Raw genomic sequence first — 71,898 nt, forward strand, 5'->3', positions numbered from 1 at the left:
TGCGCCTTGGCCTATATGGGCAAAGGGCACCAGCCCCAAGAGGCCCATGCGCCAAGAATCAAGGGAAAGGAAGAGTCCTAAAGGGGGAAGGCACCTCCGAGGTGCCTTGGGGAGGAGGGACTCCTCCCTGGCCGCACCCTTCCTTGGAGGAAGGGCCAAGGCTGCGCCTCCCCCACTCTCCCTTGGCCCTATATATAGTGGGGGAAGGGAGGGCAGCACCACCCCAAGGCCTGGCGCCTCCCTCTCCCTCCCGTGACACATCTCCCTCCTCCCGCAGCGCTTAGCGAAGCCCTGTTGGAATCCCGCTACTTCCACCACCACGCCGTCGTGCTGTTGGATCTCCATCAACCTCTCCTTCCCCCTTGCTGGATCAAGAAGGAGGAGACGTCGCTACTCCGTACGTGTGTTGAACACGGAGGTGCCATCCGTTCGGCGCTAGGATCATCGGTGATTTGGATCACGACGAGTACGACTCCATCAACCCCGTTCTCTTGAACGCTTCCGTGCGCGATCTACAAGGGTATGTAGATCCACTCCTCCCTCGTTGCTAGATGACTCCATAGATTGATCTTGGTGACACGTAGGAAAATTTTGAATTATTGCTACGTTCCCCAACAGTGGCATCATGAGCTAGGTCTATTGCGTAGATTCTATGCACGAGTAGAACACAAAGTAGTTGTGGGCGTTGATTTTGTCAATTTACTTGCCGTTACTAGTCTTATCTTGATTCGGCGGCATTGTGGGATGAAGCGTCCCGGACCAACCTTACACGTACGCTTACGTGAGACCGGTTCCACCGACAAACATGCACTAGTTGCATAAGGTGGTTGGCGGGTGTCTGTCTCTCCCACTTTAGTCGGATCGGATTCGATGAAAAGGGTCCTTATGAAGGGTAAATAGCAATTGACATATCACATTGTGGCTTTGCGTAGGTAAGAAACGTTCTTGCTAGAAACCCATAGCAGCCACGTAAAACATGCAAACAACAATTAGAGGACGTCTAACTTGTTTTTGCAGGGTATGCTATGTGATGTGATATGGCCAAAGGATGTGATGAATGATATATGTGATGTATGAGATGATCATGTTCTTGTAATAGGAATCATGACTTGCATGTCGATGAGTATGACAACCGGCAGGAGCCATAGGAGTTGTCTTTATTTATTTATGACCTGCGTGTCAACTTAAACGTCATGTAATTACTTTACTTTATTGCTAACCGTTAGCTGTAGTAGTAGAAGTAATAGTTGGCGAGACAACTTCATGGAGACACAATGATGGAGATCATGATGATGGAGATCATGGTGTCATGCCGGTGACGATGATGATCATGGAGCCCCGAAGATGGAGATCAAAAGGAGCAATATGATATTGGCCATATCATGTCACTATTTGATTGCATGTGATGTTTATCATGTTTATACATCTTATTTGCTTAGAACGACGGTAGTAAATAAGATGATCCCTCACTAAAATTTCAAGAAGGTGTTCCCCCTAACCGTGCACCGTTGCGAAAGTTCGTCGTTTCGAAGCACCACGTGATGATCGGGTGTGATAGATTCTTACGTTCACATACAACGGGTGTAAGACAGATTTACACACGCGAAACACTTAGGTTGACTTGACGAGCCTAGCATGTGTACAGACATGGCCTCAGAACACAAGAGACCGAAAGATCGAGCATGAGTCGTATGGTAGATACGATCAACATGAAGATGTTCACCGATGTTGACTAGTCCGTCTCACATGATGATCGGACACGGCCTAGTTGACTCGGATCATGTAATCACTTAGATGACTAGAGGGATGTCTATCTGAGTGGGAGTTCATAAGATGAACTTAATTATCCTGAACATAGTCAAAAGGTCTTCGCAAATTATGTCGTAGCTCGCGCTTCAGTTCTACTGTTTAGATATGTTCCTAGAGAAAGTTTAGTTGAAAGTTGATAGTAGCAATTATGCGGACTAGGTCTGTAAACTGAGGATTGTCCTCATTGCTTCATAGAAGGCTTATGTCCTTAATGCACCGCTCAGTGTGCTGAACCTCGAACGTCGTCTGTGGATGTTGCGAACATCTGACATACACATTTTGATAACTACATGATAGTTCAGTTAAACGGTTTAGAATTGAGGCACCGAAGACGTTTTGAAACGTCGCAAAACATATGAGATGTTTTGAGGGCTGAAATTGGGATTTCAGGCTCGTGCCCACGTCAAAAGGTATAAGACCTCCGACGATTTTCTTAGCCTACAAACTAAGGGAGAAAAGCTCAATTGTTGAGCTTGTGCTCAGATTGTCTAAGTACAACAATCGCTTGAATCGAGTGGGAGTTGATCTTCCAGATGAAATAGTGATGGTTCTCCGAAGTCATTACCACCAAGCTGCTAGAGCTTCGTGATGAACTATGATATATCAGGGACATATATGATGATCCTTGAGATATTCGCGATGTTTGACACCGCAAAAGTAGAAATCAAGAAGGAGCATCAATTGTTGATGGTTGTTGAAACCACTAGTTTCAAGAAGGGCAAGGGAACAAAGGGATACTTCATGAAATGGCAATTCAGCTGCTGCTCTAGTGAAGAAACCCAAGGTTGAACCCAAACCCGAGACTGAGTACTTCTGTAATAAGGGGAACAGCCACTGGAGCAGAATTACCCTAGATACTTGGTAGATGAGAAGGCTGGCAAGGTCGATAGAAGTATATTGGATATACATTGTGTTGATGTGTACTTTACTAGTACTCCTAGTAGCACCAGGGTATTAGATACCGGTTCGGTTGCTAAGTGTTAGTAACTCGAAATAAAAGCTACGGAATAAACGGAGACTAGCTAAAGGTGAGATGACGATATGTGTTGGAAGTATTTCCAAGGTTGATCAAATATTGTACGCTCCCTCTACCATCGAGATTGGTGTTTGCGTTGAGCATAGACATGATTGGATTATGTCTATCGCAATACGGTTATTCATTTAAGGAGAGAGTACTGGTTACTCTGTTTATTTGAATAATACCTTCAATGGTCTTACACCTAAAATGAATGGTTTATTGAATCTCGATCGTAGTGATACACATGTTCATGCCAAAAGATAGTAATGATAGTACCACCTACTTGTGGCACTGCCACTTAAGTCATATCGATATAAAACGCATGAAGAAGCTCCATGTTGATGGATCTTTGGACTCACTCATTTTTGAAAGGATTGAGACATGCGAACCATGTTTGTTGGTAGATATGCATGAAGAAACTCTATACAGATGGATCATTTGGACTCACTTGATTTTGAATCACTTGAGACATGCAAATCATACCACATGGGCAAGATGACTGAAAGCCTCGTTTTCAGTAAAATGGAACTAGAAAGCAACTTGTTGGAAGTAATACATTTTGGTGTGTGCAGTCCAATGAGTGCTGAGGCGTGTAGTGGATATCATTATGTTCTTACTTCACAGATGATTTGAGTAGATGTTGAGTATATTTACTTGATGAATCACGAGTCTGAATTATTGAAAGGTTCAAGTAATTTCAGGGTGAAGTTCAAAGATCGTCGTGACAAGAGGATAAAAGATCTATGATATGATCATAGAGATGAATATCTGAATAACGAGTTTGGCACAGAATTAAGACATTGTGGAAATTGTTTCACAACTAATACAGCCTGGAACACCATAGTGTGATGGTGTGTCCGAACATCATAACTGCACCCTATTGGATATGATGCATACCATGATGTCTCTTATCGAATTACCACAATAGTTTATGGGTTAGGCATTAGAGACAACCACATTCACTTTAAATAGGGCACCATGGAATTCCGATGAGATGACACCATATGAACTATGGTTTAGAGAAACCTAAGCTATCATTTCTTAAAAGTTTGGGGCTGCGACGCTTATGTGAAAAAGTTTCAGGCTGATAAGCTCGAACCCAAAGCGGATAAATGCATCTTCATAGGACACCCAAAACAGTTGGGTATACCTCCTGTCTCAGATTCGAAAGCAATAAGGGATTGTTTCTAGAATCGGGTCCTTTCTCGAGGAAAAGTTTCTCTCAAAAGAATTGAGTGGGAGGATGGTTGAGACTTGATGAGGTTATTGAACCGTCTCTTCAACTAGTGTGTGGCAGGGCACAGGAAGTTGTTCTTGTGGCACATACACCAATTGAAGTGGAAGCTTATGATAGTGATCATGAAACTTCAGATCAAGTCACTACCAAACCTCGTGGGATGACAAGGATGCGTACTACTTCAGAGTGGTACGTAATCCTGTCTTGGAAGTCATGTTGCTAGACAACAATGAACCTACGAGCTATGGAGAAGCAATGGTGGGCCTGAATTCTGATAAATGGCTCGAGGCCATAAAATCAGAGAAAGGATCCATGTATGAAAACAAAGTGTAGACTTTGGAAGAACTACTTGATGGTCGTAAGGCTGTTAAGTACATATGGATTTTAAAAGGAAGACAGACAATGATGGTAAGTGTCACCATTGAGAAAGCTCGACTTGTCGTTAAGATGTTTCCCGACAAGTTCAAGGAGTTGACTACGATGAGACTTTCTCACACGTAGCGATGCTAAGAGTCTGTTGGAATAATATTAGCGATTACTGCATTATTTATGAAATCTTGCAGATAGGATGTCAAAACATTGTTTCCTTGACATTTTTTTGAGGAAAGGTTGTATGTGATACAAACCGGAAGGTTTTGTCAATCCTGAAAGATGCTAATAAGTATGCAAAGCTCCAGCAAACCTTCTAGGGACTGGAGTAAGCATCTCGGAGTTGGAATGTATGCTTTGATGAGATGATCAAAGATTTTGGGTGTATACAGAGTTTATGAGAAACTTGTATTTCCAAAGAAGTGAGTGGGAGCACTATAAAATTTCTGATAAGTATATGTTGTTGACATATTGTGGATCGGAAATGATGTAGAATTTCTAGAAAGCATGCAGAGTTATTTGAAAAGTGTTTTTTAATGGAAAGCCTGGATTAAGCTACTTGAACGTTGAGCATCAAGATCTATAAGGATAGATCAAAAACGCTTAATGGTACTTTCAAATGAGCACATACCTTGACATGATCTTGAAGGTGTTCAAGATGGATCAGCCAAAGAAGGAGTTCTTGCCTGAGTTGTAAGGTATGAAGTTAAGACTTAAAGCTCGACCACGGCAGAAGAAAGAGGAAGGATGAAGGTCGTCCCCTATGCTTAAGACATAGGCCCTACGGTATGCTATGCTGTGTACCGCACCTGAAATGTGCCTTGCCATGAGTCAGTCAAGGGGTACAAGAGTGATCCAAGAATGGATCACAAGACAGCGGTCAAAGTTATCCTTAGTAACTAGTGGACTAAGGAATTTTTCTCGATTATGGAGGTGGTAAAAGAGTTCGACGTAAAGAGTTACGTCGATGCAAGCTTAACACCTATCCGGATAGCTCTGAGTAGAGATACTGGATACGTATAATGGAGCAACAATTTAGAATAGCTCCAAGTAGAACAGTTATTTGAAATGGCTCCAAATATAGCGTAGTAGCTGCATCTACAAGATGACATAGAGATTTGCGAAGTACATACGGATCTGAAAGATTCAGACCCGTTGACTATAACATCTCTCACAAGCAAAACATGATCAAACCCAGAACTCATTGAGTCTTAATCACACGATGATGTGAACTAGTTTAGTGACACTAGTAAACTCTTTGGATGTTGGTCACATGGCGATGTGACATGTGAGTGTTAATCACATGGCAATGTGAACTAGATTATTGACTCTAGTGCAAGTGGGAGACTGTTGGAAATATGCCCTAGAGGCAATAATAAATTAGTTATTATTATATTTCCTTGTTCATGATAATCGTTTATTATCCATGCTAGAATTGTATTGATAGGAAACTCAGATACATGTGTGGATACATAGACAACACCATGTCCCTAGTAAGCCTCTAGTTGACTAGCTCGTTGATCAATAGATGGTTACGGTTTCCTGACCATGGACATTGGATGTCATTGATAACGGGATCACATCATTAGGAGAATGATGTGATGGACAAGACCCAATCCTAAGCATAGCACTAGATCGTGTAGTTCGTATGCTAAAGCTTTTCTAATGTCAAGTATCATTTCCTTAGACCATGAGATTGTGCAACTCCCGGATACCGTAGGAGTGCTTTGGGTGTGCCAAACGTCACAACGTAACTGGGTGGCTATAAAGGTACACTACGGGTATCTCTGAAAGTGTCTGTTGGGTTGGCACGAATCGAGACTGGGATTTGTCACTCCGTGTGACGGAGAGGTGTCTCTGGGCCCACTCGGTAGGACATCATCATAATGTGCACAATGTGATCAAGGAGTTGATCACGGGATGATGTATTACAGAACGAGTAAAGAGACTTGCCGGTAACGAGATTGAACAAGGTATCGGGATACCGACGATCGAATCTCGGGCAAGTATCGTACCGCTAGACAAAGGGAATTGTATACGGGATTGATTAAGTCCTTGACATCGTGGTTCATCCGATGAGATCATCGTGGAACATGTGGGAGCCAACATGGGTATCCAGATCCCGCTATTGGTTATTGACCGGAGAGTCATCTCGGTCATGTCTGCATGTCTCCCGAACCCGTGGGGTCTACACACTTAAGGTTCGGTGACGCTAGGGTTATAGAGATATTAGTATGCGGTAACCCGAAAGTTGTTCGGAGTCCCGGATGAGATCCCGGACGTCACGAGGAGTTCCGGAATGGTCCAGAGGTAAAGAATTATATATAGGAAGTGCTATTTCGGCTATCGGGACAAGTTTCGGGGTCACCGGTATTGTACCGGGACCACCGAAAGGGTCCCGGGGGTCCACCGGGTGGGGCCACCTGTCCCGGGGGGCCACATGGGCTGTAGGGGGTGCGCCTTGGCCTATATGGGCCAAGGGCACCAGCCCCAAAAGGTCCATGCGCCAAGAATCAAGGGAAAGGAAGAGTCCTAAAGGGGGAACCTTCCTTGGAGGAAGGGCCAAGGCTGCGCCTCCCCCCCTCTCCCTTGGCCCTATATATAGTGGGGGAAGGGAGGGCAGCACCACCCCAAGGCCTGGCGCCTCCCTCTCCCTCCCGTGACACATCTCCCTCCTTCCGCAGCGCTTAGCGAAGTCCTGTTGGAATCCCGCTACTTCCACCACCACGCCGTCGTGCTGTTGGATCTCCATCAACCTCTCCTTCCCCCTTGCTGGATCAAGAAGGAGGAGACGTCCCTGCTCCGTACGTGTGCTGAACGCGGAGGTGCCGTCCGTTCGGCGCTAGGATCATCGGTGATTTGGATCACGACGAGTATGACTCCATCAACCCCGTTCTCTTGAACGCTTCCGCGCGCGATCTACAAGGGTATGTAGATCCACTCCTCCCTCGTTGCTAGATGACTCCATAGATTGATCTTGGTGACACGTAGGAAAATTTTGAATTATTGCTACGTTCCCCAACAGCTACCCACTTGGTACTCTGGGGAGCTGTGATATAAAACCACTCCCGCTGCCATAAACTGGACACCTCTAGAAAGGAACCCTCTGGCCATGGAATATCAGCGTTCTTGCTTATTATAGCACCTCCGCACTCTGCGTGTCGCCCCTCGATCATCTTCGGCTTCACATTGAAGGTCTTGAGCCACAGGACAAAGTGTGGGGTAATGCGGAGGAAGGCGTCACACACGACGATGAACGACGAGATGTGAAGGAGGGAATCTAGGGCCAGGTCATGGAAATCCAGCCCGTAATAGAACATGAGCCCCCTAACAAAGGGATCCAGAGCGAGGCCTAGCCCTCGGAGGAAGTGAGAGATGAATACCACGCTCTCGCCGGGTTTGGGAGTGGGAATGACCTGCCCTCGAGCAGGCAGCCTATGCCAGGTTTCGCCGGTCAAATACCTGGCCTCTCTTAACTTCTTGATGTCTTCATCTATAACAGAGGAAGGCATCCACCGACCTTAAAGGTTGGATCCGGACATGGTTGAAGGTCCGAAGCGCCTGAACTGAACCTTGAGTGTTGGAACTCGAGGCGGGGGAAGGATTCGATGGAGTACGAGAAGGAAAAAAGGACAGGCCTTGACCTCTTTATAAAGAGGGTGAATATCAAGCATCCTCCCTGTGGCCGTTTGGGACTTGCCTAAAATCGAGGAGTCACACCAACGGGCACGATTGGGTTACTCATGTCCGTATTGATGAGAATCCCGTAATAAGGGGGACACGATCTCTGCTTCGACAAGACGTGTCAAGAAAACCGCCTCGCAATATGTGAAGTGCTAGTTGAGAAAAACGGTTCGAATAATGACCGGGCCGTGGCATGATGTCGCGTGCTGAACATGTCAGCAGATTAGATTTGTGAAAACATTATTCTCTCTACGGTGGTATGTGGAACTTATTTTGCAGAGCCGGACACTATCCTTGTGTTCAAAATCTTCTATGGAGTATTCGGAGGAGGAACCCGCCTTGCAATGCTGAAAACAAATCTGCGTGCTGGACTCATCGTCATTGAAGCCTGGTTCAAGGGCTACTGAGGGAGTCCTGCATTAGGGGTCTCCGGACAGCCGGACTATATCCTTTAACCGGACTGTTGGACTATAAAGACACAAGATTGAAGATTTCGTCCCGTGTCCGGATGGGACTCTTCTTGGCATGGAAGGCAAGCTTGGCAATACTGATATGTAGATCCCGTCCCTTGTAACCGACTCTATGTAACCCTAGCTCCTCTGGTGTCTATATAAACCGAAAGGTTTAGTCCGTAGGACAACAACAATCATACCATAAGCTAACTTCTAGGGTTTAGCCTCTACGATCTCGTGGCAGATCAACTCTTGTTATACTCATATCATCAATATCAATCAAGCAGGACGTAGGGTATTATCTACATCAAAAGGGTCCGAACCTGGGTAAACATCGTGTCCCTGCCTCCCATCCGCCTTAGACGCACAGTTCGGGACCCCCTACCCGAAATCCGCCGGATTTGACACCGACAACTACCCATTCCCTTTTATCTTCTTACCTATCGCGGAGCACCCTCGTCACCCCTCTCCACTGTGGGATGTTGCGCACAAGCGACAACGTTGTTACGAGCTGCCAAGAGCAACCACAAGAGGAACAACGTCAGCGTCACCGAGTTTTGGTGAGTCTCCAAATGGATATGTGACCGGTGCAAAGTCGATGTTGCAACCAACACATGCTGATGCTGGTACCGGTGAAAGCAAAGTTACGACGATGGTGCGACAGCTGCGTTGGGGTGGCGTGATGCTGCAACCAGTGCTCGGAGATGCTGAAATGGGCGATGTGGGCAGCGTTGAACGCTGCGACGGGACTATACAATGTTGCAGCCTTTGCCGGAAATGTAGGAACCGGTGATGCGTGAAGGTACGACGGCGCTGCTAAAATCCACGGTGGGAAAGCGCGATGCTGCAACCGTCGCCGGATATGCTGGAACCAGTGATGCATGATGAAGCCGCAATGCCAACGCTGAAAGCTGCGACGACCGACGGGACGGCGCGATGTTGTAACTATTGGTTTAGCAGCCGTGATAAGCGTCCCCAAGCACTACTACTCCGCTGCGCAGGTCGATCCATGCGACGGTTCCTTATGTGACCGATCGCTCGCTACGCCGGTCAACCACTTCGTCGACCATTTTCCAAACTAGTCTCGCACGACCTGAAAACCAACGGTGAACACATGGCCACATTTGGTCACTACTTGGATGGTTAGGAGGTGCTATCTTCAGCCCATCAACCCATTTATCTGTATTTATTTTACGCTTTTCGGCGATGTGCGTTAAGTAAGAGGAGACGTCTCCATTCACTACATGCATGTGGCGACTTTATCAATCTTATAAAATAATGTGTTGGCTTAGTCTTTTAAAGATGCTTATACAGTAATAATGTGTGCATATGTTTTCTTATTCGTCGGTCGGTTGAAAACTTGAAATCACACTTTACTGCAGGCCATCGATCCCGTACGACGTGTGAAACAGTGATCGATGGTCGATCAGTGACGTGTACGTACTACGAAATGGAAGAAAATACTACTCGAAATGTTTTTCTTGTGGCCAACGAATCTCCAGAAAATCAATCGAGATGTAACAACGCGCCTGCTTTTTACCGGCCGCTCACCCTTCCACGAGAAGCTCCGGGGAGTACACACAGACCATAGGATTTGCTCCGACAAGTCTCCGGCCGCAGCTTCAACCACACACCGCGGTCCGCAGTTCACACGCATTAAAACGGCAGCCGGAGTCGCAACCACCACCGCTCGCCTGCTCCGCGGCCTCCAACAGCCCACGCCCATGCCGCCGCCGCCCGAGGACCATCCCCTGCCGCGGCCAAAGCCGAAGCCTCCCAAGCCCAGGCCCAGGCCGGAGAGGATGAGGCCGAAGCCGGAGCCGGTGCGCGACCAGCCCGACGCCGTCTTCCCGTTCCCTGCCGACACCTTGGCCTGCGCCGCGCACTGCTCAGAGCCGTGCGCCCACTACGGCCTCTGCCGGCCGCCGCCGCCCTCGCGCACCGCCACCGTGCACCTCCGGCCCTCCTCCCGCCTCCCCACCCCGCTCGTCGCTGTATCGGCGTCCGTCCTCGCCGTGTCCGTGGTGCTCCTCCTCGTCCTGCTCGTCTGCCACGTCGTGCGCCGGCGCCGGCGCCAGCGCGCCAACGCTGCGCCGCTGCCGCTGCCGCTGCACCACCAGGCCGCCCAGGGGGGGCCTCCGGCCGACGTGGCGGTCCCGGTGCCAGCGGACAGCGACTCCGACGACGGGGTGCACCACGTGTGGTACATACGCACCGTGGGGCTCGACGAGCGCGCCATCGCGGCCATCACCGCGCTGGTGTACGACCCCGACAAGTGCCGCGCCCTGGGGCTCGGCGGCGACGGCTGCGCGGTGTGCCTCGCGGAGTTCCGCGGCGGGGAGACGCTGCGCCTGCTGCCGCGGTGCGGCCACGCGTTCCACCGCGGCTGCATCGACACCTGGCTCCGCGCCCATGTCAACTGCCCGCTCTGCCGCGCTCCGGTCAGGGTCGCCGCCGGCGCGCACCAGACCGCCGCCCCCGGTAGCAACGTGAGCGAGCCCGCGGCAAACCTAGCCGCGGCCGATGGTGCTGGCGCCGAGGAGACCGGGGGCGACGTCGTCCTGTCGACGGAGATGGCTGTGAGGCGCGCCGCGTCCATGATGGCGCTCCCGAGGCTGCCGTGGCCGGACGTCTCCCTACGGCCGCTGGCGTCGAACAGTGCGCGAGAGGGGGAGATGATGGGCCTAGCGAAGTTCAGTAGAGCGCTGAAATCGTGCGAAGCGTTGGAGATGGCCGGCGTCGCGGTAGGCAGGTCGGCGTCGTTCGGCGCGGCGCCGCCGCGTTTTCCGGGGCGGTCAGGCCAACCGGCCACCGGCGTCAACGCCGATGAGATCCAACGTTGAACTGCGATCGATGCTGCTGCTGGGGTGGAAGTTTTTGGAGTGAACAGCGTGAGCTTGTGCATACACCCTGAGAATGTCAGAAATTGTAAATAAGAATTGCTGACGCAAAAGTTGTGCTCTCGATCTTCTATGCAAGAATCTACTAATAAGCTATGAAGATCTTAGATATGAGCATCATAAGCGCATGTTCATCTTCTGGTTCGTTCATATATGTGCTTTAAAAAGTATGTGTTGTTACAAAAAAAAATGCTTATCGATTTCAAGTTTCATTTAATCTTTCCATGCCATGTATATTCAATTTTTTGGGCAATTGCTTGGATTAAGTCTTAGTCGATGCTATATTCATAACATCCTATGTGAAGAACCATGCAAATTTTTTATTTTTTATTTATATATTATGTTACTTGACTTAAACTTTGTTAAGTCTCAGTCGACTGAGACCTAACCATACCTATTTTGTATACTAGCTAGTTTTGGGGGTTTGCCGGAATTAACAAGTTTTGATTCAGTTGCGATTCACCGTTTTGGACGTCTGATGATCATCAAGTTGATAAAGTTTCAGGTCCCAAGCTAGTAAAGTAAGCATGCAGCTAATTTCGATCCATTTCAACCCAGTTAAAGCGTGGGGATGGTGATGTGGAATTTATCCTGTTCCAATCTGAAATGAGCTGGATCCCATTTCCAATCCTCTGCGCCCAAAAGAACGCATTATCTTAGATTCATAAAAGAAAATACTCCCTCCGTTCTTAAATATAAGTCATTTTTAAGATTTCACTATAAACTATATAGAAAGTAAAATGAGTTAATTTATATTTTAAAATATATCTATATATTCGTATATAGTTTATAATGAAATATCTAAAAAGATTTAGATTTAGGAAAGGAGAGAGTACAATAGAGACTTGCCTGCCTGAATCAGAATTCTCAAGGAAGTTCCAGCGAGCGACTGGTCACCCACCTTGCCTTTTTGTCACCATCGCCCTACCAAGACTGCATTAAAAATGATGCCTCCATTGGCACTGCCAAAGCAGGAGGCGAGGTGGGCAGTCAATCCCAGTCACCTCATCAAAATGCAGATGTGCATCATTTATTTGCACCAAGAAACTGCTGCTGTTCATTAAATGAGATGGGTGAGCGTCAGGCGTGAGAGTCCGAGAGATGGAGTAGAAATCAAGCACTTGAGAGTCCATCGACGGTTCTTTCATGCGAGATATTGGTGCAGCAGGTACAGGTATGATCCTCAGGGACAGCAATGGCACTGTTATTTTCTCAGCATATCTGTACTTATTCCACTGCAAAGATGCCCTTAAAGCTGAGATTAGTGCCACTCTTGAAGGACTGTCACTGAGCATGTAACGGTCAGAGTTGCCTATCATTATTCATTCTGATAGCTCAACTGTTATTGCGGCCTTCACAAACGATTTACTGGACCGGTCGGCATATGGTCATCTGATTATGGAGATTAAGAACATGCTAGCTCTTGGATGTTTATTCTGTTAAAAGTAGATCGTAGTTAAAATAGAGTTGTTCATAGTCTAGCTAATATTGGTCATTCTGGGGTTGCACCGCCTGTTGGGTGCAGCGAGTTCTAGACGCTGCTTCAGAGTTTGTATTAGCAGTCTGTAACACTATTTCTAAGGAATAAAACTCATGCTTTACCTCGCAAAAAAATTTGTACAACCAACGAATGGCTATATGACGTTGACATGTCATCTATAGCCAAGATTATTGCTAGCATGTACAATAGTTAGATGTAAATGTGTGCTACTTTATTAATGCATGGCCCACACCCTAGACCGTACTCTCACATCGTGCCTAGGAGCATGTGTTGCAGCTGGCTCTTATTCTATAGCCGGCTCATCTTCTCTCTCCTCTTCTCTCCCCTCCGTGTCAGCAAAAATATAATATTTTAACTGTTATACCCCGCGTTCTCACATTGTACTTGCTCCGAGGAGATTGGACAAGGATCATTAAGCTCTGTCATGTTTGTCCTCCGGGTAGGCTGTTTCTTGCGGAAAGAAGTCTGTATTACAACGAGTAGGGCATTTTGGAGGGCAAGCTATCCTGAATTTTTTTCAAAAAATAGAAGTCAATTTTTTTACAATTTCAGAAAGTTCTGAAAAAAGTACACATGCATGTAAGGATGTAATGTATACGCGTGTAAAATTTCAGGATGAAATACCTTGAATTGCGAGCTGCAAAAAAGTAATAATTAATGGACTTTGAGGATGAACAGTACATAACGCTAAAAAGGCCCTGATTTGTCTTTTTGTGTAGCTCTCATTTTAACGTATTTCGGCCTGAAAAGTTCTAAACATGCACATTATATATCTAGGTATATGGGTATTTATTTTCGAAATTTGTTGGAACTCAAAATTTTGAATTTTGAAGTTTTCAAATTAAGCCTCCATGGCGCTCGGGCTTCGTTTGGCATTTTCGGTATTACAACCCCAAACTACCATCAAAGTCTAATATACAATAGATTTAAAAAATCTAATATACATTCATAAACTACAAAACCTTCTATTTTACAACCTCCAACTTCCAAAACCATACAAGAGACGGCGCTGGAGCGGTTTGAAACTAGTTTTGACTGTTCAACAACCCAGCCAGCCGCCACGTCACTCCTTGGCTCACTTAACCCTGAATTTTATTTTCCATTCTATTTTATTTTGGCAAAACTTTTTGAAACTTTCCCAGATTTAACATAAGGTTAGTGCGGATTTTCGATATATTTTTTGGGAACTTACATTTTTTGGCAAAAGTTTGACCCAAAATGGCTATGGATTTGAATTTTCATTCTAAATTTTCTTTGTTTGGCAAACATTGTTAAAACTATTGAATATAAGGGTAATATCGATATTTTCGAATTTTCTCAAAATTTAATGGAAAACCTTTTTTACCAAAATTTGACCCAAAATGGCTCTAAATTTGAATTTTCATTCACGTTTTCTTATGTTTGACAAAACTTGTTGAAACCTTCCTAAATTGAATGAGTGTGGATTTTTGAGAAATTTTTAAATAATTTCTGGGAACTTCCATTTTTTGGCCAAAATTTAACCAATAATGTCTCTCAATGTGTTGTCACGGGGTGACTGATACGTCCATTTTGCATCATGATTTTATATCGATATTTATTGCATTATGGGCTGTTGTTACACATTATGTCACAATACTTATGCCTATTCTCTCTTATTTTACAAGGTCTACATGAAGAGGGAGAATGCCGGCAGCTAGGATTCTGGGCTGGAAAAGGAGCAAATATTAGAGACCTATTCTGCACAGCTCCAAAAGTCATGAAGTTGGAAGTTATTTCCAGAATATATAAAAATATTGGGCGAAAGAAGTTCCTGGGGGGGCACCCACTGTCCACGAGGGTGGGGGCGCGCCCAGAGAGCCCCCTGCCTCGTGGGCTCCCTGGTGGCCCTCTGATGCCCATCTTCTGCTATATGAGGTCTTTCGTCCGAGAAAAAATAATAAGCAAGCTTTGGGGAAGAAACTCCGCCGCCACGAGGCGGAACCTTGGCGATACTAATCTAGGGCTCCGGCAGAACTGTTCTGCCGAGAAAACTTCCCTTCGGGAGGGGGAAATCATCACCAACGATCCTCTCATCGGGAGGGGGTCAATCTCCATCAACATCTTCACCAGCACCATCTCATCTCAAACCCTAGTTCATCTCTTGTATCCAATCTTTGTATCCAAATCTCAGATTGGTGCCTGTGGGTTGCTAGTAGTGTTGATTACTCCTTGTAGTTGATGCTAGTTGGTTTACTTGGTGGAAGATCATATGTTCAGATCCATTATGCATATTAATACCCCTCTGATTATGAACATGAATATGCTTTGCCAGTAGTTACGTTTGTTTCTGAGGACATGGGAGAAGTCTTGCTATAAGTAGTCATGTGAATTTGGTATTCGTTCGATATTTTGATGAGATGTATGTTGTCATCCCTCTAGTGGTGTCATGTGAACGTCGACTACATGACACTTCACCAATGTTTGGGCCTAGAGGGAGTCATTGGGAAGTAATAATTAGATGATGGGTTGCTAGAGTGACAGAAGCTTAAACCCTAGTTTATGCGTTGCTTCGTAAGGGGCTGATTTGGATCCATATGTTTCATGCTATGGTTAGGTTTACCTTAATACTTATGTTGTAGTTGCGAATGCTTGCAATGGGGGTTAATCATAAGTGGGATGCTTGTCCAAGTAAGGACAGTACCCAAGCACCGGTCCACCCACATCAAATTATCAAAGTACCGAATGCGGATCATATGAACGTGATGAAAACTAGCTTGACGATAATTCCCATGTGTTCTCAGGAGCGCTTTCCTTCATATAAGAGTTTGTACAGGCTTGTACTTTGCTACAAAAAGGATTGGGCCATCTTGTTGCACCTTATTTACTTTTATTACTTGCTACTCATTACAAATAACCTTATCACAAAACTATTTGTTACCGATAATTTCAGTGCTTGCAGAGAATACCTTACTGAAAACTGCTTATCATTTCCTTCTGTTCCTTGTTGGGTTCGACACTCTTACTTATCGAAAAGCTACGATAGATCCCCTACACTTGTGGGTCATCAAGACTCTTTTCTAACGCCGTTGCTGGGGAGTGAACCGCCTTTAGTAGGTGGAATTTGGTAAGAAAAAATTTATATAGTGTGCTGAAATTTAATGTCACTTGTTACTATGGAACATAATCCTTTGAGGGGCTTGTTCGGGGTATATTCACCCCGATCAGTAGAGTAAAGAGTTGCTCCTCAACCTACTGAACCTACTGAAAATGTTTACTTTGAAATTCCTTCGGGTATGATAGAGAAACTACTAGCTAATCCTTTTGCAGGAGATGGAACATTGCATCCCGATTTACACTTAATCTATGTGGATGAAGTTTGGGGATTATTTAAGCTTGCAGGTATGCCCGATGATGTTATCAAGAAGAAGGTATTTCCTTTATATTTGAAGGGAGATGCATTGACATGGTATAGGCTATGTGATGAAATGGGATCATGGGACTACAAGCGATTGAAATTGGGATTTCATTAGAAGTTTTATCCTATGCATCTTGTTCATCGTGATCGTAATTATATATATAATTTTTGGCCTCGCGAAGGAGAAAGCATCGCTCAAGCTTGGGGGAGGCTTAAGTCAATGTTATATTCATGCCCCAATCATGAGCTCAAGAGAAATGATTATTCAATTTTTTTATGCTCGGCTTTCTCTTAGTAATCGCTCCATGCTCGATACTTCTTGTACTGGATCTTTTATGATGAAGACTATTGAATTCAAATGGGATTTATTGGAAAGAATTAAGCGCAACTCTGAAGATTGGGACCTCAACGAAGGAAAGGAGTCAGGTATAACACCTAAGTTTGTTTGTGTTAAATCTTTTATGGATACCGATGCTTTTCGTGAATTTAACACTGAATATGGACTTGACTCTGAGATAGTATCTTCTTTCTGTGAATCCTTTGCTACTCATGTTCATCTCCCTAAGGAGAAGTGGCTTAAATATAATCCTCCCATTGAAGTAAAAGTAGTTGCACCTATTAAAGTTGAAGAAAATACTATCACTTATGATGATCATGTTGTTCCTGCTGCTTATATTGAGAAACCACATTTCCTTGTTAGGATAAAGAATCATGCTAAAGCTTCAACCGTGGTTAACAAAAGTAATATTAAGACACCTAAACCCCCTGAGCAAATTAAAGTTGAACCTAAGATTGCTATGGTTAAAGATCTCTTGACCGATAATATTGATGGGCATGTTATTTACTTCTGCAATGAAGCTGCTAGAATTGCTAGACCTGATGCTAAAAATAAACATAGACCTATTGTAGGCATGCCTGTTATTTCTGTTAAAATAGGAGATCATTGTTATCATGGCTTATGTGATATGTGTGCTAGTGCAAGTGCAATACCTCATTCCTTGTACGAAGAAATTATGCATGATATTGCACCTGCAGAGATAGAAGATATCGATGTTACCATTAAACTTGCCAATAGAGATATTATTTCACCGATTGGGATTGTTAGAGATGTTGAAGTCTTGTGTGGGAAAGTTAAATACCCTGCTAATTTTCTTGTTCTCGGTTCCCCACAAGATGACTCTTGTGCCATTATATTTGATAGACCCTTCTTGAATACTGTTAATGCTAAGATAGACTGCAATAAGGATATCGTTTCTATTGGTTTAGGGGATATGTCTCATGAGTTTAATTTTGCTAAATTTTGTAGACAACCCCATGATAAACAATTGCCCAGTTAAGATGAAATTATTGGTATTGCTTCTATTGCCGTGCCTCCTACTGACCCTTTAGAACAATATTTGCTAGACCATGAAAATGATATGTTTATGAATGAAATAAGGGAAATGGATGAAGTGTTCTTTAAATAGGGACCTATTATGAAACACAACTTGCCTATTGAAATCCTAGGGGATCCTCCTCCACCCAAGGGTGATCCCGTGTTTGAGCTTAAACCATTGTCTGATACTCTTAAATATGCTTATCTTGATGAAAAGAAGATATATCATGTTATTATTAGTGCTAACCTTTCAGAGCATCAAGAATAGAGATTATTGAAAACTTTGAAGAAGTACCGTGCTGGTATTGGATATACTCTTGATGACCTTAAGGGCATTAGTCCCACTCTATGTCAACACAAAATAAATTTGGAGAAAGATGCCAAACCAGTTATTGATCCCAATGACGGCTAAATCCTAAGATGAAAGAAGTGGTAAGAAAGGAAATATTAAAGCTCCTTGAAGCAGGTATAATTTATCCCGTTGCTGATAGTCAGTGGGTAAGCCCTGTCCATTGTGTCCCTAAGAAGGGAGGTATTACAGTCGTTCCTAATGATAAGGATGAATTGATTCCGCAAAGAATTATTACAGGTTATAGGATGGTAATTGATTTCCGCAAATTAAATAAAGCCACTAAAAATTATCATTACCCTTCGCCTTTCATTGATCAAATGCTAGAAATATTAACCAAACATACGCATTTTTTATTTCTAGATGGTTATTCTGGTTTTTCTCAAATACCTGTGTCAGCTGACGATCAAGAAAAGACTACTTTTACTTGCCCTTTTTGGTACCTTTGCTTATGGATGTATGCCTTTTGGTTTATGTAATGCACCTGCTACCTTTCAAAGATGTATGATGGCTATATTCACTAACTTTTGTGAAAAGATCTGTGAAGTTTTCATGGATGATTTCTCTATTTATGGATCCTCTTTTGATGATTGCTTGAGCAACCTTGATCGAGTTTTGCAGAGATGTGAAGAAACTAACCTTGTCTTGAATTAGGAGAAATTCCACTTTATGGTTAATGAAGGTATTGTCCCGGGGCATAAAATTTCTGAAAGAGGTATTGAAGTTGACAAAGCTAAAGTTAATGCAATTGGAAAGATGTCATGTCCCAAGGACATAAAAGGTATAAGAAGTTTCCTTGGTCATGCCAGTTTTTATAGGAGGTTCATTAAGGACTTCTCAAAAATCTCCCGGCCTCTGACTAACCTATTACAAAAAGATATTCCTTTTGTCTTTGATGATGATTGTGTAGAAGCATTTGAAATACTTAAGAAAGTCTTGATTTCTGCACCTATTATTCAGCCACCTGATTGGAATTTACCATTTGAAATTTTGTGTGATGCTAGTGATTATGCTGTAGGGGTTGTTCTAGGTCAAAGAGTTGATAAGAAATTAAATGTTATTCAATATGCTAGTAAAACTCTGGACAATGCCCAGAGAAATTATGCTACTACTGAAAAAGAATTCTTAGCAGTTGTATTTGCTTGTGATAAGTTCAGACCTTATATTGTGGATTCTAAAGTAACTATTCACACTGATCATGCTGCTATTAAATATCTTATGGAAAAGAAAGGTGCTAAACCTAGACTTATTAGATGGGTTCTCCGGCTACAAGAATTTGATTTGCATATTATTGATAGAAAGGGAGCTGAGAACCCTGTTGCAGATAACTTGTCTAGGTTAGAAAATGTTCTTGATGACCCACTACCTATTGATGATAGCTTTCCTGATGAACAATTAGCTGTCATAAATGCTTATCGTACTGCTCCATGGTATGTTGATTATGCTAATTATATTGTTGCTAAGTTTATGCCACCTAGTTTCACATACCAGCAAAAGAAAAAGTTCTTCTATGATTTAAGACATTACTTCTGGGATGACCCACACCTTTATAAAGAAGGAGTAGATGGTGTTATTAGACGTTGTGTACCTGAGCATGAACAGGAACAGATCCTACGTAAGTGTCACTCCAAAGCTTATGGAGGACACCATGCTGGAGATAGAACTGCACATAAGGTATTTCAATCCAGTTTTTATTGGCCTACTCTCTTCAAGGATGCCCGTATGTTTGTCTTATCTTGTGATGAATGTCAAAGAATTGGTAATATTAGTAGACGTCAAGAAATGCCTATGAATTATTCACTTGTTATTGAACCATTTGATGTTTGGGGCTTTGACTATATGGGACCTTTTACTTCCTCTAATGGGTATATACATATTTTAGTTGTTGTTGATTACGTTACTAAGTGGGTAGAAGCTATTCCAACTAGTAGTGCTGATCATAACACCTCTATTAATATGCTTAAAGAAGTTATTTTTCCGAGGTTTGGAGTCCCTAGATATCTAATGACTGATGGTGGTTCACATTTTATTCATGGTGCCTTTCGTAAAATGCTTGCCAAGTATGATGTTAATCATAGAATTGCATCTCCTTATCACCCACAGTCTAGTGGCCAAGTAGAACTTAGCAATAGAGAGCTTAAATTAATTTTGCAAAAGACTGTTAATAGATCTAGAAAGAATTGGTCCAAGAAACTTGATGATGCATTATGGGCTTATAGAACTGCATATAAAAATCCTATGGGTATGTCTCCATATAAAATGGTCTATGGTAAAGCATGTCACTTACCTCTTAAATTAGAACATAAGGCATATTGGGCTATTAAAGAGCTCAACTATGACTTCAAACTTGCTGGTGAGAAGAGGCCTTTTGACATTAGCTCAATTGATGAATGGAGAACCCAAGCTTATGAAAATGCCAAGCTGTTTAAAGAAAAAGTTAAAAGATGGCATGATAAAAGGATACAAAAACGTGAGTTCATTGTAGGTGATTATGTATTGTTATACAACTCTCGTTTAAGATTTTTTGCAGGCAAACTTCTCTCTAAATGGGAAGGTCCTTACGTCATCGAGGAGGTCTACCGTTTCGTGCCATAAAAATCAACAACTTCGAAGGCACAAATTCGAAGGTGGTGAACAGTCAAAGAATCAAAAATTATATCTCAGGTAATCATATAAATGTTGAAACTAATATTATTGAAACCGTAACCCCGGAGGAATACATAAGGGACACTTTCCAGAACGTTTCAGACCCCGAAAAGGAATAGGTACGTGGTACGGTAAGTAAACCGACTCCAAAACAGTTCTAATGGCAATATTTCTCCATTTTGGAATATATAAAAAATAGGAAAATAAGAAGCAGACCGGAAAGGACACGGGGCTTCCACGAGGGTGGAGGGCGCGCCCTACCCCCCTGGGCGCGCCCCCTGCCTCGTGGGCACCTCATGTGCTCTCCGGACTCCGTTTTCTTGCACGATGCTTCTTTTGGTCGGTAAAAATTCATTATATAATCTCCTGAAGGTTTTGACCACCATATCACATGAATATCCTTTGTTTTTGTTTCGAGCTGTTTCTACTGCAGATTTAGAGCAAGATGTCTTCTCAAGAGTCATTCGGGGAGAGTCGGGTGTCTCATCCGACACCGGGGCCAAGAGCAAACAGCAATGCTGACCACTTTGGGCCCTCAACGGAGGAGGAGATGGAAGCTGACTTGAAAAGGATAGATGCCATGGAGGAGGACCAAGAAGTTACTTCTCGTTTCCGGGCAGGATTCACGATTGGGGAACTACAGAGCTTAGCTATTCCAAACTCGGTCATCCCTTCCAATGTTAGATTTCTTTCTTATGAAAAAGAGTGTTACTTGTTCTCCCGCAGCTATGCAACATCCTTGGGTAAAAGGAGCTTTAGCCGTTACGGGCAAGCTTCGAAAGGAAATAATGGGCCTCAAGCAGCAAGTTAATAAGCTCGAAGAAGATAATCGTATCTTGAGGGGCATCATCGCCAAGAATATCACATCACCACCCCCGAAGAAGGAGACATAAACACATGGGTATGGGTACTCCCCTTGGCAACTGCCAAGCTTGGGAGAGTGCCCCGGTATCGTATCACCATCACTCTTATCTTTACCATTTTTCTTAGTTCGATCCTTTTGATAATATCTTGATCTAGTAGAATAAAGTTTTAGTATGATCTAGTTGTGAGTTTTGCTTTATGATCTTCTTGTGTAATCAAGTCCGTGAGCCATATATAATAAAGATTAGTGTTGAGTCAAGGGCTTGATTATTTTTCTATGATCTTGAGGGAATAAAATAAAAGATAAGAAATAAGAAGAAATAAATAGATCATATGGATCTTATGGAGAGAATGAGCTCACATATAAAGAGTATGATGAATAAAAGTTGTTGAGAGTTGACAAACATAGTTTTGGTCATCGCTGCAATTAATAGGAAGTAATAAAGAAAGAGAGGTTTTCACATATAAATATACTATCTTGGACATCTTTTATAATTGTGGGCACTCACTAAAGTATGATATGCTAAAGAGTTGAGTTGGACAAGGAAGACAACGTAATGGGTTATGTTTTCTTACATCTGAGATAAATTATATTGTTATGGATCATCCAACATGTTGAGCTTGCCTTTCCCTCTCATGCTAGCCACTTTCTTTGCACCAAGTAGAGATACTACTTGTGCTTCCAAATATCCCTAAACCCAGTTTTGCCATGAGAGTCCACCATATCTACCTATGGATTGAGTAAGATCCTTCAAGCAAGTTGTCATTGGTGCAAGCAATAAAAATTGCTCTCTAAATATGTATGACTTATTAGTGTGGAGAAAATAAGCTTTATACGATCTTGTGATATGGAAGAAATAAAAGCAACAGGCTACATAATAAAGTTCCATATCACAAGTGGAAATATAAAGTGACGTTCTTTTGCATTAAGATTTCGTGCATCCAACCATAAAAGTGCATGACAACATCTTCTCCCCTCTGTGAAGGGCCTATCTTTTATTCTTGTCTTATACTTCATGCAAAGAGTCATGATGATTTTCACCTTTCCTTTTTACATTTTATCCTTTGGCAAGCACAATGTGTTGGAAAGATCCAGATATACATATGTAACGCCCCGGAGACACCCGCCGGTGGTCGTTACTCCTGGAGGGATCTAGACTGGCCCCACAGATCAATACTAGTCTTTTCTGTGCACTTTGTCCTTACTCATGCGCACCCGGGAGCAACTTTCCGGTCGGTCACCCATCCTGACACTACTCCAAGCTGAGCACACTTAACTTTGGAGTTCTATCCGAATGGGCTCCCGGAAAATAAGGAATTCCTTATTGATATGAGTAGTCTATCATCCCTAATAAGCCAGGCCATCACATACACCCCCACTCAGAGGAACCGACGTCCTCGTCGGGCCACAGGAACGTTCCCTCTTGGCACATACGTTTGTGCTTCCAGTCCAGTACATGTGCCATGTCATGTGCCACGACAGGTCACAAACATCATGAACAACACGACCACGCACCTATCCGCAACCATCCGTGTAACCGCGAGGGTTGGCTCTGATACCAACTTGTAACGCTCCGGACACACCCGCCGGTGGTCGTTACTCCTGGCAGGATCTAGACTGGCCCCACAGATCAATACTAGTCTTTTCTGGCACTTTGTCCTCACTCATGCGCACCCGGGAGCAACTTCCCGGTCAGTCACCCATCCTGACACTACTCCAAGTTGAGCACGCTTAACTTTGGAGTTCTGTCCGAATGAGCTCCCGGAAAAGAAGGAATTCCTTATTGATATGAGTAGTCTATCATCCCTAATAAGCCAGGCCATCACAATATAGCTAATTGGATGTGAGTGTTCATGAACTATTATTGTTGACATTACCCTTGAGGTAAAATGTTGGGAGGCAAAACTATAAGCTCCTATCTTTCTCTGTGTCCGATTAAACTTCATAACCATAAATATCGCATGAGTGTCAGCAATTGTGAAAGACTAAAAGATGGTTCAGTATGTGGACTTGCTGAAAAGCTCTTATATTGACTCTTTCCTATGTTATGATAAATTGCAATTGCCTCAATGACTGATATTAGAGTTTGTTGGTTCTCAATGAAGTTTACGATTCATACTTGAAATTGTGATTGAATTATTACTTTAGCATAAGACATCATATGACTATATATATATATATATATATATATATATGTTGTTCTAAGAATGATCATGATGCCCTCATGTCCGTATTTTATTTTTATCGACACCTCTATCTCCAAACATGTGGACATATTTTTCAATTTGGGCTTTAGCTTGAGGACAAGCGAGGTCTAAACTTGGGGGAGTTGATACGTCCATTTTGCATCATGCTTTTATATTGATATTTATTGCATTATGGGTTGTTGTTACACATTATGTCACAATACTTATGCCTATTCTCTCTTATTTTACAAGGTTTACATGAAGAGGGAGAATGCCGGTAGCTGGGATTCTGGGCTGGAAAAGGAGCAAATATTAGAGACCTATTCTGCACAGCTCCAAAAGTCCGGAAACTTCACGGAAGTTATTTCCAGAATATATAAAAAATATTGGGCGAAAGAAGTTCCTGAGGGGGGCCACCCACCGTCCACGAGGGTGGGGGCGCGCCCTACCCCCATGGGCGCGCCCCCTGCCTCATGGGCTCCCTGGTGGCCCCCTGATGCCCATCTTCTGCTATATGAGGTCTTTCGTCCGAGAAAAAAATAATAAGCAAGCTTTCGGAAAGAAACTCCGCCACCACGAGGCGGAACCTTGGCGGAATCAATCTAGGGCTCCGGCAGAGGTGTTCTACCGGGGAAACTTCCCTCCGGGAGGGGGAAATAATCACCATCGTCATCACCAACGATCCTCTCACCGGGAGGGGGTCAATCTCCATAAACATCATCACCAGCACCATCTCATCTCAAACCCTAGTCATCTCTTGTATCCAATCTTTGTATCCAAACTTCAGATTGGTACCTGTGGGTTGCTAGTAGTGTTGATTACTCCTTATAGTTGATGCTAGTTGGTTTACTTGGTGGAAGATCATATGTTCAGATCCATTATGCATAGTAATACCCCTCTGATTATGAACATGAATATGCTTTGTGAGTAGTTACGTTTGTTCCTGGGGACATGGGAGAAGTCTTGCTATAAGTAGTCATGTGAATTTGGTATTCGTTCGATATTTTGATGAGATGTATGTTGTCATCCCTCTAGTGGTGTCATGTGAATGTCAACTACATGACACTTCACCATTGTTTGGGCCTAGAGGGAGGCATTGGGAAGTAATAATTAGATGATGGGTTGCTGGAGTGACGGAAGCTTAAACCCTAGTTTATGCATTACTTCGTAAGGGGCTGATTTGGATCCATATGTTTCATGCTATGGTTAGGTTTACCTTAATACTTCTGTTGTAGTTGCTGATGCTTGCAATGGGGGTTAATCATAAGTGGGATGCTTGTCCAAGTAAGGACAGTACCCAAGCACCGGTCTACCCACATATCAAATTGTCAAAGTACCGAACGCAAATGATATGAACGTGATGAAAACTAGCTTCACGATAATTCCCATGTGTCCTCGGGAGCGCTTTCCTTCATATAAGAGTTCGTCCAGGCTTGTCCTTTGCTACAAAAAGGATTGGGCCATCTTGCTGCACCTTATTTACTTTTATTACTTGCTACTCGTTACAAATAACCTTATCACAAAACTATCTGTTACCGATAATTTTAGTGCTTGCAGAGAATACCTTACTGAAAACTGCTTATCATTTCCTTCTGCTCCTCGTTGGTTTTGACACTCTTACTTATCGAAAAGCTACGATAGATCCCCTACACTTGTGGGTCATCAGTGACGTGGCGGCTAACTAGGCTATTAACCATTCTCAAAGTAGTCCAGATTCTTGCCCGGTTATGGAAGTTGGAGGTTGTCAAATAGACCGTTTCATAGTTCAGGGTTGTATATTAGACTTTGGCGATAGTCTGAGGTTGTAATTTGAACTTATCTCTATCTTGTCCTGGACAAGATTCAGGGCCTTTTTATTTGGAAAGTTAAGAAGGATACAAGTTTCTTCGCACCCTCTACTTCCATCTTCACTGGTTTGAAAATGAAGTCTGAACAACTTTTTGTTCAACATGGTGTATGTGCGGGTAGCCATATGAAAACCCAAGGAAATACACCGATGCATCATGTGTCTCCTAGCATGAATTTTTTGAGTTGCGTAATTTGATGGTCTCTAAGATTCAAGTACGACATATCTATGCCATGCTTTGAAGTGTCAAATCTTGGGACTTGAGGGTGTAGTCACATGTATTTGCCCAATCATGTTTCCCAGCATAATGAGACTACACATACGACAGATAAAATGAATTAATTTCCATATGAAACTTTTGTCATTTTAAAATATTCATTTTAATTCCGTTGCTCCATAATTTTTTATTCAAACTTTTGCAAATCATTAGCACTATTAGTGCTTGATTTTGTACTGGTATATCTTTATCTAATGCACTATGGAAAACAACCTAAAAAAATGTTCATGTTCACTCAAATCCTCCGAAAACTAAGGAACTACCAATTATGTTGATTTCGTTGCAGATTGCAGCTTACCAAACAATACTGGATTCTACAACAAACATTGTACGACGTCATGGACAATTTAGATGTTTACGACGATTTGGCTGTCAAGGCAAGACAAACAATATCTGTTGAAATCTGGGTTGAGAACTACCAAAAGAACGAGCCTGATTATGGTAATGGTGTACAAGTTGGGGGAATGTAAGCTAATGGTACAAAGCTATGGTATATTTGAAATGTCCATTGCTTGACAAAGCTCAAGAACTTTTGCTATTTGCCATAGTTTCAAAGGGGCCAAATTTGTCTATGGGGCCCTCGTTCTTCTCAACCTCTCAAGAGTCCATCAAGCGCATTATTTTGAATATGTTCCATGATTTATATGTTAGGACCCTCAATATTTCCTACCTTAACTTCGGTGTCGTGAGCCTGATCTCCAAGCTAGTATGGATGATCGGATGCCGGCATCGCTCTTGTGTCATTCCCCCCTTTGGGCGTCATTCTTGGAGGTGTGCATAGGCTCAAGGGACCAGTGGACGGCTCCTGCGGTGGAGTGGCGGTTCCTCTGATGCATCGATGATGTGGTGTCTTGGTGGCGTGGCGCTGCAGGGTCTCGGCGACAGATGCGTGATGATGGACGAACATAGGAAGGTGATGTTGTCTGGCGTCGTGGTGGCGTCAATGACAGGCTTAGCAAGGTGGATGTGTCAGTGCCTGCTATGAAGATGAATCAGTGGAAGACGATGGTGACAACCTCTGCAGCGTGCACATGAGGAGCCCACTGTGAGTGCGCCGGACCGTTGTGTGACCCAGACCCGACAATTCAGCTTGGTTTGGGCCTCCGGCTTTAGATGTTGGGCTTTAGTGTGAGGTCTGGGTATGTGGACCCGACAATCTGCACCCCTTCATCAAGTGGATAAGAGTAGCAACAGATGTCGCCAAGATGATGACTTCAGACTTATTCATGTATTACTTTGTAATGACTTGACGAATAATTAATAAAATGACTGCATGCATTGTCTTGATGCAGAGGCCAGGGGTCATCCTCCTTTTTGATTTTTTAATAATATTTTTGGAAGCAATGATAGCATTTCCAGCAATAACAATCATGCTTCATGTTAAAGCAGGACTTGGTACATGCAGTTTAGTTTGTTCCTTAGTACTAGCCTTATGTTCAATTTGACCCGATGAATATGCATATGAGAATCACACATTGGACTATTTATGTAGTTTTTAAATAGCATTGTTGTTATTTAATACCCTATCTACGCAACAATGTAATCTAACTGACGGAATTAAGTTGAGAGGGATTTGTATCCCACTACGTAAATATATTGGTCAAAAAATCTACCATTTATTTTCAAGGTGTCAGTTGGATTGTTGTTGCAAATATTAGGTAGGTAACTGGTCGTGGGATTTAACTTGGTCCAATGTAAATAAATATAAATAATTTTTATATCCACCATGCTTAATTATTTTTAGTGATTAATAAGCCATACCCAAATGTATAAGACTATGATGTCTTTTCTATAGCACTAACATTAATGACACTTCTGGGTCTATGAATTTTATGTATGCATATACACAAGATATCAATATCTTCTCATTAATGAATCTATGCAAATGTATCATATATAATTTCATTAATTTCCACCATAAGGAGCACAATAAATGCCAAACATATTTGTTTCTTTTATGGCCGTTTACACCTATATATATTCTATTTGCATACTTTCCATTGCATCCTTCTTGAAGGATAGTGCAAATATTCACATCTCCCTCACCCCAAAGATGATGAAACATGTCTACATTTTCTTGGTACTCTTTGCCTTATGCTTAGGTAAAGTATCTACGACATGGTGTCACAACCCATATCCAAGAAGGCACAAGCAATTACAAAAGGGGGCATCGTCCAGTGAGAGAATAATATCGATTGAGGCTGAATTGCAAGAGGGCCAAATAGTCGAACATGTAAGTTCATGCTTCTAGACAGCATATTTGTATATTTTATCTACCATGTTAATATTATCTTCTACTTCAACTTTTCTTGGATTTATTAAATAAGAGCCCAATTAAGTTTTCTTATTGATATACTTTATTAGGACTTGCAAAAATCAATTTAACAAAAGTCCATATTCATATCAAACATTTCTCCCGTACTCCTAGCATGAATATTTTTGAGTTGCGCTCCATCGTTCGAAGTCAAGCCACTCCCTTTGATCCAAAAATGTGATTTCATCTTCCTTTCCTTGTTTTGTATAATGTCCATCAACTAAGAGTTCTGGTCTACAATAGGATTTAATTTAGTGGACTCTGGCGTGAGGCTGCTTTGTTAGTGGCAACAATGTCAAGGATGCGCATAGATTTTTTTTATAGTTTTAGGATTTTAGGAAAACATTTTGGATCACTACAGGATGACATTGCAGAATAATGTTTTTTTAATTTTGTATCCAATCATACAATTTTCACTTATAGTGCAAATAATTAAAAATATATTATTGTTTGCATATACAAGTTCTATGCTATGATTTGAAGTGTGAAACCTTGGGACTCGAGGGTGTAGTCACATGCATTGGACCAATCGGGTTTCCCAACATACCGAGACTACATACGAAAAGTAAAATGGCTTCATTTCCTTGTCAACCTTTTGCCATTTTAAATATTCATTTAAATTTCCATTGCTCCGTAATTTTTGGTTAAAATTTCACAACTTACCACAATTAGTTTACACTTGCTACTTGCTTTTGTCCTGTTATATTTTTATCTAATGCATTGTGTGGAAGACAACCTATAAAAATGTCCCTGTTTCATTCAATCCTCAAAAAATCAAAAAGGAACAACTAATTATGTTGATTTCATTGCAGATTGCAGCTTACCAAATAACACCAAATTCTACAACAACATTGTACGGTGCCATGGCAACTTTAGATGTTTATGAGTCTCTGGCTGTCAAGGCGGGACAAATAGTATCAGCTGAAATCTGGGTAGAGAATTACCAAAAGGAGAAGCCTAATGATGTCAATGTTGTACAAGTTGGATGGAATGTAAGCCAGATTTGCCTTATTGATATAAAACTATGGTATATTTGAAGTGTCCATATTGCTTGATAAATCTGAAGTATTTTTTTCTATTTTTCTATAGATTCAACCTTCTTACTATGGTGACAACAAAACACATTTCTTGATAGGATGGACGGTATAATCAACCTACCCCATTTTTGGTTACTAAGTTTAACTTATTGTTTCAGTTTTTTTTAGAATATTAAGTGCACACTCCTATGTTAGTGCTAACATGAAAAAATAAGGTCAAACGATATCTTGTTGGTTTGACATCTTGTTAACCAAAAGATGATAATGTTGATGGCGTGGCCCCTGATACTCAATCGAAACAACTCAGTCATTTTTCCTCCAAATGTAGCATCTTGTAGTTAAAAGAATATCAGGATATCATGATTATTTACTGTTCATGACACATAAAAAAGGGTTGTGCAGCTTTAGATTTGATATATTTACCAATGCATGCTTTGTATAACCACTGGTTTTCATGGGGATGGTTAGGCTAATGGAAACAAGACGAAGGGATGTTTTGATTTGAAATGCGATGGATTTGTACTAGTTAAAAATCGTCCAATCACTCCAGGAGGCACTCTTGAGGGGAAAACTAAGATATCTATCAAGATATTCAAGGTGTGATGTCAACTTTCTTACCATGTCTCCAATTTTTTTGACTATTCATAGAATTGGATTTATTGGCCTATGTGTTACCTGGAAAATAAGAATTTTATTTCTGTGGTTCATTGTATTTATTGGATATGAGGTTGTTCTGATATATTTTAGAATGATTTGAGTGAGAGTTTCCATACAACAAGTGCATTTCAACTATTTCCATTTTACAGAGTAAAAATAATGGAGATTGGTGGTTACACTTTGCCCATGTTGGTGAAAAGTTTGCTCCGGTGGGGTTTTGGCCACGGAGTCTTTTCCAAAGCTTGTCCGATCATGCAAATTATGTTACTTGGGGCGGCTACACTAGCTCTCTTGTGAGGACCCCCAGCCCTCCTATGGGCAATGGGCGCTGGCCGGGAGGAGACTCTGCTTCATTTCAAAATGTGCAGTGTGTGAACAATGATGGGCATGGTTATCTTCCAATGCCTAACCTTCATTCTAGGGTAACCGATACGGCATGTTATCGAGTTAGTGAATTCATGACTGACAAGTTCAGCTATGGAGGACCTGGTGGATGTGTTAATTAGTACTGTTATGCACTAATATATACTATCATCAATAAATGCGAGTTTCGTCTTTACTATATCATTATGTGAATATTGATTAAGTAATGTCATATACTTGCATTCGAACCAACATGACATTTCAGTCATAGTTTTTTATTTCTATGTTTATCAAATATACTACTCCCTCCGTTCTCTTTTATAAGATGAGACGTTTTGGAAACTTGGTTTTGAACTGTTTTGGACGCTATCTGAATTGTCTAAACATCTATACCTACTAATAAAGCAATGTGCGTTTTTCCGATTCTTTCATCTGTTCACCGCCAAAAACACTTTTCTTTTATTTGAGTAGTACTAATTTTTTTTGCGTCCGTCTGTTAGAACAGAATAATGGTTTGTCCAGAATTTCATATATGGACCACACGCTCTCTGGCCCAGTGAAGCCAGCCCATTTAATTTACTGCCCATGTAGTGGGGAAAACCCTATTTGCCGCACAGTGCGGCATATAGTCAGGCCTTCCCACATGACACCAAGGACTGAGCTGGCCCATTTTCTTATTGTTTGTGTAGTTTTTATTTTCCTTTTTATTTCGTGTTTATATTTTATTTTTCTCCTTTCTAAATTTATTTTAAATTTTTCTGTAAATTTGTAGTTTTCAGAATTTTAAATTTTCTAGATTTTTGAAACAAATACTGTTTTGAATTATTATTTTGGATTTTCATTTTATTTTTCATATCCCAAAAGTTGTTCAAAATTCAAAAAAAAAATATAGTATTTACCAAAAAATAGACTTTGAAAAAACAGTTACATTTAAATAAATCAAGGTTCAGAAAATATTCTTGGTTTAATGAAATGTTCACAAATTGAAAATAATGTTCGCGTTTCCAAAACACATTTTCTAAAATTGTTCCGAATGTTAAAAACACGTTCCTATTTTAGAAACAATCACAAATTCAAAAAATATTCATGATTTTAGAAAATGTTCATGTTTTCAAAAAATGCTTCGGTTTCAAATTATCTCTCCTGTTACAATGCACGGGTATATGTGCTAGTCTTATAAAAGGGAACAGAGGGTGTACAAATCAGAGAAGTGAACTGAAACAATGAAGACTCTGTTCCGTAGCTTTTTTTTAGACAATGCTCCGTAGCTATGTGGGCTCCCAACATGATTTTGGACTGATTTCTCAGCCCGGCCCGGCCCTCTATATTGCACTTTACTCCACTCTCTGAACCTGCATCGTGTGAGGTGAGTGGTGGAGACGAGGTCCAAGATGAGTAATCCCCGCCGCCGCCCCCGCTCGCCGGCGTCGCTGGGCGACGATGACCTTCTCTCGAAGATCCTCCTCCGTCTTCCCCCGCTGCCCTCCTCCCTCTCCCGCTTTTGCCGCCGCTTCCACGCGCACCACGGCCGCCGCAACCCTCCCCTCCTCGTCTTCTTCGTCGAAGATATTGACACCATCCACTTCCAACCCATCCCTGGAGGCCCCCAACCATGTCCCACAGGCCTGCTTCGCCTTCCCGATCCACGCCGAAGGCCCCCTCGGATGCCTCCATGGCCTCGTGCTCTTCCTCTGCAATGCCCACCAGCACCTGGTGTGGGACTCCATCACCGGCGATCAACACCGTGTTGGCGTCCCCCCCGGGTTTGACGACGACCACTCGGTCGGCGGGGCGGTGCTTCGTGCTGCTGCTGGCCACTTCTAGGTTGTCTTGGTAGGCAACAGCGAGGTAGAGCCTACACGAGCGGTCGCCTCCGTTTACTCGTCGGAGACTGGCGAATGGGGTGACCTCGTCTCCACACCGCTTCCGCCCAATGCTCCTATGAGCTATCGTTCCACCTCCATTTGTATGAACCATCCTTGTGTGCTCATCGAGGGTTCCTGTTACTGGTCGCTCGCTCATGGTCCTGGCATCCTTGCGCTTGATTAGAGCATCTCCAACAGCCGCGCAACGCGCCGCGCGTAAAAAAGGCATTTGTCGCACGCTGTTCGCCTGGTTTGGCGCGGCCGGCACCCGTGCCTCCAGTAGATGCGTCAAAATTAAGCGCGCGCGTAGCTCCAGCGGCTGCGCTAAAATGTAGCGCGCGCTAAACAGTGCTTACATTTTTTTAATAAAATTCACAGATAGAAAAAACGATACATAGATATTTTACATAGTTCCATAGCATATATACATAAAAATTATTTAGATAGTGCAAGGACATAGATCAAAACTACTAGTGCAGCTACATGCTACTCCCAGTCGTCGTCATCATCGTCATCATCGCCATCCTCGCTGGTCTGATCCGAGCTATCGAGCCGCATGTCTTCCCAACGATCATCATCGGACGTAAAGATCATCTCACCACCATTCTCAACGACATCGCATTGGGATAGCGCCAGGGCCTTCCGACGACGCCTGTCCAACCGCTCAGCGCGGTGCCTTTGCGTCTCCTCCTCGCGTGCCTTGCCCAGTAGGCTTGCTCGTAGGAGACGTCCTCCGGGTGTTGCTGGCGCCACTCCGCCATGACCCGCTCGTCCTCATGGGCGACGAGGAGGCGGTTCTTCCGCTTAGCGTGATACGCACGGTCTTGTGCCGTGCGAAGACGAGGCGGCGGGGCGACGTCCAGCGCCTGCTGCAGCGTGTGGACGTCGTGGAAGTTCATCTGCCGACGCGGCCTGCCTAGGCGCCACGCCGCCGCGTCGTATGCGCGGGCGGCCTCGTGCGCCGTCTCGGAGGTGCCGAGGCCGAGCCAGAATTGGGCGGACCGTATCTCCGAGTAGAACCCGCCGTTGGGGCGCTGGCGGACGCCGCAGTAGCCCGACACTCCTCGGCGGCGCGGCGGCATGGTGGCGGGGCGCTGGAGCGGTGGCGCGTGCGCCAGCGAAAGCAATCGAGAAAGCGGTGGAGTGGCGCGTGGCAACGAAAAAGGAAGAGAAGCGTGTGGAATAGGCGCGTGGCGAGCGCCGCATTTTATAGGCGCGCTGGAAACGGTACGCCAAAAAAAAGTTCGACCTGCCGCCTTTTCCCCCGTGCGCGACTTTCCTGCCACTGTTGGAGCGCGCACAAACGTCCCGCGCGTCCAAAAAACTCAGTTTACCGCGCGCGTTTCTTTTACCACGGTTGTTGAAGATGCTCTTAGGATAGCTAGAGCCTGAGTGTGATACATCTTCCAGTAGACGTCAGCGGCCTGGCCCATTACGACTTCTCGGTTGTGCGGGCGGAGGGTGGCCGGCTTGGTTTCTTCGTTGTGCCAGGCTTCAGCGCCCAATTGTGGAAGTGGAACAGGGATTGCGATGGTGCTGCTTCATGGGAGCTGGAAAGAAGTATTGAATTGGAAAAGCTGCTTTTCCTTAATCCAGACGGCGAGAGAGAACGCCCAATTGTCGCAGGGTTCGCTGAGGACAATAATGTGGTGTTACTGTAGTCATTTGTTGGTGTCTTCACGCTCCAGTTTGAATCATTGCACTCCAAGAAACTTTTCAGAGTTAAACGCTGGTTTTGCTGTCTTCCATTTGAAGGGGTATATACTACAGGTAAAACAATCCCAAGTTAGTATTTAATACATGAGCCCCGCTTCGGTACCCCCTCCCCCCCCCCCCCCCCCCCCCACACACACACACACACAGAAAAACATATAAAAGGGCAATATAGACCTTTGACAAAGGTATACGTACATTTGAGGAGTAGTACACCTAGACTCTATGCTGGGCTCGGCCCATTTAGATTTTTCCTTTTCTTTTTGAAAAAGAAAAGTCTTACAAAAGTAAGGAATCGAAGCTAAACCAACAGGTTCAATTCCAACTAAAGGTACCACCTTGAAGAACTTTCCTGCTGTGCATGGTTCCACTTCTTTCACTACTTGTTATATACATTTCCGGTTCTGGTTCAGAAAGGTTTTGTGGGCGATTTTTCTTTCGGTTTTTTCATCCATAGTTTTCGCACGGGTTTTCTCTTTCCTTTTTATTTTTTGGTTTATTTTCTCTTTTTATTTTTCACGAAACTTCCTTTTGTACTGTTGAACTTTTTCAAAATTTGTGAAATATTTTTTTCGAAATTTGAGACATTCTCGTTAACTTTTTTCAAGATCGTGACTTTTACAAAATTTAACTTGTGAACCATTTTAAAATTTGTAACCTTTTTTAAACTTCGGACCTTTTTCAAATCCATAAACTTTTTCCAAATTCATGACTTTTTGAAATTTGAAGTCGCGAACATTTTCCAAATTCATGAAATTTTCAAAATTTAACTCGCGAACAATTTTCAAATTTGTGGACTTATTACCAAACTTGTGAAATATTTACAAATTCATGAACTAACAGGCGAAGCAAGCGAGCGTGTGAAACTTGCGAGCAGGCGCAATATTGAGCCGCGGAACACTGGCATGCGCGCGAGCGCTGGCTTTCTAAACGAACAAAAAATACTAACAAATTTGAAATTAAGAAAAACTCGAAACTGTATGGACAAAAAGTTGGAACCAATTTGGTTTTGGTGAATTTCCATGAACATTTTTTCTATTTGCGTAAAATGTTTTTAAAAACAAGAACAATTCTGATATTCCAAACAAGGCTGCATCTGAGAGCACGTTGTTTCTTGATATCTTTGAAATGACCCCAATTTTTTAGGGCCTTTTATTACCAATTCCGGGCACCATGCAAAGTTTTTTTTTTGCATTCTCTGGAGTCTTCTCGGTGGAAAAGGCCGATAAATGCCCACACGTGTCAAAACTTGTATACGGTGTCAAAATTATTCAAACCTGGCACCGATGCCTACTATGGTCAGGTCGACCTGCTTGCAGAAGTTGGGGTCATTTAAAGGATGTTCAGAAACAAATCATATTTAACTGAGAGTGTTAGGGTAGGCCATAAGGCTCAGTGTGAAAGCACGTGTTTTCTCCACATCCTTGAAATGACCCAATTTTTTTCATGGTCTTGTATGACAAATTCCAGACACCGTGCCAAGTTGTTTTGTTTTTTTGACAAATTTTGCATTTTCTAAAGTTGTCTAAAGTTCATGCATTTGATAAAATGAAAAAATAGGGTTTGGATATACCATGTACGCAGGGCCATGTACGAGCGATAAGTACACAAGCCGGGAATCGGGGGTGCCCCTATTTTTCTCTTGTAGTCAAACATAGGGAAGCCTCGCGTTAAGCCGGATGCTACGTAGGCATCTGCCTTTTTCTTCTCTAATTATTTTAAGTGATTTTTTTCAAGCGAGGCCCAAACGAGCAGGAGGGCAGAACCTCATTTTTTTCATATTGCTGTTTTCATTTTTTACTTTTGTTTATGCATCAAATATTCTAAATAAATATACGAGAAGAACATTTTCCATCAAATATTAAAATTGTTAACCAAGCATTTGAAAATTTTTAAATGTGTAAAAAAATGTTTCTAAGATATACAAAAAAAATAATGTGTGTGAAAAAAGTTGGACATGTTTTTATAAAATTTAACCCAAGAATTTGAAAATAAAAGTTAAACAAGCAAATTTCCAAATTTCTGTTCAGCTAGAACCATTGTGAAGGAAGTACTAGCTACACATATCCTAATAAGTTCAATTTTTGCCACATCTTATATATGCCAAAATCATAGATCTCCACAAAATTTGAGCCACATCTAATAATCCATGTGAGCTCACAATTCAATCTTTGTTTCTGGTAATATTTCCAGTTTGTGAAACAACTATATTTTACATTGCTTTATAATTGCTGAAAAATTACCAGGACATAACCCTGCCCATAGAACCACCCTCCACCAAATTTTAGCTCATTTAATTGGGCCAATTTCCCTCAATATTTTTCCCAATTTTTTGTTCAGTGGAGAGCACTGTGAAGGAAGTACCATTTTTATTTATCCAAATGGTATGAAATTTTTACAGTGGCTTCATATGCCAAAACTATCATCCTCCTCCAAATTTCAGCTCAATCCATTCATTCATTCATTTAAAATATATATTTATGTACCTAGAAATGATTTTTGGGAAAAATAAAGAGCAAACTATGAGGCAGTTGTAGTTCAAATTTGACCCACTTCCTGCTGAATCAGAGAAAATTTGTCTTTTTCACGAGAGGTGGATGGAAAGATTTTGACAACCAACCGTTTGGTCAATTGGACATAAAATGTGGTTTAATGATTTCTAAAAATGGTGTGGTGCCATTTTGCAACAAATATTTGATAGGTCCTTCATGAAAAAAAACTCATTTTTGGCACTCAAAAAATAGAAAATGCTTTTCTTGTGAAAAAACTTATACTTATTTTTAATCAATTACGACTAATTTAGATGATCATAACGTCTGCAAAGTGTTTACTGTGTTCCGATTGGTCCATAGACATCTCACGCGGATCATGCATCGAACACCATTGGATACTCCCGGATCCAACGGCAGCCCTCACCCCCCTCACACTATCGCCCCTCACCCCCCTCATAGTCTCATCCCTCCTCCAAACCCTAGCTTCCCTCTGCATGTCGCCACCCACCCAGCGCCTCGTCCCTCCCACAGCTCGCCGCCGACGGCCTCCACTCTCGCCATAAAACAAGTTAAATGTGTAAAAAATGTTTCTCATGTATAAAAAAATATATAATGTGTGTGAGAAAAGTTGGATAAGTTTTTATAAAATTTAATCCAAGCATTTGAAAAAAAGTTCGACAAATTACTTAACTTTTTTTAATGAAACATTTGAAACATGTTAAATGTGTATAGAAAATATGTTGACCATGTATTAAAAAAATATTAGACTTGTATTAAAAAATATTAATCCAAGCATTTGAAGAAAATCCGAAACAAGTATTTCAACAATGTTAAGCCAGCATTTGAAAAATATTAAATGTGTCCAGAAAAAATGTTGAACATGCATTAATTTTTTTTAAAATTGTAGTCCGAAAATGTTAATCAAGCATTTGAAATATGTTAAATGTGTATGAAAATAATTGTGATGATATATTAAAAAATGTTAATCTTGTATTTAGAAACATGTTAATCAAGCATTTGAAAATATTAAATGTGTACAAAAAAATATTGACCCTATATCCTGGAAACCCGGGTTAAATTCCTGGCTTCTCCCTTTTTCTTCACTATATTATTATGGACTGTGATATATACCAAACGTTCGTATCTATAGAAAAGGTCCGAATGATCCCACCTTCATGAGGCCGAGTGCGCGTAGCGCGCGAGGCCGAGCCATCGAGCGGAGGCAATCGCGAGGCCCATCTCAGCGCCCCTCACGTGACCCTGGCCCATGACTTGACCCTGGCCCACAAACATCACGTGAGCCCAACTTTCTTACCTCCACAGCAAGAAAACGCAACAAACACTCTCCATCGACCCTCCTCTTCCCTATTCCTCTCTCCCTGGCGACAAACTCAACCATTCATATCTGTCCCCTACCCACCCCCACCCCTCCCCCCTCCCCCGATTTCACCCAGCAATTGCTTCACAAAACATGCAATACACTTGAGGAAACTGAAGTTACCACCGGATCTCGACTTGATCTACCACCGAGGACGCAAGAACTCACCAGGCGTCCAGAATCCAGCAAAACCTTCGCAAAATCATGCAGGAACACTTGGGGGGCTCAAGTTACCACCCGATCTCGAATTGATCTACCACCAGGGACACCAGAACTTACCAGGCGTCCAGAGTCCAGCAAGAATCCAGGCGGATCAGGTACATTCTAAGCACTCCCTACTGTATCTCAATTCCATTTCAGTTCAACCCAAAATAGCCCCATGAAAAAAGGAAGAAAAAAGTGCCATTTTTTCCTAATTTATTGTACTATGTGCATATAAGCTATCATGACAGAATACATGAGTTATCAGGGCATATGCAAAGATTTTTTTTTTGAAAAAAGACAACTCCTTTTGAACTTGTTGCACAAAAACAGTGAAATTAGGCTACAAAAAATTCTTGTTGTATGTAAAATAGGAAGTCACAACACCATAAAAGAATCCACTCTTGTTACAATTAGGCTATAATTATTGTGTAGAGAAAGCTACCACATTTTTTCATACAAAAGTTATCATCAGTATTGTCATCTGTTACCATGCCATCATGGTGCATCTATGCAAAAAGTTACCATCAAGAAAAAACTTGAACTAATTTTTGAAGCAGGGATGGTGTGCCGAGTAGAGTAGAGTCCCAAATGAGTAACAGATTGTTACATGCATAGAAAATGATAATATCCATGTCAACTCAAAAAGAATCACAAAAAAAGTACAAAAAAGATAGCATGCACAATGTGCGAAAATGTGATTGATGTATGTAAACAGTAGTGTTATTTTTCAGTTATCTCACATATGCTATTAACATGTGTAAGCAGGTGCTTCAATAACATGTCGGAAAACCATGGATATAACACAAATGCCACAGATAGTGCTGGACAAGAGAAACAACATGATGATGATGCGCGTACAACTAGCTTTGGTTTAGGTAAGTGGCAACTCACTTACAAAAGTGTCACACTATATGTTTATGTTGGAAGCATAATATTATCATCACAACATTCTACAAGTTACCACACTTGTTGAATGCAAGTTACCACCAAACAATGATAAATCATGTTATGACAAAACATTTCATGTGAAAAACATGCAGGTGCTCCACCTACATCTAACCAGAGGATCCATGAGCCAAAGAAGGAAGCAAGTTCTAGTGTTGGGGGAGAAGAAAGGTTCTATGATGTGTCAGTCAGCGAGCCAGCAAGTCCAGAAACAGGAGCGCTCAACGCTGATCAAGGAGGGGTTAACGCTGAGGCATACTCCACACCTAAGGCTCCTGATACAACAATGAAGTTTGAAAGTTTTGAGGAGGCTGTTGCTCACTACAAGCTATATGCACTCAGAAATGGACTTGGGACAAGGATAGATTACACAAGAACACTGAACGACAACACAGTGAGCAGAGCACTCCTGGTGTGTGGGAAAGGCGGCAAGCCAAAGAGGAAGAAGGAGGAGGTGCAGGATGTACTGAACCCAGAAGGCATCGTGAAGAAGAGAAAAAGGCGTAAGGTTAAGAGGTCTGAGTGTCCAGCCCACCTTTACCTTACGCACAAGGATGTGTGGTGGAGAGTCGAACGCTTTGATGATAACCACAACCATCCACTGATAAGAAAGCCATCTCTGACAAAATTTCTAGCCTCACATAGGAACATTCCCAAAGACGAGCAAGATTTCTTACGGATTCTACATGAATGCAACATAGACACCGCAAGGCAAATGCAACTAATTTCATGGTTCTATGGTGATGCCGAGAATGTACCATACACAACACAGGACCTTGCGAATCAGCGAGCCAAGTTTCGCAAGGAGTACTGTAATGCAGACATGGGGAGCACAATTGAATACTTTCAGGAACTCAGGGCAAAGGATCCAGATTTCTATTGGAGAATGAAACTTGATGATGAAGACAGGGTGGAAAATGTGTTATGGATAGATGGTGCATCACGTAGGGCATACACAAAATACAAGGACATTGTGTCTTTCGACACAACGTACATGACTAATATGTACAAGATGCCATGTGCCCCCTTCATTGGCATTAACAACCACGGGCAATCAATCCAATTCGGTTATGGTTTCGTTCGAAATGAACTGACTGACAACTTTGTGTGGCTGTTTAACACATTCTTGCATGCGATGGGTGGGGTTGTACCAAAGAACATAATCACATATCAGGACTTTGCCATGAGGAATGCTATTGACGAGGTGTTCATCGGGATAGGACACAGAAATTGCAGATGGCACATTATGAAGAAAGCGCAAGAGAAGCTTGGGAGGTTAATGGCCGATGATGGACCACTGAACAAAGCATTCAAAGATTGTGTTGACAACAGCTTGAATGGTATTGTATTTTCACACAACACACTCTACTCATATTGCCACAAACTACATAATTGTGCCGCGCTATCCAATGTTACCATGCTGAATTATAGTAAATTATGACCAAAATTACACATTTTTCCCACATTGATAAAAAATAAGGTTTCATGTGAAAAACTGGACTGTTGTGAAAGAGTTACCAGTACTCATGTTCTTAAGTGACCATGACCACTTTAGCATGTTTGCCATGTAGTTATAGTTCCCAAAATCTGCATCGACTACAACCACCTAGTGTTGCATGAAGGAAGTTATCAAGATAAGTGCATCAAAAGTTATCATGATATGTGTAGTTGACTTACCATCTTTTTCACTATTGCATGCAGTGGAAGAGTTATATGAGAACATGAGTACCATGAGGTGTTATCATGTTAAGTGTATTAGAATTACCATGGGGTGTGCACTGAAATTCCCACATACTGTCCCCTGAAGCGATTTATCATGTTAAGTGTATTAGAATTGCCATGAGGTGTGCATTGAAATTACCACATATTGTCCCCTGAAGAAAGTTATCATGTTAAGTGTATTAGAATTACCATGATGTGTGCACTAAATCACCATCTACTTGGTTTTTGAACGCAGTTGAGGTGTTTGAGGAAAAATGGTGGAAGATGTTGGACGATCATGGGCAAACGGACAACGAGCATTTCCACTGGCTGTGGGAAAACAGGGAATGCTGGGTCCCGGTATACTACATGCACGACTTCTTCCCATTCTTGCAGACAACGGCAAGGAGCGAAGGATTCAACGCTGTGTTGACGAAGTACGTCAACCCAAATAACTCGCTAGTGGAATTTGCAAAACAGTACACTGCAACACAGGAGAAGGTGATGGTGAGCGTGTCAAAAGAGCACCTGGAAACAGTGTACAAAGAGGTGGAAACATACTCCTTCAACCCACTCGAGTTACAGGTGCAGGGCCTCTACACGCATAATATTTTCACCAAATTCCAGATGGAGATGAAGGTGAAAAGTGGCTACAGATGTGACACATTGCAAGATGAGTCATTCAAGGTTGGCTCAGTCAGAGGAATCATACCAAAATATGGGGACAGGGACTACCATGTGCGAGCAAACAAGGATGAAGGGACATATTCATGCACTTGCTGCAAGTTTGAGCGAGATGGTATACTCTGCGCACATGTGTTACGAGTGATGGACCAAATCGGGGTCTACGAGATACCTGAGAAGTATATTCTAAAGAGGTGGACTTGGGATCAACAGGAAGATCTAATCAAACCTGATTTTGAACAACCAACAGTTAGTAAGAGCATGCCAGAGGAGGGAAAAAGCGTCATGCGATGTACATCAATGCTAAGGGACTTCAAGGCAATAGCCAAGGACGCTTGCCTCACAGATGATGGGGCCAGGGTGGCCAAGAAGCACCTATATGCTTTCAAGGAAGAAATGGACGCACTAACAAAAAGCCAACGTAAGAAGGCCAGAAAGGACAAGGAAGAAGCTAGAGGATCGTTAGAATCACAACAAGACCCATGTTCTATTCCAGTGGTCGCAACGAGTGAAGCTATCCATGCCGAACAGCAAACAAACATACCTAACATGGAGAACCAAAACACAGGACAAACAAGCATCCCTGTGACAATACAAGCTAGCGCCAACATGCCAGCCGCTGCATCCCATTCCTCGAACACAAAAATGATACTAGACCCTCCGAAGACTGTCACGAAAGGACGTCGAAAACAAAGAAGCATCAGCATCCCTTTGACATTACAAAACCAGCAAAACAAAGAAAGTGCAGTGTTTGCGGCAGCGTGCACCACGACAAGCGAAGGTGCACATCACCTCTAGCAAGATGAATGAAAGAGAAAACAAGATCGTCGCTACAAATGAATGGACAAGAAACTTATCTTCATTTGTTTTGCTGATTGTTATCAGTGCAAAAAAATGTAATCCGAATTATAGCACCTATATTTATGTAAGTTATCAGCACATTTGTGGGATGAAATTTTAAGTATTTTGTGGTGAACGTTACCGTAAACACATTGGGTAAGTTATTTGTGGGCTATCCTCAGTTTCCTATATGTTTTACATGTGTCATTTCACTACAATGAGTTTTCAACACTATCTACAAGCATCCATGTGATAAAGTTTTCCTATATGTTTTTGGAAAACTATCAGCTTGTATTCATACTAGCTATCAGCAATACAAAAATGCAAGTTACCGGATAAATTGTGATCAAATTATTTCATGACCAAAAAAGAATGAGAGAACCAACTAGTTATCAGACTATTTAATTAAGAAAAGGAATAACAGCCACGTAAGGTATATGTTACCATCTGGTACTGAATTTCTTCTATGTGTGATGACAAGACACTAAAAAACAACTGGTGTGCCAACAAAGAAAATGCTAAACTACTTCTTTCGAGTAGTTAACATCAATTTAAGACCAACACTATAAAATGCTCTCACAAACGAAAAAAATAAGATGATGACAGTTGATACCTCACGAACTGTTGCCAAACAAATGATAGCGCCACTCTTTGCATTTGTTTTGAGTGTGATTTAGCCACCTCGATGTCAAAATTTTCTGAGTGCAGGTACTTGCTCTTGGGTGAAGGCAGGAATAATTTTCCCATTCCGCAGCTCCGAAGACATGAAAGCGAAGTAGCCACAATCAATGCTGAAAACAGAGTGTGTGTGTGTGAGTACATAAAACATGATATCGAACAAATGGGGCTACATCTAAATTAGGGAACACATATAAACAACTAACCCGTTCTCTTGTTTAAAAACATCAATATACACGAGTTCATAATCTTGAATTTGCTTGTGCGAGTCCTTGTATGAAATCAACCAAGCCTTCTTTATAGCATTCATATACCTCGTTGCGTGCTCAATTAAAGATGGACTATCTTCTTCACACAACGAATCCAGCACCTCAAATCGTTTCGCCTTAAGATTCAGCGACAGTACATACCAATGACTGTCATCTGGTCCCCGCCCAACTTTTGCAGAGCAGGGAATAGAAGCTACAATAATCATAGCAGTAACAAAAAAAGAGGAAGCCATATTTAAATACAGTGAACACAAGAAAAAGTTATCATGGCAGAAGAAACAAAGTTACCAGAAACTGAGTGCTAAAGTTACCATGCAAAACAAATCTAAGTTGTCATACCACGGAAACTTAATTAAAAAAACAAGAATATGGATGCTGACACTAACATTAAAACACAAAAAAATAGTCATTGGATGCTCAATTTACCAGCAAAAGTAAATGAATTATCATACCAGACTATGTATAATGAAGTTATCATGAAAAAAGGCACTGTAAAAAATAAAAAGTGTAAACAATGGATATTAAAAGTGTAGAGTGGCAAGAAAACTTAGAAAAGTACCTCATTTTGATGGCTCAGAATGTAGTGTTGGTCCCGTCGGAAATGATGAAGTACACATTTACAGTTGAAGTCTCCAACAAACAGATAAACACACAACAGCCAAGGGAAGATAATCTTGTTTGGCATTTCCAAATATTGAAGAACACGAACATGCAACTCAGCAATACTAGTTGAAACCTGCCCCGTTTCTCTCACACAATTAGCAAGCTCGCCGAGTGTGACTCACCTCCCATCAATGTTGATTACCCTGACACTGCAATACCAGGGGGGAAGCGTCTAAAAACAAATGTAATGGCAAAAAATGCATGAAAAACTAAGAAATGGTCGTTTATTACTCCTTAATCTTGGAGTTTGAATCAGTTGTGTGCTTTATAACTTCAGCATAAACAACCTCTTCATCTTCACTGGGGATGAGGTCCGAATATGGCGGCAGCAGGTATTGTGATGGGCGGGTAACCCTAACTTTCCGAATTAGTGATCTAGGTGTGGCACTAGGCTGCATACACTCTTTGCGTTGGGGTATGTGTGGTGTAGCAAATGTGGGACTTTGACAATTCTCTGCAACACAATATGAAAGGCTTAGCAAGGATTGGTGATGATAAAAGAGGTTAAACAATCTAAAGGGTTTCAACGAAAAGTGGTAGATCATAAGTTATCAGTCTGTTTCTGAATAAATTTATCAGCAGTATGGACAGAAGTTATCAGCAGGCATTGATAAAAGAGGTTAAACAATCTTAAGGGTTTCAACCAAAAAGTGGTAGATCATAAGTTCTCAGTATGTTTGTGAATAATTTATCAGCAGTTTGGACTGAAGTTATCAGCAGACATTGATATGGTACGTCACAAATTTGGCATTCTCAAACTAACAAAAATTGATTACCTCCTTGGAAAACAGGTTTTCCTTTGGCTGATGGGTTGTTATGTTCAAATTCTTCCCACAACATAAGTAATTCATCATCGTCAAGTTCGACATCATACACCCGAACACGACGGTCTTTTCATGAACATACAAAAAAACAGGTAAGATTACGGGCATGAGAAAAGGATATTAATGATAAACAAACCAAAAAAATGCATATACAAAAAAATAACACTCAGAACTTCGTGGATAAGTACCATCAAAACAACAAAGGAGGGGGTGTTGGCAATGCTTTAGTGGGAGAACTAAAAATTATGATATAATAGAAAGTTACAAGATATAACAAATAAAAATTACAAGCATAATAATAAATGACATGTCAACACACTAAAAAACAAGTGGCTGTTGCCAAAAATATGTGTTGGGCAAGATAACATTGCGATAGAGTGATAGTTACCAGTACAATCCAATGGATGTTACCAGCTGAAAGTGCGTTATATCGATTAGAGGGGGGTGAATAGGCGATTTTTATGGAAGTCTTCAAAACGTGGAAGTTATGAAGACAAACGATAGAAATAACCTATTACCATGCAGCGGAAGGTAGACTAAACTAGACAAGCCATAGTCAAGTATTCAATGAAGTGAAAGCACAATGACTTAATAGCAGCAATGTAGTAAGGATCAGGTAGGAAGATATTATGAAGCCATACAGAACATGCAGTCACTCAGTGAAGACAAAAGATAGTGCAAACATACAATGACTTCACAATGAGCAACAATAAGTAAAGGGAAGGGAAGATGAAACCAGTGACTTGTTGAAGACAATGATTTGTTGGACCAGTTCTAGTTGCTGTGACAACTGTACGTCTGGTTGGGGCGGCTAGGTATTTAAACCTTAGGACACACAGTCCCGGACACCCAGTCCTGAACACGCAGCTCAGGACACCCAGTCCTCACCGTATTCCCCTTGAGCAAAGGTCACACAGACCTCGCCCAATCACTCTGGTAAGTCTTCAAGGTAGACTCCCAAACCTTCACAGACTTCGTTCACCGGCAATCCACAATGTCTCTTGGATGCTCAGAACGCGACGCCTAACCGGCTGGAGGATGCACAGTCCTCAAGTGTAATAAGTCTTCAGATCACACAGACTAGAAGACTTAAGTGATGCCCAATTCTCTCTGGCTCTGGGTGGTTAGGGCTTTATCCTCGCAAGGAATTCTCTCTCAAAGGCTTCGAGGTGGGTTGCTCTCAAACGACAAAAGCCGTACTCTTAATCTGAGCAGCCAACCGTTTATGGTTGTGGGGGGTGGGCTATTTATAGCCACTTGGGAACCCAACCTGATTTGTCCAAAATGACCCTGGGTCACTAAGGAACTGACACGTGTTCCAACGGTCAGATTTGAAACTCACACGACAACTTTACTTGGGCTACAAGCAAAGCTGACTTGTCCGACTCTGGACAAGATTCGCTCTCATAGTCTTTCACTCGAAGACATAGGTTTTTGGTTAGGCATCACTTCAGTCATTCTGACTGGTTCTCTTGGACCCCACTTAACAGTACGGTGGTTCCTATGACTCAACACGAAAGAAAAAAAACTACGAAAGATCTAAGTCTTCGAGCTCCATAGGCTTCATGTGGTGTCTTCTCTTGTCATAGTCTTCAATGTGAATATCTTCATATACCACCTTTGACTTCAATGTCTTCATACATTTTTAGGGGTCATCTCTGATAGGAAAACCGAATCAATGAGGGACTTCTACCTGTGTTATCCTGCAATTCTCACAAACACATTAGTCCCTCAACTAGGTTTGTCGTCAATACTCCAAAACCAACTAGGGGTGGCACTAGATGCACTTACAATCTCCCCCTTTTTGGTGATTGATGACAAACTAGTTGAAGTTTTCAACGGGGAATATAATCTGTGAAATTGTAAAGGATAAGGAATTGTCTTCATAAGTTGCAAGGGCTCCCCCTGAAGATGTGCATATAGGTAATTTGCTTTTGGAATGCAAATGCACATGGCAGGTTGTACTTGTGGAGATCCACTTCAACTTATGATGACAATCCACTATGCATGTGAACGTATATGAAGATAATGACATGCATAATGGAAAATGGACGTCTGCAGAATGATCTAAGTGCGGAATTTATCGTCGCACATGCGGAATTTATCATCGCAAAACAAAGTGGAAGATAAGTAGCAGACGACCATCGAGTTTAAGTGTTACAACTCAAAGAACCAAATGTAGCAAAACGAGAGTTGTAAGCACGAAGCAAAATATAAAGCACCCGCCCATATGGACCCGCTTGAAGACTATCAACCTCATATGCTTCTCCCCCTTTTGTCAGTAAGGACCAAAAAGGTTTGAAGACATAGAGCATCTACTCGTTCCCATGCAGAGTAGGTGAAGTAGCTGGGTCGTTGGTGGTGTTTGGCGGTGCTGAAGAGCTTGGAGCAGAGTTGACGCGTGCTGAAGGAGGTGGTGGTGAAGTAGCATCATCTTAATCCTCGATAACTCTGGCAGTCACTGTTGCAGCAGATCAAGAGAACTCAGAGTCTTCAAGGGGTGGAGTTCCTAGTAGCACAGCTCTTCGAGGAGGTGTGGAGTCAAACTTGAATCGCTCAGTGAAGCCATCCTCTTGGAGATCATCTTCAGAACATATCATCGTTAGCCCTTTCCATGTGCGGTGACAGGTTTCATGGGCAACGAAAGCATTCTTGGTGGCAAGATGGCGAATGCGATTAACTTCCACCAAGAGGCTTTTCATCTGACGCTTCAGCCAGTCATGATGCCTATCCTGTTTCTGATGAAGAGCCACAAGAAGCTCTCGGTCGTTGGGAACATGAGTGCGCTTCTTGGGTCTTGGAGCAGTTGTATTATCAGTGGCTTCAGTAGACGCAGGGTGTGGTGCACGTGTAGTGCCAGCCAAAGGATACACCCGAGTGACTGCTTCAACTCCTTCAATGTTCTGTGAGAAACTCTGATGCTCTGCATTCTGAAGACTTAGAGGTTCTTTTGCAGGCTCAGGATAGGTGGCTTCAGTAGAGATATCCACATCAGGAAGAAAAATCCTATGATTGCGAGCAGATGGCTGATATGAGATATCGGAGTGAAGTTTAATTAGCCGCATTACCCATGGGGCGTAGAACTTCAAGCCAAACAGATCAGAGCCTGATGCAGCAAGTTAGTGGATGAATAAGTCCTGTGCATTGAAACATTTTCCATAAAGAATATAGAAGACCAAAGTCTTCATTGCACCCTCAAGCTTGGCATTTGGAGAGTGCCCTTTGATGGGCCAGAGAGTTCGCCTGATGATGTGATAGATGGTTCTTGGCAGATACTCAAAGTCTTCAACGAAGAACTCTGTTGGATAAGCAGCATCTTGGGGCAATGGCTTCATCATGCTGAGCATCTGACTCATATCAGGTTCCGACCTCTTAAAGATGCTCTCAATGGCTTCACTATGCAGCTGACAGCCATGCTCGTAGAGATCGCTAGGAGTGGACAAACCAGTGAGCTCAATGATGTCAAATGCATTGGCTTCGTGATGAACATTTCCGGTCATCCACTCCAGGACCCAAGTCTTCGGATCTCTGCTGTACCCGCGGATGTGAAGTGTGGCATAGAATTGGAGCAGCAGCTCTTCATTCCAATGCTCTTGGTCAGTAACGAACGGCAGCAGTCCAACTTCCTTGAAGCAATCCAAAGCTTCTTCCAGACAGGGCAAACCAGCTATAGCTTCAATGTCAAGGCGCTTGTGTGGGAAGATGCGACCTTGGTTGTAAAGAATGCATGAGTAATAGCTTCGCTGAGGATAGCTCCAGAACCGATCAGATGATATCCTTTCCCTTGAGTAGGGGTTCCTGGAGCTATCAAAGAAGGTGTTGTCTGCCTTGAAGCCATTGATATTGAAGGAGCCAGGTGCTGATGCAGGACCTGGGAACCTTGGCAATCTTGGGATTGGCTTCTGTACCTGAGGCCTGTGCTCAACATGATAGTCGAACTGTGGACCGGCAGCAGACTCAGGAACAGAAGTGACGGGATCAGTGGCTTCGTTGTCTTCTTCTTCCGTTGGGGAGGGCTCCACATTAGCTTCATTGGTGGTTGTGGCAGCCGCAAGATTTGCATCCTCCACTTGACGAGCTGGAGGGTCGGTCACAAGCACGTTCTACTTGAGAACTGCTTCTTGGTGGGACAGGGGAGTGGGAACTTATGGGACTTCTTCTTCCGCGGCTGATGCAGCCGAATTGTCTTCAGCAGAGACTTGAGGCCTTGGACCTTTGCGAAGCCTGCACAACGCGGGCGACGCCTGTGGAGTTGGAGTGGGCTGGGCCTCATAGTCTTCTTCCTCTTGTGGGCGATCTGCCCATGAAGCATCCTGTGCAATTGGCGTCAGTGGACGACCAATGCTGATGAGTTCGCTGTTTTCATGCTGAGGAAGGACTGCACCATCTTCTACATTGTCATGTTGACCAATGTCTTCAGCAGCGATGGGATCAGCTGCTGGAAAGTCTTCAGCTTCATGAGCCTCTGTGGGAGCAGGCTCATGGATAGTCAGTTGGCGTTCAGCTTCAGGATAAACCATAGAAATGGGTTCAACTATTAAGGGCTCTATGGGAGCAGCCCGATCTTTCTTGGTCTTCCTCTTCTTCTTGGAGGGGGCAGTTGGAGAGGCTTCAGAATGTTTCCTCTTCCTGGATTTAGCCTCAGCAGTCCTTGTCTTCTTGAGCTCTGAAGCGGTTGACCGGCTTTTTGGCTTTGAGCCAGTCAGTCTAGTTGGGAAGACAATCGGAACTACTTCCTGCCTTGGTGCTTCGGGTTCAGCCGTAGCAGGCTTCTTCTTCTTCTTTGCGGCCATCCTGGGGTCGATGCCAGGACGCCCAAGGGCCTTGCGCTTCTTAGCCTCATTATAGGCTTGCACACATCTATCAGCCAGAGTCTTCATGCGCTCACGCGAACCCTGAGCTTCAGCACGTTTCTTCAGAAAGGCTTCCTTGAGCTCGTGCATCATGATCTTGAAGTTCTTCACTTCTTGCACACTGGGCTTGGCCATATGCTTCTTGAACCGAGCCTTTTCATAGTCAATCTTTTGCTTCAGTTCAACAATGCGCTGGGCAATAGCTAGCTCTGAAGCAATTGCGCCTTGGAAGGCGACACTGAGGCCAATGGGTAGCTGCAGATCTTCAAAGCTGATGTTTGGCGTGTCGAACCACTCGTCAATGAAGTTGTGTATGATGGTTACATCAAAGATAGGCAGATCATTGAATATTTCTGCTTCTTCTTTGCTCTTGATGAGTTGCTCAAGAGCGTCATCTGCAAGATCTTCATCACTTGATAGATCAATGTCGTCACTGCGCAGAATGGCAGCAGCAGTTAGCTCTTGGCCGGTGTGTGGCAGAGGCATCTTGGCCTTCTGGGGCATCTTGGCCTTCTGGGGCTTGGAGATGCGAGATAAGTCTTCGGACTGCACACTGTCTTCAGGAGGTGCAGTTGCCAGTGGCTTCGCCCGTGCTATTTTTGGTGAAGGGGCAGGCTTTGAAGCTTTAGCCTTCTTCAGCTTCTTTGTCTTCAGCGCTGCAGGCGCTTCATCTGATTCAGCTGCAGCTGCAGGCTCATTCATTGCAGTCCCTTGAACTAAGATGCGGGTGATGAGGCCTTCAAGGTTGTAGAATGGACCGATGACATTGGGTTCTGCATCACATGTGCCATCTGCCCTTGGTGCTGAGGGACCAGGGTTGAAGTCTAACTCCAAAGTCTTCTTGTTCTGCTTCGCTGAGTTCTGGGCAAACTGGAAGTTGCGCTTGAACAGATTGTCATCACGACACCATAGTAGTGACGATGGGTGTGCATCAGCTGGCTGTGGCCCATGGACCATGCAGGGATAGAAGCCTTGAGCAATGGCTTCATCTCTGGACCTGGGTAGAAGATTCTTGTATTGGATGTCTCCCCACGGTCTCTTGATGGCATTTTTCTCAGCATATTCTTGGGTTACAAATCGGTATTTGAACCATTGTTCTGCCCAATATCTTCGAATCCATTGGATTCGGGTCTTGTGCTGATTGTAATCCTCTTCAGGATCTGTCTTGTACAGTTCTGAGAGTTCATCTGGCAGATCTCTGGATGTTCCGCCACGACGCTGTCTACCACCCTTCCTTGCTGCTTTCTCTGAAGCCATAAACTTTAACTTGAAAGGCTTCAACACGTTCAAAGACTTCAAATGTTTTCTCTTGCTGGACCAACAGGAACTGGCTTCGGGAGAATTTATGTGATGCTGTAAGAATTCTGCAAATGAATGCAGACTATGAGAACCAAAGGATTCTCCCACGGACATGTACTTGTGACAGCATTAAGGTGCGAGGGAAGGGGAAGAGGTCATATGCATTCTCAGAAGATTTTGAAGATAAATCAGTTTAGAAGACACTGACCTCATCGTGCGAAGACATTCACTCATAGATAAGGAGTTGGTTCCAGATTTGTACGAATCCACAGATCAGTACAAGTGAGGAATCTAACTACGTTGTGAAGCATAAGTGAATATACTAGGCATTTTATGAGATGCAGTATGAGAGAGATCTAACTTGTTTGAATAGAAACTGCTTGTGGTAGAAAGTGACAAATCCATAGGATCAACGGTGCTGTAAAAAGGAAGTTTTAATTACCACACTAAGAACTGCTAGACGAAGTGGAAGATGAGGCCGAGCAGTTCGATCTTCCGTGCCCTAACTTGGCGACGGAGGACACCTACGGTGACGGGGGAGAGGACGATGTCCGCAGTCGGCGTGAAGACGGCGTCGGAGAGGTTGCGGCAGCGAAGCGCTTCGTCGCCGGCGTCGTCGAGGGCTAGCGGTGGCGCTAGGGTTCGTGCGAGAGTGGAAGAAGAGATAATGACCGCTGTGAAGTGTGTATTTATAGGTACATGGGCGGCACTGCGCTATTACACAGGTCCCCCTGGCGATTCGCATCTGAGGAATACGTGGCCATTATGCGAAATTTTGGGGTTTGTTCCACGTCCCACGCACGCCTTGATTGTCGGGTGGTCGTTCCTACTTCTCCGGGTTTCATGTGGAGGAATGAGCATTGAAAACGGACTTAAGGGTTGTCTCTGTATCTTCTGCTGACAAGGACGCAGGGAAGACATTCGACAGTTTCAATAGAATGCATATGATTTGGAGAGATAGAATTTGAGATAGAAAGCATAGAGAGGTTAGGGTCCGATCACATTCACTTAGTTCAAAAGATTCAACAATGAAGACATAGCTATAAGTGAATGTTGTAGAGGACAGAACACTAGTATATATATATAATCAACATAGTGAAGATAATCATGAAGACATGTTGAGATTGAAGCCAAACCAAATGTGAAGACATAGCAAGGTAACGCCATGAGTGAAACACTTCAAAATAGAACATTTGGTGGTGGCGTTACCCACCGTATAGGAAGTATTAGACCCAGACACGGTGCACAATTATCGTGGCGCTCCGAAGTCAAATTCCACATTAATGTATTCACACTTAGAATGTATGTCTTCATTGATTGAAGATATACTTTACTTCGTGTGTTGCACATCTAAGCCATCAATATGCATAAGGGTTAGGATGTGTGCCTGATCACAGGACATTTGAGGATTCCAGGATATTTAGCTCACACCGTAACTTGCAAAATCTCTTCTCATCCAAGGGCTTGGTGAAGATATCTGCCAATTGCTCTTCAGTGTTGACGTGTATGATATCAATATCTTCCTTCACAACATGATCTCTGAGAAAGTGATGACGAATTTCAATGTGCTTTGTCTTCGAGTGTTGAACTGGGTTGTTGGCGATCTTGATGGCGCTTTCGTTGTCGCAGTAAAGTGGCACTTGCTTCAGATGAATGCCATAGTCCTTGAGTGTTTGCTTCATCCACAGAAGCTGAGCGCAGCAAGATCCAGCAGCAATGTATTCAGATTCAGCAGTGGAGAGAGATACACAGTTCTGCTTCTTTGAAGACCAACATACAAGTGATCGTCCTAGAAAGTGACATGTGCCTGATGTAGACTTGCAATCAACTTTGTCACCAGCATAATCAGCATCCGAGAATCCAACCAGATCAAACTCTGAGCCCTTTGGATACCATAATCCTAGAGTTGGGGTGTGAGCCAAATATCGAAGAATTCGCTTCACAACTAACTGATGCGACTCCTTTGGTGCCGCTTGAAATCGAGCACACATGCAAACACTAAGCATAATATCTGGCCTAGATGCACATAGATAAAGTAAAGAACCAATCATGGAGCGGTATACCTTTTGATCGAACTCTTTACCATTATCGTCGGGACCCAGATGATGTTTGGCTGGCATAGGTGTTGTGAAGCCTTTGTAGTCTTGCATACCAAACTTCTTCAGGCAATCTTTGAGATACTTCTCTTGAGATATGAAGATGCCGTTGCGTTGTTGTCGTATTTGAAGACCGAGGAAGAACTTCAGCTCTCCCATCATGGACATCTGATATTGCTCTTGCATCATATATCCAAACTCTTCACTGTACTTCTGATTGGTGCAGCCGAAGATAATGTCATCCACATATATTTGGCACACAAACAGTTCACCATCATATGTCTTCGTGAAGAGAGTGGGGTCTAGGGAACCAGGTATGAAGCCTTTGCTCTTCAGGAAGTATTTGAGTGTGTCATACCAGGCCCGAGGGGCTTGTTTGAGGCCATACAGTGCCTTGTTGAGCTTGTATACCATGTCAGGATGTTTTGGATCTTCAAAGCCAGGAGGTTGTGCAACATACACTTCTTCTTCAATCTTGCCATTGAGAAAAGCACTCTTCACATCCATTTGATATAGAAGTATGTTGTGATGATTTGCATAGGCCAGTAGTATGCGTATGGCTTCAAGTCTAGCCACAGGAGCAAATGTTTCATCCAAGTCAATGCCTTCCACTTGAGTATATCCTTGAGCAACGAGACGAACTTTGTTTTTGACAACTTGACCATGCTCATCTTGCTTGTTGCGGTATATCCATTTGGTTCCTATTATATTGTGCTTCCGTGGATCAGGACGCTTAACTAGTTCCCATACATTATTCAGCTCAAACTGTTGAAGCTCTTCTTGCATAGCTTGAATCCATTCAGGTTCCATGAAGGCTTCTTCAACTTTCTTGGGTTCTGTTATTGAGACGAATGCGAAGTGCCCATAGAAATTTGCTAGCTGAGTTGCCCTTGAACGAGTGAGTGGACCGGGTGCATTGATGCTATCAATTATTCTTTCAATCTGCACTTCATTGGCAACGCGAGGATGTATAGGGCGAAGACTTTGCTCTTGCTGATCATTGTCATTGTTAGAAGGAATGTCTTCAGGCTGAGCATTGTCTTCATGTTGATTAGGTGCTGAGATGATAAGTTCTTCTTCAGGATGAGCTTTAGAAGGTATAATTTCTCCAGTTCCCATTAGCTTGATTGATTCACTGGATGGAACTTCATCTAGCACATTTGGCAGTTGCTCTCTTTGTGAACCATTGGTCTCATCGAACCGCACATCCACTGTTTCAACTACTTTGTAATGAAAGAGATTGAAGACTCTGTAGGAGTGCGAATCCTTTCCATATCCAAGCATAAAACCCTCATGTGCTTTTGGTGCAAACTTTGAGGTGTGATGTGGGTCCTTGATCCAGCACCTTGCGCCAAATACTCTGAAATAACTGACATTTGGCTTCTTGCCAGTAAGGAGCTCATAGGATGTCTTGTTCAGAAGCTTGTGAAGATAAACACGATTGATTGTATGGCATGCAGTATCAATGGCTTCAGGCCAGAATTTTCTTGGGGTCTTGTATTCATCTAGCATCGTTCTGGCCATCTCAATGAGTGTTCTATTCTTGCGTTCGACGACGCCATTCTGCTGTGGCGTGTACGGGGCTGAGAATTCATGTGTGATGCCCAAGGTATCAAGATATGTATCAAGGCGAGTGTTCTTGAATTCAGTGCCATTGTCACTTCTGATGTGCTTTATCTTGGCGCCATAATTGTTCATAGCTCGATTGGCGAAGCGTCTGAAGACATCCTGCACTTCAGTCTTGTAAAGGATTATGTGCACCCAAGTATATCTAGAATAATCATCAACAATAACGAAGCCATAGAGGCAAGCAGTAGTAGTAAGAGTTGAGTAATGAGTGGGACCGAAAAGATCCATGTGAAGCAGTTCGAAGGGTTGAGTAGTGGTCATGATTGTCTTCGAGGGATGTTTGGCCCTTGTCATTTTCCCTGCTTCACAGGCACCGCATAAGTGATCTTTCTTGAACTTGACACCCTCGATGCCTATGACATGCTTCTTCTTTGCCAGGGTGTGGAGGTTCCTCATGCCAGCATGTCCAAGCCTCCGATGCCAGAGCCAGCATTCTGAAGCTTTTGCTAGAAGACATACGGCAAGCTGTGGTCCTGCTGAGAAATCTACTACGTACAGATCATCTTTTCGATACCCTTCAAACACTAGAGACTTGTCAGATTCCATTAGTACAAGGCAGCGATATTTTCCAAATATTACGATCATGTTCAAATCGCAAAGCATTGAGACAGACATTAAGTTGAAGCCAAGGGATTCAACAAGCATGACTTTGTCCATGTGTTGATCCCTTGAGATTGCAACTCTACCTAGACCCAATACCTTACTTTTACCAGTGTCAGCAAATGTGATGTGGCTCTTGTCGGATGGACGTAAGGTTGAGTCCATAAGAAGACTTCTTTTGCTAGTTATGTGATTTGTACACCCACTATCAATAATCCATTCTAAAGACGCTGGTGTCGTACCCTACAGTGCAGTTAGGGGGATAGGCTTCACCAAGAGCATTGTGAAGCAAAAACATTTGACGAACCAATGGGTTATGAAAGCTTAGATCCAGATTAGGACTAATAGGGAGAGTAGCAAGCGATTCAGGAACGAAGTACATAGTAAGACCATTCGGGCATTTGATCTTGCGCCCTACAAGATGATTAAGGTCCCCAGCAATGGCGTCAGACGATTTTGGTTTTCTGTTGGAGACCTTTCCCTGCAAAAGAGAGTTAAGCTTTCTTAGCCACCCACATCTTCAAGGGTGGCTGAGAAGCAATAAGTCTAAGTGCAGCATCTGAGAATTTTGGCTTTGGAGCCCTAGCAAACAGTCTTGCAGGCGGACAATAGTACTCATAAGAATAGGCAGAATAGTTCTTGGTCTTATGAACATGACGGTTTGATGAACCGCTCTCATATTCATATGCCTGAGTATAGTTTCCCTGCAAAACATTTGCGTTAGTGCGACTCAGGTGAGTCCTTTGTTTGTATGAAGCCTTTGGACCATATGAAGCCTTTGGTCTGAGGTTTGTCTTCTTCACGTGAGGTGTCATGATGTCATTCACAGGAAGATTCTCCAGACACCTTTTCGGAACCCAGATCTTCTTCATAGGCGGTCCATTCCTGCAGTTAGTACCAATGTACCTGGCAAACACTTCACCATTCTGATTCTTAAACAGTATATAGTTTGCATCAAAGGATTCATCAATGATAATGGGGTTAGCACAAGTGAAGCCAGATAGATTGGATGGGTCTGCTGAAGGTTCCTTTGCAGCAACCCACATGGTTTTGGGGTACTGCTCAGGTTTCCAGTAAGAGCCATCAGCATTCATTTTCCTTATGAACCCAACACCCTCTTTCCTCGGGTTTCGGTTCAGAATCTGCTTTTTGAGGACATCACATAGTGTCGTATGCCCTTTAAGACTTTTGTACATCCCTGTTTCAAGCAATGTCTTCAACCTAGCATTCTCATCAGCAATAGCAGTGGTATCCTTAGCAGAGGGGTTAGTTACCACATCAACAGTTGAAGATATTGCAACAGTAGTAGCAGTAGAACATTCAGCAACAGAAGTGGCATTATCACGCTCAATGCATTTAATACATGGTGGTTCAAATCCTTCTTGAGCGGGACTGATCTGTTTGGAGTGAAGTGACTCGTTTTCCTTTTGAAGATCTTCATGAACCGCTCTCAATTTCTCAAGATCTTGCTTCCTTTGAAGATAACCATAGGAAAGCTTTTCATGAGTTGTTGAGAGAGTTTCATGACGACTTTCAAGTTCCTGATACTTAACGTGAAGATTTTTTATGTCTTCAATTAAGGATTCAGATCGAGTCATTTCAGCACCTAACAGATCATCGCTTCTGTCTAACAGTTTTTGAATATGTTCCCTAGCTTTCTGCTGTTCAGTTGCAATTTTAGCAAGTGTTTTGTAGCTGGGTTTTGAATCACAATCAGAGTCATCGTCACTAGATGTTTGATAGTGAGTAGTGCGTGTGTTTACCTTGGCACCGCGTGCCATGAAGCAGTAGGTAGAAGCGGAGTAGTCCTTGTCATTTGCATCGGTGTCGATGACGAGGTCATTGTCTTCAGTATTGAAGATGGACTTGGCAACGTATGCTGTAGCCAGACTTGCGACGCCTGAATCGGACTCCTCCTCAGACTCCACCTCCGCCTCCTCAGAAGCAGACTCCTCCTCTGAGTCCATTTCCTTGCCAACAAACGCACGTGCCTTGCCAGATGAGCTCTTCTTGTGTAATGAAGACTTTGAGGAAGACTTGGACGAAGACTTTGAGTATTTCTTCTTCTTCTTGTCGTCAGAGTCATATTCCTTGCTCTTCTTCTTCTTTTTGTTCTCATTGTCCCAATGTGGACACTCAGAGATGAAGTGGCCAGGTTTCTTGCACTTGTGACATGTTTTCTTCTTGTAGTCGTGAGCAGAAACTTCATCATTCCTTGAGCTTGATCGGGAAGACTTTCTGAAGCCTTTCTTCTTGGTGAATTTTTGAAACTTCTTCACAAGCATAGCAAGTTCTCTTCCAATGTCTTCAGGATCATCAGAACTGCTGTCAGATTCTTCTTCAGATGAGGAGACAGCTTTTGCCTTCAAGGCACGAGTTCGCCCATAGTTTGGACCGTAGATATCTCTTTTCTCAGAAAGCTGAAACTCATGTGTGTTGAGCCTCTCAAGTATGTCAGATGGATCGAGTGTCTTGAAATCAGGACGTTCTTGAATCATCAGGGCTAGGATGTCAAACAAACTATCAAGTGATCTCAGTAGTGTCTTGACGACTTCATGTTTGGTGATCTCAGTGGCGCCGAGGGCTTGAAGCTCATTTGCGATGTCAGTGAGTCGGTCAAATGTGTGCTGGACATTCTCATTGTCATTTCGCTTGAAGCGGTTGAAGAGGTTGCGAAGGACATTGATTCTCTGATCTCTCTGGGTTGAGATGCCTTCATTGACCTTGGAGAGCCAGTCCCAGACCAGCTTAGATGTCTTCAAAGCACTCACACGGCCATACTGTCCTTTGGTCAGATGACCACAGATGATATTCTTGGTAGTAGAGTCCAGTTGAAACTCACACGGCAACTTTACTTGGGCTACAAGCAAAGATGACTTGTCCGACTATGGACAAGATTCGCTCTCATAGTATTCACTCGAAGACATAGGTTTTTGGTTAGGCATCACTTCAGTCATTCTGACTGGTTCTCTTGGACCCCACTTAACAGTACGGTGGTTCCTATGACTCAACACAAAAGAAAAAGAACTACGAAAGATCTAAGTCTTCGAGCTCCATAGGCTTCATGTGGTGTCTTCTCTTGTCATAGTCTTCAATGTGAATATCTTCATATACCACCTTTGACTTCAATGTCTTCATACATTTTTAGGGGTCATCTCTGATAGGAAAACCGAATCAATAAGGGACTTCTACCTGTATTATCCTGCAATTCTCACAAACACATTAGTCCCTCAACTAGGTTTGTCGTCAATACTCCAAAACCAACTAGGGGTGGCACTAGATGCACTTATACCAGCAAAAAGTAATGAGTGAATTATCAACACAACAAAAAAAGAGTGTTGTGAAAAAACCTTATTGGGTAAGATAAATATGTGGTTAGAGTCAAATTTATCATACCAAAACAATAACATTTATCAGGACGTCATTCTTTCATGCAAAAACAAGATGAATTATCAACACAACAAAAGGACTGTTGTGAAAACCTTATTGGGTAAGATAATATGTGGTTAGAGTCAAAGTTATCATGCCAAAACAATTGCATTTATCAGGACATCACTTGTTCAGGCAAAAACAAGAAAAAATGTTCAAAAAATTGTTATTGACCATGACCAGAAAAAAATGCAGAAGATGTCATGCAAAAAAACTAGTTAGCTTAGATCACCATAGAACATATGGTCCAAGACAAGGTAGTGGAGCATGTTGTCAGAGTAATGAGAGGTGTTACCATAGTATAGCAAATCAAGTTACCATGTAGTTAGAAGGTATGTTACCAGGTGGGAGAAGGGGATGTTATATTATGAAAACAACACACAGTCATGTTGTCATGGGAGGTAAAAATAATACATTGTAATCAGTAATCACAAACAGGAGGACACACATACAGAAAATAAATACAAAAGCACAACACACAAATTATGGTGAACGAGAATCAAAAAATGGTTCATTTCAGATAACACAAAAGCGTAAAGAGTCATATTAAATTCATCCACACACGCACACAGACATAGGGAAAAGGAAAAGAACTGACTTAAATACGGAAGAAAGCACATAAAACAGTTAAAAAGGTCTTCGATTAAGTGCCTCCATCATTCACTCATTGCTGCGAAGCGAAGACGCAAAAAGTTCTTCACTTACCGGAGTTGGAAGGCAGCGCCCAAGCAACCGGTTCAATGTCAATGCCCTCAACATTCTCCGCAGCAGTAGAGGCAGGCGCTAGGATCACGTCTGAATCAACTAATGTTGTAGCTGCTGCATGTGGTACTTCTGCTGCTTGCGGTGTGGCTACTGATTCTAGCACTTCCGTTGCTTGTGGTGCTCCTGCTCCTGTTTGTGGTGCATGAGGTGATTCAGGAATACCCTGAACCACAGCTGCCACTGGTGGAGCCACTGGTGGAGCTTCAGGCGTCACACCAAAAATGGAGTCAAGTCCGAGAGAGCAGCTTGGTGGGGTGAAATCACCATCAACTCTAAATACAACATTATCACTTGCAGCTTCTGGAGTAACAACAACGTCTTCAGCTTGAACTTGGTGATGCAATTGGACATTCTGGGAATCATCCACAACTTGAAGTTCAGCAATTTCATCTTGAGCATTAGAATTGACAGCTGGGACTGCAGTATACAAGTACAATTACCATTAGAAAATACACTATAGTTACCATCATTAACAAGTAAGAGTTACCACCATAAAATGTTATAGTTACCATCAGAACAGTCCATACCTAGAGCTGTTTTTCCTGCATCAACACCAGTCACTACAACAGCCACTCCGGCTTCAGGGGGCATGGACACTTGGGCAGCTTCGGTGACGGGTTCAGTAACATGTTGAGCTGCATAAAATGAGAGGACAAAAAAGTTATCAATCAATGCATACCAGTGTCCACGACAGGAGTTTCATCAGCATCAATTTCATCATTAACAGTTGCAGTGGCAAGCTCTTAAACAACAGCAGTGACGGTGGCCACTGTAGCCAGTTGTTCTACAGATTCAACAGCATCAGATGCAACTTTGGGAGCAGCTGCTGCTTCAACGGACGCTGGCGAAGAGCCCATCACAATAGGTTGTGAAACGACAACAGGAGACGTCAACGTGGACTGATCTTCAAGATCCACAACCTCTATCGACTGTGAAGATGCTGCTCTTAGTCGAGGAGAAGACCTAGTCTTGGTAAACCGCACCTTTTTAGCGGCATTAATTCCACTTGACTTCCTGCAAAAAAAAAGATAAGTTGTGAGATGTAGTGTTAAAATGAACAGACACAAATAGCTATTTATAAGAAGTAGCAGGTGTGAATCCTAAAAAAATTTACCATATAAAAAGAGTGTAGACGCATAGAAACAAGGAGACAATTACAGGTTATCATTGTAATACTACTAAAATTACCAGACAAATAGTTCGAAACTACCATGCAAAAAATAATAATGAAAAATCTGCAACATATTTTTTAACAAAAGATAATCAATTGAAGACCAATTGGTCCAACAGATTACATAGACTTTGGGATACTGGATGACGCCTCAAGTGTACCAACTTGTTTGCAGGGTGCCCTGAAAAAATAAAATGAAGTAGTGAACAATGAGGTTGGACCAGTAGTTTAGAAGATGTGTATAAGACAAAAAAGGTGAAGTTATCAGAGGGTCCTACTGAAGTTATCACATAAAATCAGTTGAAGCTACCATGCAGTGTTAGAACTGAGGAAAATACAAGAAGTAGAAAAATACAAAAGGATATTTCACCTGCGTGGAACCTGTTTAGTACCAGTTGAGGGTCGAATGACCTCATCGGTGCCCTTGTCAGCCACACAGATCCCAAGCTCTTCTACAACAACTTTCATGACAGATAAATGGATGTCCCTTTCTGACAGCTGGACAGGCTCAGGTGGCGGAACAGAACGGGGTGGAGATGGTAGCTTCAACTTCTTGCGCCTTCACATGTAAGCCAAATTTTTGGCAAGCTGAGCACCGCAACTTTTAACAGAAGACTCAGTGGCCAAACCAAACTGTGTGTCTGTCATATCACGCTGGCTGAGCACGCCATCCCCTGAGCTGCTTGACACCGTGTTAGAAGTACCAGCGAGCAAGATCTGGGACTTAATAACAGGTTCATCGCCCCCATGGTCTGATATGCCTTCGACATTTCCTGCTACACTGTCACGCGCTTCAGCGTTTGCATCGCTTGATTGATTTGGGTCCACATTTCCTGCTACACTATCAGGTATGCCTTCTACATTTTCTGTTACACTGTCATGCAATTCAGCGTTTGCATCGCCTGAGTAAGTTGTATCCACATCCGTTGCCCTGCTGCCAGAGGCCACATTCTCTGCCCCGCTGCGGAAAGAAGAACCATGATACAAAACCGTAAAGTCATCATCATCATCATAATCATCAGATTCGTCCCCGTCGTTTTCATCCGTATCATGGTCAGTATCAGACTCATCCATATTATTCTTGCCGGGAGTCTCCGATTGACGGGTACGGCGGGCAGGAGAGGGCTTTGCCATATTCCGGGTAGCAGAAGAAATCGCCCTAAGATCAGTGTCTAGTCGACGAGACACATATGAACAGCCTTCATCATCAAGTGAGACGAACCCTTGCACAAGATCGCCAAGCAGGCCAACCAAGCCAGATGAAAACCGACCCACGAGCTTAGAAGCCTTTGCAAGTTTCTACTCATTAATAAAACAAACAAAACAAGATATCATAAGAGAAGTAGAAAAATAGATAGGATTTCCATTCTAAAGTTATCATGTGAGTGCAACAGAAAGTATCAACCAATTACAACACAAGTTATCAGCTGTTAAAAAATAAAATTTAGGTTGGTAAAACATGATTTATCAGGTAAAACAGACACAAAATTACCATGTGTATGCAACAAAAGTTACCATCATAAAAACACAACATAAAAATAGCAAATGAAGAAAACATTTCAGATGTGTAATACAAAAACACTTATAAGGTTGCATAGTCATTAGTTACCATCAAAAAATGTATCAACAACAAAGAAAAAGGCTACAAATTACCAGAATAGATATAAACAAAAAAAGCATACCTCTTCATTGCAGTTTGGTGGGACATGCACACGCATGAACTTTCCAAGACCTTGTTAACCGCCGAACAAGCAGAAATCGACGCCAAACTGGGGTTTCAACTGGTGATTTGTTGAGAATGAAAATGAATAAAGAAAAGTATAAAGAACAAATGCATTTGCAGTAAGTACATGAAATGATTAGAAGGAAAATAAAAACAAAGTTATCGGTAGTTTGCCATAAGAAATTCCGTCCGCTTGGACATCCATACTAAGCAATTCAGATATCATCTCTTTTGTCCAAACATTGATAGCAAACGCTCCATCGGGCAATGAGATACCAAGACCAGTAAGATCGATAGCATCAATGTACAGAAGCTGGTAAAAAAGAGTCATTGCTGTCAGAAATACACAACCAGATAGCAGGAAAAGAAAAAAAAGCACCATCGCTTACATTGTAAAAAGAAGACACCCCTTTGTAGGCCTCCCCTTCGAAAGTGCCTTATGGAGCTCATCAGCAATGAACTTGCACCATTTCAAGTCCTTGACTCTATTAATGTTTTGCTGAAAAAACAAGGAAGTAAATGAACAAAAAATCTACATGATATAAAGCAATACAATTACCATGTGAACATGATGCAAGCTATCAGCCATGAAAGCATAAGTTACCAGTACTTATGAGCACACCATACCATCTAGGGCTGATCTTGTTGGATGTAGTAGGAGCAATGACAGTATTGCCGGCAAGCATAAGCCACATCTGCTTGAACTTCTCATCATAATTGGCAGAACTTGCTATGAGATCAAGGACATTAGTCGTCTTCGGTGTGTGACCAAGCTCACCAAACATCTCAATCCCTAACTCAATATTAGCTTCTGTGGGCAGACTGTAAGGGAGACCATTCCCACCACGGGGCACACCCATCACACGATGAACCGACTCTTCATTAACAGGGATCCTCCCACGCCCCGGAACAACCACTTCACGGGAGTCTGGCTCGTATAACCCAGCAAGCCATTCACTAAGAAAATTGAAGAGGTGGTCGCACTTGATCTCTCGAATGCTTTTCAAGTCCATTTCATCGATAGCATTTTTCCTACCATCAGACAGATCTTTACAAGCAGCCAGAAGTGAGTTTGGCGAAGCCCTGTTCCGAGGTGGAGGGCGCTTCGCTTTTTGGAAGGAACACCCTCATGGCCATCACCAGAACCTTTGCGCTTCCTTGGTATCGTGCCCCTGAGAAACAAAACAATATTAAAGGACTGCCAAGTAAGGAGTTACAAAAGGTGAATTGGAAGACGCAGCAACCAATGAGATGACAAAACAAAAAGTCTGGTAACTTGTATGACTGTGACTGATAGCCAGAACTTAACAGCCATGATAACTTTCTTAAAATGTCATTGAAAATAGATACTGAGCTTTCTTAAAATGTCATTGAAAATAGATGCTGAGACAAATGGGTGATTTGAAAATGCAGATAGAGTAATTAAAATGGCAACTACTTAACAATCCAAGTGCTAGTTTGAAGTAAATAAGACATGGCAAAAATCAAACAGAATGATAGATATAAAACAAGTGGACCATAGACGGGTTGCAGGGTAACCGCTAACAAAAATCAGTGCTAATGACAAAGCAAAAAAGGACTTGGAAAAAACATTACGCAAATAAGTTGTATCTGAAGCATGTGCTAGCATGAATTTCGTGGTAACACTTAACAATTTCGGTGGTAACTTTAATGAACGAGTCCTGATAGTTGTGCACCGACCACAATTTACAGTTGCAATGTGAATCTAAACAAGCAGCACCTCGCGCAATACAACATCCCAGATCTGCATCCGAAAACACATCAGGGAGGGGGTTGGGTACAGAGTTCACATCCACATTCCAAAAAAATTGTTAAAAATGAAAGGAACCACGCGCGGATCAGACTCATACAAACCACCCACCGTCAGAAACGGTCTTCAACCACCTATTTCATCGCCATCTACGCCTAATCCACAATTTATCCCCCTCCCCCCATACGACCTAGAATGGAATGAACTCACATATGCACTCGCAACTCGATCAAAACAACTCGACGAAAACAGGTCACTGCAACATCAAAATCAACTATGGCGCTCTCATCCGCGGAACCCCAGGCTTTACCCAACAACGGAAACACAACGGGGGGGGGGGGGGGGGGGAATCTCACCGGAACAAGTCGCCGATGACCGCTGCGTAAGCAACCAGCGCCCGTCCGCGCGATATCTGCAGAAACTCGAGCGATTTTGAGTCGAATCGCTCCGAGGAAGAGGAAGAGGAGAAGTAATGGCGAAGTGGGATGAGTGGGCGGAGTGGAGCGAGAGCCGTTGCAGTTCGGGAGAAGAAGAGAGGGGATTGTGGGCGAGGGAAGTGGGGATTGGAGGAAGCCGCGGCGGACGGGGCCACTTGCCAGAGGGAGAGAGGGGCGCGGGATAACTCCCTCGGGCGAGAGACGCTGAGATGCAACGAGGCAATTCACTCGCGACGATAGATGCAGATTGGACGGCTGTGCGATCGTTCGGACCTTTTGTCAATTCCAGAACGTTCGGTCGTTACATTTGTCGTATTATTATTTTAAGTGTTAGCTATTGGGCTGGCACATTACTGTTGATGCCTCAAGCGAGAGTTAAAAAAGAAAAAAAAACTCTGGCTGGGCACGGGCGACGTATCTCTGAAAAAGACCATCATACCCTTTATTATGAAGGGGTATGAAGAGATCTCGTCCGCTGATGTATTTAGGGGGGTGTACCGAAGCGGAAGTGTTATATATGTAATTGAAGGAAGTTGAGAGTCGTGCAGAGCTCACTCAAACCACTGCAGACCAGGCGTGTGTTGCACTTGGTTTAATTACGGACCTGAGGAAACTAAAGCAAGCTTAGGAGACTCTCAGCTCAGAAAACGAACTTCTGCGAGAGCAGTTGGCTATGTGGCAGCAAGACCACTACGCCCTTCTTGCAGATTACGACAAGAAGAAAGGAGAGGAAGAACGATCGCAAATGCTTCTGCAGAGTGTGGATCATATCAAGCTGTTGGTCCAAAATAATTCTGATGAGCTTGGAAGATTGCGAGCAGAAGCTCTTGCTGCTGCCCAAAAGAAGGATGACGAGATTGGCAGATTGCGAGCAGAACTTGTTGCTACCGAAAAGAAACTAGAGACAGCTCAAAAGATTGTGGATGCTCTTAAGGCGTCGACCCAAAAGAAGGACGATGAGATTGTCGCTGCCCAAAAGGAGAAAATGCACTCCTTGGTCAACGAGAAGGATAATGAAATCCAAAGACTGAAAGATGGGCAAGATGAAACTAGTCAGAAGCGCAGGCGTGTCTCTATGACAGCAAATGTAAGTACTATCTATCACGTTTGCAATTGTATGGATGGGCTCACACTGAACCTTGATTCCCTCGTTTATTTGCTTAGTGGCCCTGACTTGCCATACACACACATATATATTGATTGTATGGATGGGCATTGTCGCGTCCAGTTTAATAAGTAAATCTGCTTGATTAAGAAAATTAATCCAAATTTACTACTTGGAAGTTAGTTGATCACCTCAAGCTGTGTGATCATTAGCTGTTTTACTAATAGTCCTGTGCGTTTTACCAATTTTTCGCTCAAAACATATACGAATTGAATTGCATTCACCTAAAAGACTATAAGCTCGGCGATACAGTATATTCCAACAATATGCATCCTAAATCTTGAAAGGTTGCATGCACGGGTTACCTGTTGTTGAGAGGCTACATATAAGCTCCAGGCCGTTCTTGGCCTTCAGATCTGAATCCCAAGTGAGAATGTAGTAGTAGTAAGTAGATAGAACAATCTTCTTTTCTGTGTCAAACACACCCTAGTAAGTCATAAGAATTGTATGTATTTTTACCGGGCTAGTTATCTGGAAAGTGGCAACTGCAAGGATGCAAAAGAGCAAGCTCTGAGCACCCATGGTACCGAATTTGATGGCATGGTCTGTCATCTTATTCCAGTATGTCTTGCTTCAGTTTTTGAGTGATTCTGCCACAAGCATTTTTAAGAGAGTGCTGAGATCAAAATAAGCCTCCCTGCGACAGGCCGGAGCTCCGCTCTGCTTGTCAGAAGTTAGCCTTTATCTTTATACTTGAATATGGATCACAACATAACACTTGGTGTGCCATGCTCCAAGCCATTGTTGGATTTCTGATCTGAATCCTAGGGGAAGATGAAGTTGATAGAATAGACATGCATGTTCCACTTCATGTGGTGCAAAAGAACAAGCGCCAAGCTCACATGGTAACAAGTTTCTAGGGCAAGGTCTCATCTTGTTCCAGTATGACCAACTTGAGTTTTGATTTGCAGCATTGCTCACGGCAGCTTGTTCTTATCTTGATTTCAGCACTCTCTTCCTTTTTCATATTGTCTGCCATTTTGTGGGTCTCTCATGGCTGCCATTTTTTGTTGATCCCTTATGGCTGCCATTTTGTGAGTTATTTACCCAAAACCACCACACTTGGGGCTAGGGTAACCGGTCACTACCACATTTAAGCCATGTCACAAAAAACCACCAACTCTGGGACTAATCGGTACCGCGGAGCACTGACTGGCCGTTTTAGCCGCGGAAACAGCGAAACCGACAGGTCGGGCCCACCTGTCGGGTCGACGTGGCGCGGGCTGACGGACGCCGTTAGACGGAGGGGGACGGCCGTTTCCGCGCCCGTGTATTAGTGGGCCGTGCGGGTCGCTCGTCGGACCAGACCGCACCAGAGCACATCCGACCCCTTTGTCTCGACCTCGACGACCGCCGCCGCCGCCACCGTCGTCTCGCCGCCGTCCGCCGGTCCGCCATGGTTTCCTGGAGCGAGGAGTCAAGCTCTTCTTCTTCGGACGACGAGTCAGTGACTAGCCAGGTATGTTCATTTGGGGATTCCAACATTTAGGGTTAGGGTTAGGGTTCTTGAGTTGGGGATTTCTTACCAAGTCGCTGATTTCTTCAATCTCTTTGGTTTTAAACTTCCTAGGACTATCTCATGCTATGAATGGAGTGGCATTGCTCATGAGCTCTCCTCTCGCTGTCTGCATCGCGAGACTTGCCTCAGGCTAGTAGCATTTGAATCTACGGACACTGGCCGACGTTTTCTTGCTTGCGCTGAGGAGAAGGTATGTTGGTTAGTACTGTATTGAGTTAACCTTAGTTAGTTTTTCCTCCATTCGAATGCCAGAAGGAAATTTTGCTCTGCTTATTAGTGTGAACAATTGTCATTGCCCACAGTTGGATTTAATTATGCTCTGACAATAGTAAATTATGCTATGCCAGTGTAATTTGCTCCAAATAATTAAGTAGTGTACAACATTGTTAGTGCCAGTAGGAAATTATGCTATGGCAGTGTAATTTGCTCAAATAATTAAGTAGCGTACAACTAGTGTACAATATTGTTAGTGCCAGCACTAAATTTTGTACTTATTAATGACAACATATATTTAGTTTATATGCTGTTAAAAGTGACAAAAATTTCTGATTGACAACACATATTAATTTGATAGGCTTTCTTAATTGTTTGTGCATTTAAATGAACACAATTTCTTACTGAGAACATCTCTTGTGTAGTATGATTGACAATATTTTTTCTGAATTATAGGCTGAACTAAAGTGCAACTATCTGGAGTGGATAGACCCTGAGTGGTCAGTGGCTATGCAGTTCTGCCTAACTGAATTGTGGGGAATGTATGACAAAGAAATCAATGACAGGCTGAGAGACAATGTTCAGCTTGGTGATCAGAATTACAAATTAGTTGGAGAAAAGAGGAAGATGGAAGAAGAGCTGAGATTTTTCAAACTTGATTTTGCAAAAATGGTGGCTGACAAGGAGGATGCTATTACCGAGCTGGGCAATACTAGGTTGGCTCTCAATGATCTGAAAGAGGAGATGGAGAAGAAGAAGCTGGCAGACCATGGTTGCACAAACCTACATCAGTTACTCAGGGCAAAGGCAGAGAAGGAGAGGGACAAGCTTGTGGTAGAGAGAGACCAAGTGCTCACAGAGAGAGACCAACTAAAGGAAGAGAAGAAAAAGCTAGAGTACATCATCTCTGATTTGCTGAAACAGAAGCATGGCTACAAGGACAAGATCAAGAAGTTGAAGGAGATATGTGATGAATTTTAATTATGTAATGTGGCATTGTACTGGTGTAGTTGTGCTCTGTTGCCTGAATAATCAGCCCTACTAGAAGTGCACTGTATTGTTGTAATGGTTAAATTTGTACTGAATTATGCAGTTTATCTGCAAGTCTAGAATTTGAACTTATGGCATGAATTTGAACTTAATTTGTAGTGCTATCTCTTGTATCATATTGAGTACTCTATTATATTTACTTCACTCCAGGTGAAACTGGTGTGATAGTCAAATTATTGTGCACAGAAAAATTTGAAATACTAGTAACTTATGGCATGAGTATACCAGGAACTTTCTGGCATTATTATTATGCACATAATGTGATGATCAGGGAGTGCAAACAACATAGCAGTACAGAGTAAATGTAGCAGTGCAAGCACATAATTATAGATAGGTACATGATGATTGAAGCAAGCCAACATAGCAGTACACAAGAATAATAGATAGTAGTTCCTCATAGCATAAAACCAAGATCCATACATAGGTTTAGCATAACATTACACAACAATAGTTCATAGTGGCACACATAGGTTCAACACAACATTAATAAGTTCAAATTTAGTCTTGGCATAGATAAAGTGCTCTAGTGCCTGATGGAGCACACATGCACTTGGATACATAGTCAAACAAGAACTCTCAGTAGTTTCCACTGGCATAGAAGTACCCCTCCATCCTTTTGCTCATGTATCTTGCCCTTTTCGGCCTATTTCCTGTTGGCTGGCTAGTTGAAGCTTCTGCAGTAGTTCTTGGAGGATTGAAGCTTCTTGCACCTGTTTTTGCACCTCTCCTTGCAGCAGCAGTACCAGCACCAGAAGGAGAAGAATTTACAGCTCTAGCAGATGAACCAGCAGCTCTAGCAGATGTAGCAGCAGCTCTAGCAGATTTGTCCCTTGAAGCAGCAGCAGCAGATCCCCTTGAAGCAGATGTAGAGCTTGCACCCCTAGGAGTTGTTGTACCAGATGTTGAGCTTCCACCTTGCTGCCATGTAGGGGTTGTCCTGTTTTCCTGTAATTATTTTTGTTGGATAAATTTCAGTGATACTTAATGAGTGATGAGATAGAGAAGGAAGTCAAAAATAACATACCATGGGTTTGTTCTTCCTGATTTGCAGATCTGGCCTCAATGGCTTTGCCACTCGACACATGCCAACTAGGCTACCTTGACCGAAGTGTCGACAAGATGCGTTACCACTCGACACATGCCAACTAGGGTAGGTGGGAGGTTGGTTGGGCTATGTTGGCCCATAAGGGTCACCCTAGGCTATCTTGACCGAAGTATCGACAAGATGCGTTACCACTCGACACATGCCAACTAGGGTAGGTGGGAGGTTGGTTGGGCTATGGTGGCCCATAAGGGTCACCCTAGGCTACCTTGACCGAAGTGTCGACAAGATGCGTTACCACTCAACACATGCCAACTAGGGTAGGTGGGAGGTTGGTTGGGCTATGGTGGCCCATAAGGGTCACCCTAGGCTATCTTGACCGAAGTGTCGACAAGATGCGTTACCACTCGACAGATGCCAACTAGGGTAGGTGGGAGGTTGGTTGGGCTATGGTGGCCCATAAGGGTCACCCTAGGCTATCTTGACCGAAGTATCGACAAGATGTGTTACCACTCGACAAGATGCGTTACCACTCGACAAGATGTGTTACCTTTTGGGCCACCATAGGCCCTCTTGACCTAATTGTCGACAAGATGCATTACCACTATACACATGCCAACTAGGGTAAGTGTTCAACAAATTAATGAACTAAATACACTAAATGCAGAACTAATTAGACTAAATACACTAAATGCATAACTAATTAAACAAATTCATGAACTAATTAGAGTACTAATTTAGGGACAAGTGAAGATGTAGATGAACTCACCTTCTGTCTATCAGACATGAATGTGTACTTCCCAAATTTTCCCTCTTCAGTCCCTCCTAGGGCATACTTGAGTTGAGTCAAAAACCATTACCAATTTGGTGTGTCTTCAACTCCAACCACTCCAAATGCTATGGGGTACATATTGTTGTTTGCATCCCTTCCAGTAGCAGCTAGTATTTGTGCCTCACTAGTTAACTTAATGAAACAACCATCTAAGCCTATGAATGGCCTGCATCCATTCAAAAATCCCTCAACACATGCATTCAAACAGAAAAAAATACCATGAAACCTTGGTCCTGCAGTTGGGTTTTCTCTTGTTTTTCCACTCATAGTACTGACAATGCATCTTGATTCAGGATTTGTAGCCTTCACAGTCTCCAAAAAATCTCTCAGCCTCTTGTATTGTCTCTTGTGATCTCCAAGCACAATCTCCTTTGCTTTCCTCTTTGCTCTCCATGCCATCATCTTGGGCACCTCAACACCAAACTGCCTCTTTACCTTGTCAACTATAGCAGGTACAGTAGTGTTGGGGTCTGATCTAATAGTTTCAAGCATTTTGTTGCCAAGCCACTTGGAGCTGATCCTTGTATTCTCAGATTGGGTGGGACATGTGTGCTCCAATACCATCTTCTTAATGCAGAAAGTGGGCTCATTACTGATCTTTGCTGCAGCTGTCGGATTTCGGGTTCCGGCAGACCCTTGAGGTTCGAACACTGGGGTGCGCGTGGAGATCTCTCCCCTATCAATCTACGTCCGATCCTCTCGTGCGAACTAAGATGAAAATGATGAACAACACAGGAGACACGAGGTATATATTGGTTCGGGCGACCGTTGTGGTGTAATACCCTACTCCAGTGTGTGGTGTGGTGGATTTCCTCTGGGGCTGATGAAGGAAAGTACAAGGGAAGAACAGCCTCGCGAGGGGTGTTCTTGAGCTGATGCGGTGTGTTCTACTTAGTCTCTGCTGGGTTCTTCTTCTCTCTTCTGCCCTCTTTCCTTCCTCTCTTTCTACTCCTCTTTTTCTTTGTGGAGGCTAGCTCTATTTATAGAGGCCCTGGGCCTCTCCCCGAATAGTTGAGCGGGAAGGGCGCCAACATTTGGCCATTTTGAAGGGGAACATATAGTACAAGTTATCCTAACCAAAGGTGGTCTTCGGCTGCCAAAAGCACTGGTGATGATGCCGTCTTGGGCTCCACGGTGACCTCCGTCCGGCCGTCCGGTTGGTCTTGGTCTAGTTGCACCGGAATGGTAACCTTTGCCTGATACCTTGGCCTGTGCTTGCCCCCTTTGCACCAAAGAGGAAACAAGGACCCTGCACAGGCCGGCGCCCGCCTGGCGCCCGCCTGGCCTTGATCATCATGCCTTGCATCATGGGATCCTCGCGAGGTACCATTGCATTGATCTCTCCATCTCCTCGCGAGCCTTCCTGATGAGGCCGCTCTTGAGGAAGCTTCATGTTGTCTGCCTCACGAGGCTTGGCCCCTCGCGAGGGTCTTGAGCTTGCATTGATGAAGATGGGACGCGTTGGGCCCCCACCTGAGCCACGCCGCAGGCAGGCAAGTCTGGGGACCCCCGTTCCCAGAACGCCGACAATAGCCCCCGGGCCCAAGGCGCGCGTGGGCTTGGCTTAGCCGAGAAGCGAAGGGGCAAGCGCGAAGTGCTGCGGGCCCTAACAGCATGCGGCCTTGGGTGCCGCGTGGCGGTTGATTGTATGTGGGCGTCTGCACTTCCCACGGCGCCTCGGCAACTGCACGGCTTGACAAGTTCCTGCATGCAGAGATATGGGTCATGATTACCTGAGGTCATGGTGCTCGGCGGTTGGCCTTCCCCGGCTATAAGTACGGGGCTGC

At 43.1% G+C, this 71,898-nt stretch overlaps 5 protein-coding genes across 5 annotated transcripts; 4 read left to right on the forward strand and 1 right to left on the reverse strand.

The window, feature by feature from the left end:
• Positions 1-10,075: 10,075 nt before the first annotated feature.
• LOC125515659 (uncharacterized) lies at positions 10,076-11,686 on the forward strand. Its single transcript, XM_048681174.2, has one exon. It carries the CDS (start codon positions 10,294-10,296, stop codon positions 11,410-11,412), a length of 1,119 nt encoding a protein of 372 aa, XP_048537131.1. The 5' UTR covers positions 10,076-10,293; the 3' UTR covers positions 11,413-11,686.
• A 16,203-nt stretch (positions 11,687-27,889) lies between these two features.
• LOC147963613 (protein neprosin-like) lies at positions 27,890-30,465 on the forward strand. Its single transcript, XM_087528354.1, has 5 exons — positions 27,890-28,123; positions 29,017-29,196; positions 29,294-29,347; positions 29,710-29,838; positions 30,048-30,465. Exons 1-5 carry the CDS (start codon positions 27,944-27,946, stop codon positions 30,402-30,404), a joined length of 900 nt encoding a protein of 299 aa, XP_087384480.1. The 5' UTR covers positions 27,890-27,943; the 3' UTR covers positions 30,405-30,465.
• Positions 30,466-32,716: 2,251 nt separating this feature from the next.
• LOC147963614 (ethylene-responsive transcription factor 3-like) lies at positions 32,717-33,208 on the reverse strand. The gene has a single exon (XM_087529639.1). It carries the CDS (start codon positions 33,206-33,208, stop codon positions 32,717-32,719), a length of 492 nt encoding a protein of 163 aa, XP_087385765.1.
• Positions 33,209-38,691: 5,483 nt separating this feature from the next.
• LOC147963615 (protein FAR1-RELATED SEQUENCE 5-like) lies at positions 38,692-42,041 on the forward strand. Its single transcript, XM_087529640.1, has 3 exons — positions 38,692-38,788; positions 38,954-40,198; positions 40,816-42,041. The coding sequence occupies exons 1-3, from the start codon at positions 38,692-38,694 to the stop codon at positions 42,039-42,041; spliced, it is 2,568 nt and encodes an 855-aa protein (XP_087385766.1).
• Positions 42,042-66,851: 24,810 nt separating this feature from the next.
• LOC147963616 (uncharacterized) lies at positions 66,852-68,168 on the forward strand. Its single transcript, XM_087526755.1, has 3 exons — positions 66,852-66,912; positions 67,016-67,164; positions 67,644-68,168. Exons 1-3 carry the CDS (start codon positions 66,852-66,854, stop codon positions 68,166-68,168), a joined length of 735 nt encoding a protein of 244 aa, XP_087382881.1.
• Positions 68,169-71,898: the final 3,730 nt, after the last annotated feature.

This window comes from Triticum urartu, chromosome 6A (genome assembly GCF_056163025.1).
Source record: "Triticum urartu cultivar PI428250 chromosome 6A, HENAU_Tu73, whole genome shotgun sequence".
Lineage (NCBI taxonomy): Eukaryota > Viridiplantae > Streptophyta > Magnoliopsida > Poales > Poaceae > Triticum > Triticum urartu.

What these genes read in the sequence shown, in the direction of transcription:
- LOC147963616 (XM_087526755.1), top strand. Translation starts at nt 66,852, where the DNA reads ATGGTTTCCTGGAGCGAGGAGTCAAGCTCTTCTTCTTCGGACGACGAG. An exon ending in CGACGAGTCAGTGACTAGCC is followed by an intron (nt 66,913 to 67,015) that starts AGGTATGTTCAT and finishes TCTTTGGTTTTA; the next exon opens with AACTTCCTAGGACTATCTCA. An exon ending in TTGCTTGCGCTGAGGAGAAG is followed by an intron (nt 67,165 to 67,643) that starts GTATGTTGGTTA and finishes TCTGAATTATAG; the next exon opens with GCTGAACTAAAGTGCAACTA.
- LOC147963614 (XM_087529639.1), bottom strand. Translation starts at nt 33,208, where the DNA reads ATGCCGCCGCGCCGCCGAGGAGTGTCGGGCTACTGCGGCGTCCGCCAG.
- LOC125515659 (XM_048681174.2), top strand. Translation starts at nt 10,294, where the DNA reads ATGCCGCCGCCGCCCGAGGACCATCCCCTGCCGCGGCCAAAGCCGAAG.
- LOC147963613 (XM_087528354.1), top strand. Translation starts at nt 27,944, where the DNA reads ATGATGAAACATGTCTACATTTTCTTGGTACTCTTTGCCTTATGCTTA. An exon ending in TTGTACAAGTTGGATGGAAT is followed by an intron (nt 29,197 to 29,293) that starts GTAAGCCAGATT and finishes ATTTTTCTATAG; the next exon opens with ATTCAACCTTCTTACTATGG. An exon ending in ATTTCTTGATAGGATGGACG is followed by an intron (nt 29,348 to 29,709) that starts GTATAATCAACC and finishes GGGGATGGTTAG; the next exon opens with GCTAATGGAAACAAGACGAA.
- LOC147963615 (XM_087529640.1), top strand. Translation starts at nt 38,692, where the DNA reads ATGTCGGAAAACCATGGATATAACACAAATGCCACAGATAGTGCTGGA. An exon ending in TACAACTAGCTTTGGTTTAG is followed by an intron (nt 38,789 to 38,953) that starts GTAAGTGGCAAC and finishes AAAAACATGCAG; the next exon opens with GTGCTCCACCTACATCTAAC. An exon ending in TGTTGACAACAGCTTGAATG is followed by an intron (nt 40,199 to 40,815) that starts GTATTGTATTTT and finishes TTTTGAACGCAG; the next exon opens with TTGAGGTGTTTGAGGAAAAA.